The sequence below is a fragment of the Xyrauchen texanus genome, chromosome 8, assembly GCF_025860055.1.
Source record: "Xyrauchen texanus isolate HMW12.3.18 chromosome 8, RBS_HiC_50CHRs, whole genome shotgun sequence".
Classification (NCBI taxonomy): Eukaryota; Metazoa; Chordata; class Actinopteri; order Cypriniformes; family Catostomidae; genus Xyrauchen; species Xyrauchen texanus.
Genome location: NC_068283.1, coordinates 14,953,384 through 15,025,472, shown reverse-complemented (window position 1 = coordinate 15,025,472; position 72,089 = coordinate 14,953,384). Strand labels below are relative to the sequence as shown.

The 72,089-nt window shown below is 41.1% G+C and overlaps 1 protein-coding gene across 1 annotated transcript; it reads left to right on the top strand.

Moving 5' to 3' along the window:
* Positions 1-12,470: 12,470 nt before the first annotated feature.
* LOC127648097 (BAI1-associated protein 3-like) lies at positions 12,471-70,133 on the top strand. The gene is made up of 34 exons (XM_052132706.1): positions 12,471-12,545; positions 13,407-13,600; positions 17,268-17,355; positions 19,571-19,648; positions 20,782-20,889; positions 28,832-28,891; positions 30,265-30,331; positions 31,401-31,614; positions 38,083-38,127; positions 38,224-38,301; positions 38,799-38,904; positions 39,010-39,117; positions 39,443-39,535; positions 41,469-41,572; positions 41,780-41,897; positions 42,713-42,837; positions 45,944-46,034; positions 46,178-46,234; positions 46,560-46,657; positions 47,730-47,781; positions 47,892-48,043; positions 48,241-48,364; positions 49,302-49,445; positions 49,614-49,709; positions 57,620-57,835; positions 58,816-58,884; positions 59,006-59,085; positions 59,300-59,408; positions 61,184-61,255; positions 62,201-62,284; positions 63,429-63,549; positions 63,632-63,755; positions 66,782-66,987; positions 69,107-70,133. The coding sequence occupies exons 1-34, from the start codon at positions 12,471-12,473 to the stop codon at positions 69,208-69,210; spliced, it is 3,660 nt and encodes a 1,219-aa protein (XP_051988666.1). The 3' UTR covers positions 69,211-70,133.
* Positions 70,134-72,089: the final 1,956 nt, after the last annotated feature.

The following is a 72,089-nucleotide window of genomic DNA, read 5'->3' as shown; positions in this document are numbered from 1 at the left end:
TGATCACCCGCCTGTCGGAGGAACTCTCGGCGCAGGCGAACCAGCTCTCCGCGCAACAGCTCCAGCTCGGGCGCCTCGCTTCAGCCATCGAGGAGATAATGCGCACCGTGCAGGCAGCACTCCAACCAGCGCCGGCTTCCGCGACCGCACCCGCGGTTCCTCAAGCTAGCCAAGCGTCAGCCGGCGATTCACTTCCCCAAGCAGCTGCCAGCCCACGACTCGCCTTCCCGGAAAAATTCGATGGTACACCCTCGAAGTGCAGAGGCTTCGTAATGCAGTGCTCTATTTTTCTCGCGCAACATACCCGACTGATCAGAGCAAGAATCTCTTCGTCAGCTCCGTTCTGACGGGTCGCGCTCTCGACTGGGCGACCGCGGTTTGGCACAATCAGGGCTTCACACAATTTTCCTTTGACTCATTCATGCAGAACCTGATCGACATCTTTGATCACCCTGAATGTGGCAAGAGCGCTGGTGAGCAACTCCTGGCTCTCCGCCAGGGAAATCGCACAGTGGCGGATTACGCTCTCACCTTCCGCACCCTTGCAACACAAACCGGCTGGCTTGAGTGCACCCTAAAACTCCTCTTCTGTCAGGGGCTGAGCGCGGATCTGCAGTCTGAACTGGCGTGTCGCGATGAGGGGACCACTTTGGAGCAGTTCATCTCGTTGGCTATCCGTGTCGACAACCTCATCCGCTCCCGACGACCAGCTAGGTGGCTCCCGCAGCCCTCTCCGGCACCCCAGCGCCAAGCGGCTCCGGAACCCATGCAGTTAGACCGCGCCCACCTCACTCCGGAGGAGAAAGAACGCCGCCTCTCCAACCGCCTCTGCCTCTACTGTGGCCAGGCCGGGCATATCCGCTCCAACTGCCCGACGCGTCCACCTGAGCGACAACAACCAGGGGTGAGTTTGTTCCTTTCTTCCACCCTAACCAGTTCCAGCATGAAAGTTCCCATTTCACTCTGCTACCGATCATATAGCTTAAATGTCCACGCTATGATCGATTCTGCTGCGGCTGGTAATTTCATTGATGAGAACTTTTGTAAGCGACATGGTATTCCCCTGACTGTGTGTGAACCTCCCTTGGCAGTGGCGGCCCTAGACGGACGGCCCCTGGGTACCGGTCAAGTGTGCAACACCACTACCGACATCCGCCTGCAGGTAGGAGTGCTGCACACCGAGACCATCCGTCTGCACCTCGTCACCTCCCCTCACCACCCGGTAATCCTCGGCCTCCCCTTGCTCCGTCTTCACGACCCACGAACCTCCTGGCGGCACAGTCAAATCACACAGTGGGGCACTGACTGCTCGGCGAGGTGTCTGAAAACAGTCCACCCCTTAACTGTGGGAACCACCAACGTCCAGAAGGCTCCTGACGACTCCGCTCAGATACCCCCCATGTACGCTGACCTGAGCGAGGCCTTCAGCAAGGCCAAGGCCTCCCTACTTCCGTCCCACCGACCTAGCGATTGTGCCATCGAACTCAAGCCGGGAGCCACACCACCCCTAGGCCGAGTCTTTCCCCTGTCAGAACCCGAGTCCTTAGCCATGAAGTCTTACATCGAGGAGGAGCTGGCCAAGGGGTTCATCCGGCCCTCCACGTCCCCGGCAGCTGCCGGATTCTTCTTCGTGGGCAAGAAGGACGGTTCCCTTCACCTGTGCATCGACTACCGCGGCCTCAATGACATCACCATAAAATTCAGATACCCTCTGCCACTCATGCCCGCTGCTCTGGAGCAATTAAGGAGCGCAAAGATTTACACCAAGCTGGACCTGCGCTCCGCCTATAACCTGGTGCGTATTCGGGAGGGAGACGAGTGGAAGACCGCCTTTTCCACCACCTGCGGCCATTATGAATATCTGGTGATGCCATTTGGTTTGTCTAACAGTCCCTCGGTGTTCCAGTCCTTCGTCAATGATGTGTTCAGAGACCTGCTCAACCGTTATCTAATCGTTTACATCGACGACATTCTGATCTACTCTGACTCCCTTGAGGAACACATCACACATGTCCGAACCGTCCTCAAACGCCTGATCCATCACCAGTTGTACGCCAAGGCCGAGAAGTGTGAGTTCCACCTGAAGTCGGTAGCCATCCTGGGGTACGTCATCAGCCCAGACGGAGTGGCCATGGATGACCGCAAGGTACGAGCCATCCTGGAATGGCCTCAGCCTGCCACGGTGAAGGAGCTCCAACGCTTCCTGGGGTTCGCGAATTTCTACCGCCGGTTCATCCGCAACTTCAGCACAGTTGCTTCCCCTCTTACCGCCATGCTGAAGAAAGGTGGAAACAAACTCCACAGGCCGGCTGAAGCCCTCCTGTCCTTAGCCCAACTCAAAGCACGCTTCACCACTGCGCCCATCCTGCACCACCCCAATCCAGACCTCCCCTTCGTGGTAGAGGTGGATGCCTCGAACACTGGAATTGGAGCCATCCTCTCCCAGCGCCAAGGAAACCCACCTAAGCTGTTTCCCTGTGCCTACTACTCCCGCAAACTCACTCCCGCCGAGCAAAATTATGACGTCGGTAACCGGGAGCTTCTGGCCATAAAAGCAGCCCTGGAGGAATGGCGTCACTGGCTGGAGGGGGCCAGGCAACCATTCCAGGTCTTGACGGACCACCGAAATCTTGAGTACCTCCACTCCGCCAAGAGGCTCAACCCCAGACAGGCCCGATGGGCCCTGTTCTTCACCCGCTTTGACATCAACATCTCCTACCTCCCGGGTTCCAAGAACACCAAGGCCGACTCCCTCTCATGTCAACACGAGACCACAGTCCAAAACCTCACAGCCGAACCCATCGTCTCGCCCGCGCTCTTCCTAGCCCCCGTCCAGTGGGACCTCATGTCAGACATCTCCCAGGCTCAAGTCTCAGTTCCACCTCCTCCTGAGGGCCCTGCGGGTCGGACCTTCGTACCCCCCAGCCTCCGGGAGAGGGTACTCGGCTGGGTGCATGACTCCTCAAATTCCGGCCACCCCGGAATCACAGCTACCACCCGTCTCCTGAGTAACCGCTTCTGGTGGGGGACCCTACCCGAGGATACTGCTGACTTCGTCAAGAGGTGCTCAGCCTGCAACCTAGCGAAGTCCCCTAAACAACCACCGGCCGGCCTGCTCCAACCTCTCCCCATTCCACATCGTCCTTGGTCACATATCGCCGTGGACTTCGTAACCGACCTACCCAACTCCCAGGGGCACACCACCATCCTCACGGTTGTAGATCGGTTCTCCAAGGCTTGCCGCTTGATACCTCTACCCAAGCTACCCACCGCCCTCGAAACCGCCGAACACCTGTTCCAGTATGTGTTCCGCTTCTACGGTCTGCCCGAAGAGATTGTCTCGGACCGGGGGACCCAGTTCACCTCCAGGGTCTGGAAGGCTTTCTGCCGTCTCCTGAACATCAACCTCTGCCTCACCTCCGGTTACCACCCCCAGTCCAATGGACAAACGGAGAGATTAAACCAAGAAATTGTCAGGTTCTTGCGCACGTACTGTCACCACAACCAGTCGGACTGGAGTAGATTCCTTCCGTGGGCCGAGTACGCCCAGAACTCCTTACTCAAACCATCCACCAAACTGACCCCCTTCCAATGCATCCTGGGGTACCAGCCCCCTCTCTTCCCTTGGTCCGGAGAACCCTCGGAAGTCCCCGCCGTTAACAACTGGCTGCAGCGCAGCGAGGCAGTATGGGACCAGGCCCACGTCCACTTACAGCGGGCCGTGGACCGCACTAAGTCGCAAGTAGACCGTCACCGCCGTCCCGGACCCGACTACGCCCCAGGCCAATGGGTTTGGCTCTCCACCCGAGACCTCCGCCTCCGCCAGCCTTGCAGAAAGCTCAGCCCTAGGTATGTTGGCCCCTTTAAAATCCTTAGAAAGATTAACCCTGTTACTTTCCGTCTCAAGCTCCCCACTAATTACCGAATCTCTCCCTCTTTTCATGTCTCCCTACTGAAACCGGCCGACGACCCGGGGGCCGAAGAGGAGGCCACTCTCAGACCCCCTCCCCTGATCGTGGGCGGCGAGGAGGCCTTCCTGGTGCGAAGGCTGCTCGACTCCAGGCGCCACCGAGGTCAGATGCAGTACCTGGTTGACTGGGAGGGGTACGGCCTGGAAGAAAGGTCCTGGGTCAGCACCAACGACATCCTCGACCCTAACCTCATTACAGAGTACCATCGGACCAACCCGGAGAGACCGGCCCCTCGACCTCGGGGGAGACCTCGGCGCGGGTCGCATCTTCGCGTTAGGAGCCGCTCACAGGAGGGGGGCTCTGTCACGAACATGGGTGAAGGCGCCTCCTCCTCGAGCCTCCGGAGATCGCATTCACCCGAATACTGATTACTCACCCCAGCTGTTGCTTATTACCTCACTCTATTTAATCACGTCTGTTTGTTCCCTCCTTGCGAAGTCTTGTTTAGCCCCGGCGACATTTCCAAGCATCATTAGTTACCTCTCTAGTTTATCCGTGTACCGACCTAGCTATTCCCTGTTCCAGTTTGTTAGCCACCTGCCCAGTTACTCTAGCCTGCCTTGTACCACGACTGTTTGCTGCCCGCCCTGATCATTAGCCTGTCCCTGTTTACGCCTCTGCCTCTCTGCCTCACTCTGTTTGCCTGTCCCAGACCATTGCCTGTACGACCTGAGTTTACTGTTCTAATAAAGCCGCATATGGATCCAAACCAACCTGAGTCTTCATTACAATGCTGCATTTACGCCACTAAGTGTCGTCGCCGCTTAACCATGATTATTACCGAGGGCACCTTTAAAATAAATAAGACTGTGAATTATGTATGCTTTTTCATTTTGATTTAGTATTGTATTAGTTTGTAAATGTGCAGCTTTGCTTTGCAACTGTGGCCGACCAATCACCAGATTACAATGCTAAAATTGCATCTCTAAGAAAGATATAAAGTTAAATTCAACCTGGTCTCACAAAATAACTTTACTATACCTATATTTTTGCTAAATGAGTTGTATGTGGCTTGCTGTACGTATCACAGCAGTTTCTTGGTGAAACAGACACTAGAGGCGCTAGAATCACAGAATGCTATCTTATGACATCAAAACACTTTTACTAGTGCATGACTTTTAAGGCGATACGTTTTAACATTCGGAGTGTCTATTTGCACCCCAGTGTAAATAGCATCTGCCACGCAGGGCAGCTTTTTGCACTCTAGTAGTCTGGAGAAATATATGACAAACTCACCAATAGATGTTGCTGCAGTGGCGTGAGGCATAAAGACAGTGAGTAAATGTGTATTGTTGTCCTAGCATCCACGGTTCGATTCCGCCTTTTGTCCTACTCTTTTTCCCATCTGATTTCCTGTTTCAGCTCTTAATATTTCCTTTAATACTAATTAAAATAATAAATAAATGAGTATACATTTTGATTTAATCGCAGTGATTTGGTCATGTTGAATGTCAGGGAGTGCAGAGAAGGGTTTGATTCGGAGATGGGGTCTGTCGATCGCACTTGTTCCCGTGGCTCGGAATCGCTTGAGTGTAGATTGTATCACTGTATTACTAATAATGTAATAACCATGTTTTTTGGTAAAAATTACTTGCAATTAAAATGTTTTTTATTGCAGTTAACCATGGTGTTAGTACAGTAATATGGTGGTAATGTAGTAACCATGGTTAATGTTGTGTTTACTGTAAAATTTCGACAAAATTATTTTTTTTCAAAGGTAAGGTCAAGGTTACACTGTAAATTTTTTTTCGTAATTTTAACGGTAAAAATGCTAAAACTTAAATTGGTTAACGATTAGTTACTGTAAAATATATGAAAACATTTTTGGTATATTTAAAAAGACAATAATATTTTTTTCCCATATAATTAACGGTTAAAATGTATATTATGTTTAACAAGAGAGTACATGTAATTTTTACTAAAAACGATTATTATTTACTATTATTTAAACTATGGTAAAAAAACAGTAATCAGGCATTCCCAGAATTCCCTGTATGACCCATAATATTTCATAATTTTTTCAAATCAAATCAAATCTCTTTATTGTCACACTACCATGTACACAAGTGCAACAGTAAGTGAAAGTCTTGTGTGCAGTTCCAATCAACATAGCAGTCATGACAGTGACGAGACATATACCAATTACAGTAAACAACATATTTACCAACACAATTTACATATCAAATGTACACATACTTACACAACACAACACAATTTATGAGAATAGTTATGTTTCTTCTTATTCTTATTCTTAATATCAGTTACGTACATAAGGGTGATCTGTGCTATATTTGATGTAGTTTAGTTAATGTTTACTGCTTTATTTAAATCTTACATGTTACCCTGGTGGTGTTTATTGTTTGTGTGAGTGACACTGAGACTGTCTCTACATGTTTATTGGTCATTGCTCCTGGAAGAGCAACTATTAATTAACTTTATGTCATCATGCGCTCTTCTGTAATTACTATGGTGATTAACAGTGCATTATAAAATGAAAAGCAGATTTATACAGTTTCAGAAGGTTAATATATTAAGTTAATAATTTAATAATATAAACTACTGTACTGCACCGTAGTGCTAAAGTGTAAAAACAACAGTTTTAAACTGTAAAATGTACAGGTTTCTGTAAAGTTCTGTACAGTTACTTCTATAAAGTTGTTTACATTTTTACTATATTTTGTACATAATTGTTCTGGCAACCACAGTTGCAATTTTTTTTTTTTTTTACAGTGTAAGTTTAGGGTTAGGGGTTAATGTAGTTTGTCTGTGGGACTCTAAATAAACACACTTCAGTGATACCCATATATTTGCACTGGGGTGTAAATAGCATTTGCCTTTAATATTAGCATTTCATAACCAACAACAAGTTTTTTAAAATGCAATCAAATTGTGCAGTAGCTCAACTGATAGAGCATTGAACTTGCAAATGTGATGCAAAAGACCGGGGTACAAGTCCAGAATATCACGCGAGTCGACACATAAGCTGAAAGTGTCATAAATATATCACACAATGACATGGTTTTTTCAGCAGTTGTGTTTATCATGTCATGTTTGCTTTTTTTGTGACATCGGTTAGGTTTAGGTTTGAGGTTTAGGGTAGGGAGGTAAGTTGTCAAGTTGTCAAAGTGTCAACTTGAAAGAGCATTTAGATTAAAGACCTCATCAGTCTGGGAAAAAATGAAATAGCATTTTGCACCACACAGTGGATATTTCACATGCCGCATTACCACATTATATTATTTTGCAAAAAATGTTGACACAGTCACATAATTGTCATGAGATCAGGCTGAATAATTTGATTTATGACAGTCCAAATCCTGACTGACTCCAAAACAGACAATATATGTTAAATTGAAGATTAAATATTTATAATTCTTAATCATCCATAAACAAATACAGTTGCTGTTACATTTTTATTCGTGCTTCTCTGAGATAATCGGAGAATGTGAGAAATACAATCTGAGCCTTGATCTGTAAACTTTATAAAGCTGTGACTGACATCTAAATGACATGGTTAAGAGAAAATCTCGTATTATGATGCACCCTCAGTACACTACAGAAAAATGAGGAATATGGCTGATTGGCGGAAGCACTAGAAATTAGCATAATTATTTGTGGTACAACCTGAAGGGCTCGAATGGAACCAGAGGTAATGAGCTCCATCCAAAACGTTTATTTCCTGTTGTGTGAGTAAGCATTATTTTCATTTTACATACTTAACATTTCATTTCGCAGGGCATATATCTGACTCATGAGTACCAAGCTGTATTTTCTGAAGTCAAGTCTATGGTTGGTTGTGCGTTCATGCCTGTGCGTGCATATGTGTCTGTGTGCGTGCATGTGATATATCAGTAAATAATTTTCTTTTTCATTTTTAGCTCTCTGATACAACCTTTGATATCTGAGTAATGAAAATAAACAATATGGCTAAAATAATAAAAAGCTTAATGGAAAAGTCTGTTTCCTAGCAACATAAATGTGGACAGCCAAATAAGCATTGTGTCTGTTTGTGAGTGTGTATGTGTGTCACTTGCACTTGTATGAATCACAGAAGTTGTAATAATCCATGCCTCCCATGAAATCACTTTCAAATAAAAACTGCACAGAAATGTTGAAAGCCTTTGATTGGCGATCTAAAGTCAAGACAGAAAGTGTTCATGACTCCAAGCATCACCCACATCATTGGCCCTCCCAGAGGAAGATTTTATGGCTCATAAGATGCTCTTTCATAGCTTTTGAGACTTAATGAAGTTCTCAGTTACAGTATGTCACAGATGGTTCTCCTAAAATTCATTAGAAGACATAATAAGACACATAGGAGACAATTGTTTGATTTGGTTCAGCCACCTAATCAGACAGAAGGAAACTACAATGAACAGTGAGGACTGCTGAGAGGATACTTGGTGCCCCTGTGCCCACCCTCCAATAACTGTACGTCTCCAGAGTGAGGAAACATGCAGATAGAATCACTCTGGACCCCACACACCCTGCCCACTGCCTCTTTGAACTGTTGCTCTCTGGCTGGCGCTACAGAGCACTGAGCGCCAGGACATCCAGACACAAGAACGGTTTTTACCCTCATGGCATTTTACTCATGAACAAATAACTGCCTCAGGACACCCCATAGTGCAATAATATGTAATGTACATATGTAAATTCTAGGACTGTCAATCGATTACATTTTATAATCGAATTAATTACATTGTGTCCCGATTAATTAATCGCGATTAATAGCATATCCAAATATTTGCTGAGAAAGCCCCTCATATAACAATAATTCAATATATAATGATGAAATAATTATACATAGTTATTTTTAAATATTACAAAAATATAATATATATATATATATATATATATATATATATATATGTATTAAAGTAAATAAAAAAATATTCAGATAATTAAAATGCATTACATTCTTGTGGCAGAAGTGTTAATCATTAATAAGACAATTCAATAAGCGGCTTTAGAATACAATGTATTGATTACTACCATATTATTGAACATAAGCCAATCATTGGCATACAGTTCACAGCAATCCATTTCACAAGTGAATTTGTCAATCAGTTGGAGATTTATTATGAGGGCTTGTTTAAGGACCCGTCAATGTACATCTGCTTCAGACATTTTATTTAATTTTTTTTTAGAAACAAGCCACATAGTACACAATACTACAGTTATATTTAAAAATAATGCCAAGACATTATATTCATTACATAGTAAAATGGTTTTCAATGCTTTGGAGTTGTTGGAAGTACAAAGAGTATTTAAATAATATTTTAAGTCTCTACAAAAAAGTGCAAATAGGGGCTTTATAGACATAAATTTACACTTATGTATAAAAAAACTTGCCAATAAAAATAAACAGATTAATCAGAAAATATTAACTTAAGTTATCAAAACTGTGAAAACCAAATAAAATGTCTTTATAAAGCAAAGAAAAACTAGTTAAAATAGAGGTACGTACAAACAAACAAAATTTTCTCCAAAATACTCCAGCGTGGACACATTCCCAAAAAAGGTGAGGGGCAGATTCATCTACAGCATTACAGAAGGAGCAAAGTGGATCTATTTCAGGGAGCATGTTTCTTAAATAAAGATTGACTGGGTAAAAACGGTGTAACAGTTTAAAGGACACCTCCTTAACCTTGTTGGTAATTAAATATTTGTGAGGTAAAGACCATACGACCTGCGTCAGACATGCTTGTATCGCGTCTCGGGTGTGTTACATAATAAAAGTATAATGTTTAGGTCACTGTGTCAAGTTAAATATAGTTTAATACTCAATTTTTAAACACATCTTGAGATCCCTTGGTTCGCACGTTTATGTTGTATGTCCGCTGAAGAGTTGTTAACTGTAATATACTGCGCGTTGCTCTCACAGCTGAAATTTCACTTACTGCCCTCTGGAGTAAACAGGTGGTACTACAAGCTTGAATCTCTCAGGAAAGCATTGCGATTAAATGCGTAAATATTTTTAATGCGTTATTTTTTGTAAAATTAATCGCACGTTATTAACGCGTTAAAACGACAGCCCTAGCAAATTCACATATTTAATTCAATAATTATACAGTACATACCCCTACCTTGCACATACATTACCACTTGCACATGTACATACGCCATTCTATTATATGTCCTATTATTTGAATGTCTATTTATACTCTTACCTTGTTTTATATTCTGTGTTTCACTGTAATGTTCTGTGTGCACTTGTTTCTCATATCACCAAACAAATTCCATGTTTACATGAGAACACTTGCCAATAAAACTCATTCTGATATTGATATATAAGAGTATAATGCTACAAAATTAATGCAGATATTAAACCCTTACAAAAATGGTTAATTTGTGACAGATGGTTAGTTAAAATGTGGCACATTTGTAACAATTATTACCAGAAATTTGCAACAATTTGCATTAGAAATCATTAATATGTGGTTATTTCAACATGCAAAAAAGGATGATTTTTGTGCAATACTTGCCAAATAGTGAGTCATTTCACATGTTATAAATGTTTAATATCACTTGTACATGCATTTTCATAGATTACACATGCATGACAAGAAAGGCAACAAAGTGACATGGAAGTGGCTACACAACTGAGTCAAGACATTACAGTAATTAATATAAACACAAAGCGGACTGTAGCAAAATGTCATAATCTCTCTTTTTAAATTGACTTTAATGATCTATTTTTCCTGCGTTGTGACATACATCCTGAATTAGGGCAGTTTATTTTTTTATTTATATAAGTAAGACTAAGTGTATTTATTTGGCATTTACAACATGTCAACAAGTTAAAATGCTCACTATTTGGCGAGAATCTTGTGAAAGTTGCCATTTTAATTAATGTTGGCATAACTGCATATAAATGATTTATAATGCATTTGTAAATAAATTATTAGTCATTAAAGGGGTAGTTCACCCCAAAATGTAAATTATTTCATTATTTACTCACCCTTATGCCATTCCAGATGTGTATGACTTTCTTTCTTCAGCAGAGCCAAACAAAGATATTTAGAAGAATATCATAATGTGAAAGAATAGTATAAGTGAAAGTGTAGGTTTATGGTAAAATATGACTTAAATATTGATCTTTCTCACCCACACCTTTCATATTTCTTATGAGGACATGGATTTAACCAATGGAGTCTTATGGATTACTTTTATACTGCTACATGTAATTTGTGGTGCTTCAAAGTTCAAGGATTTACAGAGCTGAAATATTCTTCTAGAAATCTTTGTTTGTGTTCAGCAGAAGAAAGAATGTCATTCACATCTGGGATGGCATCGGGGTGAGTAAATGATGAGAGAATTCAAATATTTGGGTGATCTATCCATTTATTGAACCGTTTTATAATCCCTTAGCAAAAAATAATATTCATTTGATTTCATGTACTTTGAGTTTTGATTGATTCTTTTTTAAAAATTTTTTTTTACTATTATAAGTACAGTTTGTGATGTTTATGAGATCTCTTCTGGAATCTTAAAAGTGCTGAAAGCACCTTTTTTTTTACTTTTCTTTTTAAAATGTTAAAAGTCCCAATTACCCAACATATATTACCCCAACATATATTCTCTTGCCTTTAATTCTTTTTGATTTTTTTTTTTTTTTTTTTTTTTTGGAATGTATTTAAGGAGTCCTGTACTCATTTTTATGAATTTGTCAAGGCATATTGTTTTTGCCTTTTCTGTTTTAACCTGTGAAGCACTTTGGGTCAACTGTTGTTCGGTTAAATGTGCTATACAAATAAAATGACTTGACTTGACTTGACATATATCAATGGGAAATCATGCATGTCTCAGTGACAGCCATTGATGAAATTGTGAATTAATTTATTTTCTTTTGGGTTTGCTGACATGTCTTGGAGTTAGCAATGTGATGTCTAACTGACATGTCTTTAAAAATGAGCAAAACAGCTGAAATCACCTACGACACCTTTAAGCAAAAGTGTTAATTTGCTCCCCATTCTCACTGCTGTCTCTGAGATACACTTTCAAAATTAAAGAGATCTCATTTGCGATTTCTCTTTCCCAAAGGGAAGAACAAAATAGTCTAGACAGTCCTAAATTAGCCAGCTAATTATGTAATATATAGCCTAATTTTCTGTATATTTATACACAAATGTATGCAGACTCAAAGTGTCAGCACTAATTTTTCTCCAGAGGGAATCCCATGTGCGCTTTGTTGGATATCTGGGGGCACAAGTATCTAATGCACTCCTGCTGTGATTGCTGTGGTGTTGATAAAGGAATTATGTGGAGTACTTGGGCCGGTAGGATAAATAATGAAAGAGAGGGGGTTGGAGAGCTTTTTTGACAGCTGTATGGCCATACTAATGCATTCTCCCCTCATTCCTCCACACTCTACTGAAGTCAGCCAGGGCAGAGCAAGAGAGATGGGCGTTATTCCCTAGGTGCTCTGGTCAGCCTACCAATCCCACATTGAACGTGATATCATCACCATGACGACCGGGTCTGGGAAATTAGCAAATGGCAGGGGTCCAGGAGCTCACCCCGCTTTGCTGGAGAAGCACGTTTCCCGCCCCCTCCCTGGATTGCCTCACGGTACAATAAATGAAATTGGACAGTGTGGAAGAATCTTGATCATAAGTGACAGGACACAATTGTATACATGTTGCATTGATAATATTTAAACAGTGCGGCAGTGACGCTAATGAGGACAGAAAATGTCCATCCTTTTCTGATCTCCATGGAGGCTGTCTCTCCGATATGTGCTTCAAGTTGTTGATTTTCAGGCTTGTCAGAGGGATAGGGAGGCCTGTCACCTCTATCCCTAGTCAGCACAGGCATTTTGTAGATAAACTAGAAGCAACACTATCCATGACAAGTTCCCCTGGTTAAATCTGTGTGAAAGTTAACCATCAAGTTTGTTTGTTTTGCTTGGCCTGAGCCACATCTGGTTTCTTTCTTATGTGTAAAGTAATACATTACCTGTCCTTCTAAAAAGACAACTAATACCAGCATGCTGTTCCAACATCATAGCCATGCTGCTCAATTCAAGTCATTTGTATTTGTATAGCACTCTCGGCAATACAGTACAAATTGTTTCAAAGCACCAGCACAAATTAGCTGGTGACGCTGTGTTACAATCTAAATTAACTGGTTTAATGCAAGTAAAAAATAGGTAACCTCTTTTTATAGTGTGGTTGGTCAAGGGAGTAATTCTGGTTGAGCTAGTTTAGCAGCCTGGTGAACACAATAGTAAGACACATAGTCTTAACTTCCTGAGACCCGAACACTACTACTGTGTCCATTGTCCATTTCCCTTTTTAATTCGCAACTAGTAGCATCTAATAAACATGCATTTTATTTTAGAGCAAATAGTTTTCCTAGAAATATCACGTTCTTGGTGAGTTCGCCAGTTTGTTCTGTTTGTTTTGATTGTCTTTCCCTCATGTGTGTCAGTTGCCACCACCCTTCAGCAGACTGACGGCACCTGTCCCCATCCTTAACACTCCCGACCCTTCACAGCAGTTCGTGGTGGAGGTGGATGCATTAGAGTTTGGTGTTGAAGTGGTTCTGTCGCCGCGCTCTTCCTCAGAAGATACATCCGTGCACTTTTTTCTCTTCACCTTACCCCAGCAGAGCGGAATTACGATGTTGGTAACAAAGAATTGTTGGCTGTCAGGCTGGCTTTGGGTGAGCATCTTAATTCCAGACAGGCTCGCTGGGCACTGTTTTCATGCGTTTCGACTTCGTACACTCGTACTGCCCGGGCTCAAATAATATTAATCCTGATACATTGTCTCGATGTTTCAAAGTCGAGACATCCACCATCCCACCGGATATCATTCAACCCTCCTCTCTGGTGGTGGGCATGGTGTCCTAGGACGTGGAGGCTAAAGTCAGTTCCGTTCCATGCTTTGCAACACTACCTCTCCCGCCAAGTGCCCAGAGAGTCTGTTATACGTTCCGTGCTCGGTTTGGACATATGGCCTTCAGTGGTGCCACTCTTCCAACGTAGCTTGCAATCCAGAGGGGCCTCGCACTCAAGTGCTTATTAGACAGATATTCTGTTGGCCATCGCTAGTGCAAGTTGAATGAAATTGAAGTGAAAAGTTGAATTGGCTCTTGTCCCAATTGTGCATCTAATAAGACCTCACGTCAGCCCCCAGCTGGGCTCTTCTCACCTGGTCACATTTAGCCATGTATTTTGTTACCAGTCTCCCCCTGTCCCATGGCAACACAGACGTTATGACTTTAGTGGACCGGTTCTCGAAGGTGGCTCATTTCATTCCCCTCCCGATACTACCCACAGCGAGGGATACAGCGGATGAAGTCACTAACAACATTTTCCACATTCATGGCCTCCCGTTTTATGAGGTTTCTGACAGGGGACCCCAATTTGTATCACAGTTTTGGGCAGAATTCTGTCAAAAGCTAGGGGCTACCGTGAGTTTATCTTCTGGGTTCCATCCCTAGACTAATGGGCAAGCAGAACGGGCCAATCATGACCTTGAAAGAATCCTGCGCTGTGTAGCTTCTCGTAATCCGTCTTCTTGGAGCTCTCATTTAGTCTTGATCGATTGTGCCCACAATCTATGCTGTAGTCATCTACAGGGTTATGACCCTTCCAGTGTAGCCTCGGGTACCAACCCACTTTGTTCCCCACTCAAGTATCCGATGTTCGGTTCCCATCCACAGTCGCATTCATTCAGATGTGCCGTCACAACTGGAAAATAGCCAGAGAAGACCTCCTCTGGACTGGCGCCTGCATTAAGAGGTTTGCGGGCTGATACCGGTCCCCATCAAACGTGTGTGGTCAGAAGGTCTGGTTGTCTTCCAAAAACATCCTGCTCCGAATCCCCTCTTGTAAGCTGGGCCCTAATTTCATTGTGTATTTTCCTATCTCTAAGGTCATTAGCCTGATCTGTTCCGCCTTAAATTGCATCCATCCCATATTCCACATCTCCAAGATTAAACCAGTTTTTCATTACAATTTGCATCTGCCGCACCCCTCCCACCTTCACCATGCCTAGTTGAGGGCGCTCCGACTTACACCATTAAAAGGTTGATAGATGTCAGAAGGAAGGACAGAAGGTTCCAGTACCTGGTAGACTGGGTGAGTTATGGACCTGAGGAGAGATCCTGGAACAATTCCACCTCCGTCATGGTAACCCTTCAGGTGGTGGGTGGTTTGGTTGTCTTTCCCTCTTTTCCCTTAGACTTCCCTAATTTTTTCCTCCTTATTTCAACCCTCTTATATATCATGTTAATTGCTAGATTGTTGTGTGTGTTAGAGTAATTCACCTCACTCTCTCTGCCTCACTTGGTCCTGTTTCGTGTTTTCTGTGCTGGTTGCCAGTCTCTGCCTGTGCTGTTGGATTCCAGTTACCAGCCATCCAGTATCTTCGCTCACCACCAGCCCTGCATATTCTTCACCTGAGGGTTCCTCAATTATCTGTTTTCCACTCTGCCATGACGCATGCACTCCTATGAACACACTCTTCATCTTCACACTGCAGTCTGTGCCAGAATTTTCGCTCCTCGCCTGCTTTTCTTTTCTTCAATTTATTGAGTTCAATAAACTCTGTGAACTATTCCTCCACACTTGGATCTCTTGTGTTCTCCCTGACAAGAAATGCATGTCCTCATATGGGGACAGTGGGACTAAGTTGTGGAATTTTAAATAAAACCAAGCTATAGAAATTCAGATTTTTATATAAAATTGATTATGTTTCAGGAGTGTTGGTTATTCATGTTTTTAAGACATTACAGGCATTACAGCTTATTTTCTGTAAACCTGCTTTAGAACAATCTGTATTGGCACAAATAAAAAGCACAAATAAAAGTATTCAAATAAAAATTACTTGACTTGATTTGAATTTATGTTACAATGTTTTCTCTAATTTGGCAACAAAATCTCAATCTCTTTGCACTGTCAAACAAACAAGTGATTGCCAGTGCTGAAGCATTTTACGGATCAGAAATTAACATAAATAATCATAAATTCATAAATTCTGAATCTACTGTATATACTGATTATCATTGTCCCGTGACCCATGTTGAGTGGTGCAAACGTCATCCGCAGCCTGAAACTGAACTTTTGACAAGGAGTTAGGAGTGAATGCATTTAGCTGCATAGGAAAGAAATAGAATGCTCCCTTGCTCCCTATTTAGTGAATGACTCAATCTTCAGTGTGTTGTCTGATTACACTGGTCTCAGAACAGTTTGAAAGCCTCCTTATTTACATCCTAACTCCGTACATCCTCTGAAAGCAACATTCTCCAGCGTTTGGATGTTCCCTTGTTCCCTAATTAGTGAATGACTTAACCTCCAGTGTTCTGTCTGTCTGCACTGGTCTCAGAACAGTTTGAAATGCACTGTATTTTCATTCTAACTCCATATACTGACCCTGAAAGCAACATTTTCCAGCTTTTGGATGCACCCATTGATTCTTCATGGTGATAACACACAGTGGATATACAGTAGGAATTCCTTGGTAAGTTTAACCCAGTGTCCTCGTAGGAGGTCATTGTGTTTAACAGAGTGCTGTTTCACTATATATCGCTGAAATTTTCCAAATGAAATTTCAGATGAAACTAGAGATGTTACTCTTTTGACACAAACAGGTTTCAATGTAAAAAATAAATACGGTTTCTTACCAGATTTAGTTTATTTGGAGGTTCTCCTAAAGACAAACTTAACTGAGATTAATGTTATGTTGTTTTGTCACATTATTCTGAGCATCAAATGTAGTACCCTTTAATGATAACCTTGAATATCCTGAACTGAGATCATGTGGGGTTGCACGTTAGGCCCGTTGCCACTAAGGCTGGTTTTAGAGTGTAGAGTAAATTACAAGAAGTACTTTTAACTTCAGTGTTGTTCTAAGTGAATTAAAAATTATTCATTTTGACTTTTCCTCAAACTGTGGGCGTTGTCTAAAAGTAAAATTTGCATTTGTCCTCATCCTGTCATATATGTCAACACTGCTCTCGGTTTCAGACTAAATTTGACAATTTGACATTGTATCACCACTTCTCCATTTATCTATGTTCAAGTCATAACATGTCAACCTAAACAAACAGTTGCTGGATGCCTGTCAAAGATCTCAATGCTTTTGCTCTGCTTATCCTATTAGTGTGAATGAATAATGCTCCAGATGAGTTCTCAGCATATACTGTATGTGATTATGATTACCGTATAGGAAAAATACCCCAGTCTCTACTTGAAGAGAGACTCATTTTGAAGCCTCATTGCATAATTTAAGGTAAACAAAGGTACAATGTTTCACGACTGAACTGATCCATCTTTTTTTTCAGGGTTGCCAGGGGAAATGGGGAGTTCTTTGACCGCATGAATAAAATCCTCCAGAAACAGGATAGTCTGCTGTCTGCCAGCCAAACTGAGGTAACTTTTTCTCCAAAAGATTGGGCTTCCCTGCTTTTAGCAGGGTGTATCCTTTTCACTAATCCCCCAGTATCTTCAGTCCAAAGGCTTTGTTCAGAACGCACAGAAATGATATCTGATTGTTAAGACTGACTGTCATTTTGCAAGTGACAATATCTGATATATTTGTATAGACTGTGTAGTCAATATTCGGTGTATCTATAACAGTTGCAGTTGTAATGATGTCAAATCAAGTTCTTTTCATAGAGCACATAGTGAGCAAGCCATTTGCGATTATGGCAAGGCACCCAAATCTCATTAGATGGAGAAAACAATAAACAAAACAAAAAAAAACCTTTGGGCGAAGCCAGGCTCAGCTGAGGGTCCAGTTTCCCCTCGGGCTATACAGAATGAATACAGTATAATGCCAATATTAGTTTTATATGTGTAATACAAGTCATGTATTTTTTAAGTAAACTGAGTAGATGTTTGTGGGCAATGTTTAAAACTAAAGGATAAGTATGATGTAAAGGTCAGCACAATGCTATGACACTTTCTCTTACAATAGGGAGTAGCTTTCAGCGTGGACAGAAAAGACTTAAACTGGAAGTTTTCTTTATACTGTGTCCAAAACCGCAGACATGTTTACTTGTCACTACATAGTGAATGTCACCTAGTTTGCTATATGTGGAAAGAGTGAGTGAAAAATGTGGTGCCAAAAAGTATTATCAGTTGTAAATTATGTAATACAGTACAGTAAAATACTGTGTGCAAGGAAATGCACACAGTATTTTATTAACTGTACCTCCTAATCCAAACCACAACCCTAAACCTAACCATTAGTGGTGTCCAAAAAAGAAAAAAAAAAAAGATTTATATTAATATATATATATATTAGTTTTTTTTATATTTTTTTTTAGCTAAAATAAAGTGAAAATGCAGCGCCCTCATCAGTGGCTATGTGAATGTGATTATTTCTTGGTTTCCATGGGACCAAAACTCATGTCTAGAGGATTGCTTGTGCAATGTGCTATTAGTAGTGCTAAAGGGTAATCTAAAGTCATCTTTGCATCTAAATTGATGCAAAAATGTCTAATTGGGAATGGCACTTGTCAGTAATTCAGCAGAATGGGTTTTATTTCAGGGTACATTAACTTTTGAAAGTAACATGTCGATATCCTGTGTGATCATGTTGATTCTAATACAGCTCCAAATAATACTGGACAATTTGTATAACAATTCATACAAGCTTCTTACATACATTTTTCCATCAGCTGTCTGAACTATCCAGGTGGTCTTTGACCAAGCTGAAATGGGAAACAATTTTCTTTAAGGAGAGTAGTGAATCTCTCTTTTATTTTGCTTCAGGTTCATGACCGATTGACTGTTTTTGGAAAATAAATAATTTTTATGTAAACACGCTAGATTGGACAATATTTACGGTTGTGTCGTGCAATTTGTTGTCTTGTTTTTCAGATGCACTGTCAAGTTAAAAGAATTCAACCTAAAAAAAAATTGGAAACTGACTGGAATGCTTCTAATTTTCTTATAAATGAGCCTATAACAACCTCAGTGGCTCTATCATTGGAGAAAGCACAACTGTCAACTTAGTTTTATGACAGTAAATCATAATCCAAGGTACTTCAATGTATACAATTGTACTACTATGTACATGTCCAAACAAGCCTTGTAGTACCAAGGCATCATGATGAAAAACTATGGTACTTTTTGGTTAAAGTAGAATCAAATACTTTTCTATCTGAGCCTTTCAGAAATCAATTTATAAGCCTTGTGAAGAACATTATTTGGAGATAGAAACCTGAAACTCTTGATTGTCAGGTCATTGATCAGAATATTTGGTTCAAATTGCTTCTCTCAGAGTCCTAAATGTGTTGTAGAGTCACAAACTGTTCCCGTCTAAAAATGTAAATGATGTATCATTGTGTTCAATTATAACGAGAGTGGAAAGTTTATTGCCATGTTACTGTTCAGATCCTCTTATTCTATTACCATAACTGAGCTCATATTTTGGATAGAATTAGAAATGTCTCATTGAGAATAATTCTAAAGGCTGTATAAGTTTTCTCTCACCAGCTCTTTGAAGCCCTCAAATCTACATGATTACAGAGCTTCTGAGCTCATTGTTAAGCACAATTAATGGTCTCCCCCACTCATCGTTGATTAGCTCACCTCTCATCTTTGTTTATATCGGTTCTTCATCCTCATACATATAAAGGAGGACAGCAGCTGCACTCCTCCACCCCCAGAGTGCAAGGATGAGGCTTTTGTTCCAGAGAGAGTAACCAGGGATGAGGTGAGTCTCGTGGTTATCCTTAAAAAAAATATTTTGAGTGAAAATCAAGAATGATTCAGATACTATATTGCCACTATATTGGCACGCTTCCTTCTGGTGGTACAAAATTTACACACGTTACACTGTGTCCTTATGAGATATGATGCAATAGGTTTCCAGCGAGAAGAAATTTGTCCAGGGCATACCTGCCAACACTCCCAATTTTACAGTGTTTCTCCTGTTTTTCCACCCCTCCTCCTGCTGTACTCCCGATTTACAATTTTTCCCGAAAAACGTACGATTTTCCACATCCACACTTTCAGAAGGTTCAATATAAATGTTCAATAAGATGTACAAAATTACACAGATCTGACAATGTATGAATACTATAACTGAGTCATAAAAACAAGAAGTACAAGTGAAGGCAAAAAAAATTATAATTAAAATAAAAAGTTTAAAATACGTATAAGACAACACAGATGTATACATAAATAAGATAAAGAAGTAAATAATGATATTTTATATTGGGGGCATTGGGGGAGGTTACTTGCAGTCTGAAGTACCTGCTATTACGTACGCATCAGCTTGCTTGTACCTGCATCGGCAGTTCACGTAACACGGTTCAGCTGTTGTGCCGTTTTTCTATAGGGACCCCTACTGTCACTACATCGACAAAACGTTGAGTGAGTGACAGAAAGGGAATGTCTTGTTTACTGTCGTAACCTCCGTTCCCTGATGGAGGGAATGGGACGTGGTGTCCCTCTTGCCACAATGCTGTACTAGCTGCTGAAATGGCTGGGACCTTGTCTGGGCTCCTCAGCACAAAACCTGAATGAGAGTGGGCATTCCTTCTCCTTTTATATCCGTTTGTCCGGGGGAGAAGCATGTGCAAATTCAACTTGCCAATTTTCATTGGCCTTTCCTCAAAGATCTGAGGTGTTTTGTGGCTCCCAAGAGCGACTCCTAGTGTCACTACATCAACACAACGTCGAGTGAGTGACAGAAGGGGAACAATGTTTAACACGAAAAGGTGCCTTTTGTTGCTTTATCAAGTCACGTTTGTTTAGAACACAGTGTTACATTGAAGTTTTGACGAAGGTTAAACACTGTTATGATATATTTGAGATGATATTATTAAAATTGTTCTCTTTCAGCTTGACTTGTTGTATGAGGAGGCGATCTACACCATGGTCAATCGGGTTGGGGTGCCATCACCTGAGTATGTCACAAATGAAGGGGACATTTTCAGCTACCTGCAGAAGGTGAAATAATATTTTTTTCTGCAGACCACTGTAAAAGGGGGTTAAAGGGAAAGGAGGAGGCAAGAACGTTATACACAATAGTTTAATATAAAACTGATCCAAAAAGATAAACACACACACACACACACAGGTGTCGGACAGCTGCCCGTAAATCTCTCTCTCTGTCACACTGCCGTCTCCGGTCGACCTTTATAACAGCAGCAAAATAACAGCTTATCGACTGACTTGCTATAGCTAGTTAACAGTGTTTCTGAAAAACATTCAGTACACTTTCAGTAGTGTTACGAATTGTGTGGGAAGGAGGAGAAGGCAGACGGGAGGTGCGGATCCAACTGCGGTTTTATTCAACAAGCACAGACAAACACGGGAACAAATGAAAAGTCCACGATGGGAAAAAACAAACTCCAACACAAAATAACATACAGCAGAACATAGGTTAATAAAACATCCACGAAGGGTAAGGTTTCCATGAACGAACACGAATGACAAGAGTATGCTAACATGGGCACGAACATGAATACGTGAACATTCAACAATCGACAATGACTGAACAAAGAACCAGGGTTTAAATACAGAGAGGAACAAACAAGGGAATGAGGGACACCTGGTGGATACAATCAGGGGAACACCAATCATAAAAAGAAACTACAAAGGACTACAAAAACCAAACAGGAACTAAACTAAACTTCAACATAAAAGCACAAAAACAAAAGACAACAGTAAACAGGAACTAAACTAAACTTCAACATAAAAAGCACAAAAACAAAAGACAACAGTGAAAATGACAGAATCCCCCCTCAAAGGATCGGATTCCAGATGATCCTAAAACAAAAGCAAAAGACAAAAAACCCCCACAAAAAACAAAATGAGGGCACCAGGGGCAGACAGACAGACCATGGGGGCACAAGGGGCAGGCAGACAGTCCAAGGGGGCACAAGGGGCAAGAAGGAAGTCCGAGGGGGCACAGGGGGCAGGAAGGCAGTCCGAGGGGGCACAGAGGACTCGAGGGGCGCTGGCTCTGGGATGGTCGTGGCTACTGGCGCTGGCTCTGGGACGGTCGTGGCTACTGGCGCTGGCTCAGGGACGGTCGAGGCTACAGGCGCTGGCTCAGGGACGTTCGAGGCTACAGGCGCTGGCCCAGGGACGGTCGAGGCTACAGGCGCTGGCCCAGGGACGGTCGAGGCTACAGGCGCTGGCTGGCTAGCCATGGCAGGCGTAGGCGCTGGCTCGCTGACCATGGCTGGCGTAGACGCTGGCTTGCTGACCGTGGCTGGCGTAGACGCTGGCTCGCTGACCGTGGCTGGCGTAGACGCTGGCTCGCTGACCGTGGCTGGCGTAGACGCTGGCTCGCTGACCGTGGCTGGCGTAGGCGCTGGCTCGCTTGACGTGGGCTCAGGCTCGCTGACCGTGGCTGGCGTAGGCGCTGGCTCGCTTGACGTGGGCTCAGGCTCGCTGGCCGTGGCTGACGTGGGCTCAGGCTCTTTGACCGTGGCTGACGTTGGCTGGGAGGCGGAAGCCCTCCTTCTCTTCCTCCTCCGAGCAGACGAAGTTGGCAGTGCTGGCTCGTTGACAGCGACAGGCGTGGGGGTTTGCTCACTGACCGGAGGGGCTGGCGTGACAGGGAGCGTTAGGGACGACTGGAGAGTCACCGCCGTGGGTGGAGAGGTAGGGTCCTCCTAAACGGTGAACGGCGAGCCGCAGACCAGCAATGCCGCCTCCAGGAAGTCGCGGAGAGTCCAGCCGTGCATCGCCTGTGGCAACCGCTCCTTCAGCGAAGCGTTCAAATTGCCCCTGAAGAAGACCACCAAGGCTGAGTCCAGGAAGTCTGAGACGTTCGCCAGCTCGAGGAAGTCGTAAATGTGGTCCTCCACCGATTGGTCCTCTTGCTTCAGACTGAGCAGCCGGAAGTTAGCTTGCTGAACCGCTGGATCCATAGTGGGTCGATTGTTCTGTTACGAATTGTGTGGGAAGGAGGAGAAGGCAGACGGGAGGTGCGGATCCAACTGCGGTTTTATTCAACAAGCACAGACAAACATGGGAACAAATGAAAAGTCCACGATGGGAAAAAACAAACTCAAACACAAAATAACATACAGCAGAACATAGGTTAATAAAACATCCACGAAGGGTAAGGTTTCCACGAACGAACGAACGAACGAACGAACGAACGAACGAACGAACGAACGAACGAACGAACGAACGAACGAACACGAATGACAAGAGTATGCTAACATGGGCACGAACATGAATACGTGAACATTCAACAATCGACAATGACTGAACAAAGAACCAGGGTTTAAATACAGAGAGGAACAAACAAGGGAATGAGGGACACCTGGTGGATACAATCAGGGGAACACCAATCATAAAAAGAAACTACAAAGGACTACAAAAACCAAAGAGGACACAGAAACTAAACTAAACTTCAACATAAAAGCACAAAAACAAAAGACAACAGTGAACATGACAAGTAGCCTGTATATAGATCTTTATTAATGACCTTTTAATGAGCTGATGTTCTCAACAATAATGTAAGTAGGTCATTCATAGAGATCTATATACAGGCTACTGAAAGTCCACTGAATGTTTGTTGAAACACTGTTAACTAGCTATAGCAAGTCAGTCGATAAGCTGTTATTTTGCTGCTGTTATACAGGTTATTGATAGTCTACTGAATGTTTGTTGAAACACTGATAAGTCACTTATAGTCAGTTAAATATCTACTTGGGACCATCAAAATAAAGTATTACGGCTCTTGACTCAGATATGATTAAACATCAAAGCCCATGACCAATGGGGATTGATGTTCAGTGCTAATATTACCCCAATTAAGCCCCTGTCACTCTAGAGGAGTATGATTCCATCATGAGACCTACAACGAGGGACTTCCTATGTTCTGAAACAGCCTCGGTGTTTAGAACTCGGTGTCTAAAAAGAAATGGAGGTCCTGCACGAGACAATGAAAAATCATCACAACGGTCAAAGAATGCCATCATGTTTACATAGATAAGCTATTGAAAAACAGTGCTGACCTAAACATTCGGTGTGAACGGCCCCTTACTTGTCTCTATGACAGCGGCCCTTGTGTATTAAAGGGTTAGTTCACTCAAAAATTAAATTTCTCTCATTATTTACTCACCTTCAAACCTTCCCTGATGTGTATGCTTTCTTCAGTGGCAACAGGTCCTACGTTTGTTGTGTAATATTATTCTGTCTGATTAAATTTTGCCTTGACCACTGACATAACCTGTCCTTTGATTTCCTACAATAACAAGCAAAGACCCCTCTTACAAGGAAAATTATTTTTTGCGCTCACAGTCTATGAATTAGATTAATTTGTTTAATCCTAAAATGCATACGCAACAATACCTCCTAGAATGCATAAGTGGGTCAAAAAAGACCAGGGTAAACATTTGAAGATTATTCTTAAAGGGAAATAATTACAATGATAATTGTTATAATAATTAACATTATTAATTGGTTGATATATAATGCATTTTATTTTAGACAGCAGTTATTTGCACTTAGTGTAAATAGCAAAAAAGCATCATCTTTGCACTAATAACAAATAGTGTTATTTTCACCCCTAATTAAATACTAACATACAGTCTAGGGGCATCACTTGCAATGTTTATTGTGTTAGTTAGACACAAACACCCTACACTGACTCCTACACCCAACCCAAACCTTCCCTTTAAAAAATTATCCATGGTTTTACTACAGCACCCATAGTATCACCATGGTATTTTTTAGTAAAATCATGGTAACCACAAAATTAATAATTGTTACTATATTAACACCAAATCACTGTAGTAACAATATGATTAACTGCATTAAAACTATGGCTTCCAGCTAAACCTGGTTACTGCCATAATACTATAATAAAACCATGGATAATTCCTTTCTCTCAACTCTCAGACCTTCACTGTGACCAAATCACTGTGAGATCTTAATCTACATTTTTAGTTAATATTTTAAGTAGTATTAAAGGAAATATTTAGAGTGGAGAAAGGAGAACAGGATTAGGAAAATTGGGACGAATGGTGGAATCGAACCTGGGTTGTAAAATAGCACATCCACATAGTCAATTCACACTATGCTATTGCAGTGACACTTAGGCTGCGTTTACACTGCAATGCACAGATCCGATTTTTTGTCCCATCTTTTAACATTCACTGAAGACATGACTCGTATCTGATATCTGTGTTTACATTAATCTCCCGCCCAAACTCAAATGATTCCTGTGGGAATCTGGTCCAGGAAGCACCAGGTGTTAGTATTCCATTTCTTGTTTTCTTGACAAAATTTTTGACAACTATATACACATTTCTGGCCAAACATTTATATACAAAAAGAACAGTTGAAGTTCTCAGCCTCTGATCCTCATCACAGAGGTACCAATTCAGAACTCATTCCGGAAGGTCCAATCCACTTGCTCTAACAGGAATAGCACAGGGGCCATACACATAACTTCCACAAGACTGGCCGGGGGTGCCAAATGCTGCCCCAAGCCTGAGATAACATGTCTGTTCTGACTGGAATCTCCCAAGGCACTTTTTCCAGGAGAGAGACTAGAGTCAAAAATCATACTTGAGATGGTCAAAACAGCGCCACTAATCGAAGTCTCCGAGACGGCTAGCACCAACCAATCATTGAGATAATTCAAAACACGGATGCCCTGAAGCCTCAAGATCATCAAAGCCGCATCCATGCATTTTGTGAAAATGCGTGGTGCCAGTGCAATCCAAACGGAAGGACATAAAATTAATATGCTTTGCCCCTGAAAGTGAATCTGAGAAAGCACCTGTACTTCGGCGCAATCTGAATATGGAAATAAGCATCATTCAAACTGGGAGAACTGGGAGAAAGAGGGATTAATGCATGGCTTCTGCCTGCAGCGCAACCTGTAACCACTTAGCTTAGCTTACTTTTGTGACTGACCCTGAACCAGTGGCACACCAGAGGGAAGTCTTTGCTCCTCTACTACTGAGGCTGGTTGAAGGGAATTTGATAATTTTTTTGCCTTTATTGTATTCAGGCAGAACAGATGATAGCCCTGAGATACCTTTGCAGCAAGGACTTAGAAAGAATAATAATTTTCCCTGGCATTTTGAATAGAGAAACATGTACGAACATCAGGGGAAATGTTTATTTAGGAAAACTGGTTTGCCTCAATGGCCCCAGCATTCTTTATGGGGGGACAGCGTGTGGTGCTTATGTTCACTGTGTGTTTTGTGAACACTTGTGTTTGATGAACATTGAATTATGTTACGCATGTCTCGATACCCTTGAATGGCTGAATTCGGAATGTGAGTTTTTATTGCGAGGTGAAACTGAACTATATTCTGGCTCTCAGGTTTTAAAATTGTGAACAATGGCAAACTCAACCCGATACTGTCCGAAAGGGCAAACAGGAATGACACAGATACGTTTGTACAGTCTGGTGTCCTGCCGGCAGTTTAAAAGGTCCAACATCCAAACACCTACATGTACGCGCCTGTGATGGTGGGAATGAACGAGGACCCCAATCCTTCTGAGGGGGTACAAAACTCGTGTCCTGCACCTTATGCAGCTCTCTGGTGGGTTGTTGTGAAGATACTGAATATGAACGCATTGGAGATGAGGCAGACTCGAGGGAAGAGAAGGCCTCGATTTCCATGTGGTCACCAAAGAAGGAGAGAGATGGGCAGCCAGCGTCTCTTCCATTGCTGGGACCGAATTATATCCGTGGTCGGAAGCTCGACACACATTAGAAAACTCAGAGGCCGATTGAATCGTAATCCTGGCCTTATAAGGTTGATCCCAGGACTAAAAAATCTCACAATGGAGGTCCGGGGAAAAAGGGAGCAGCCTACAAGGCGTAGCTGCGTGCTGGCCCACTGGCCCACAAAAACAGTTGTCCAAGATCGATTTACAATCCTCCAAATGCACTTCATCCGGTTAATCAAGGTGTAATTTTTCCATTGCACATGAAATAACCTCCAGCAATTTCACATAATTTGTTGAAGGTCTGGAAATCCGACCACTAGGAGGTAAGGCTTCAGCCTGGCCAACGTCGAGATCCTCGGAATCCAATGCCACCATAGATATGGAGTCCTCATCCTCAGTACCAAAGGAAACCACACTGCTGGCCTCAGGGCTAGGACACAAATGTTTGCATGTAAACTCCATGGGAGAACATCTAGCCAAATCCGGGGAGAGCGACAGAGAGAACTGTAGATCCCATCTCCCATCTCCTCTATGTCCGTGTCGGCCTCCCACAAGTCAAATGGCCACATGCCACTGGCAGACACGTGGTCAGCTTGACTGAATTTGAAAAGGATGCAAGCCTTTCACGGAGTGTCCTGACGTTCATTAAATCACTGTGGGCAATCCGAACCCTCCAATGAGTCCTCCGCGTGGCAAAAACCCAGACAGGCAATACACATGTTGAGGGAATCATCATCGATGATGAACTCGTGGGAGGCCAGCGTGGATGCAGAGGAGATGGGAGTTGACAGAGACCTACGGTTCTCTCTGTCACTCTCCTGGGATTCGGCTAGATGTTCTCCTATGCACGAAGGTAAGAACTTCCTAAATTCCATCCTGTGTTGCCACTCATAAGGGAGAATAATAATGATCCTCGCTTCAACGTGAGTTCTTGGTACAACACAGGCCAGATGAGATTGTGAACTAAAGAACAGAAAATATTACTTGATGGTGCAAAGCAAACTCTTTTATGGAGCCCTTGACGTAACTTGCTTAAGCACTTGTGCACATGTGACACTCATTCTGTGTCCAAATGCGATTACGCAGCTCCAGTTCCTACTAAAGGGAACAAATTAGTCTGAATAGGGCTAGAACTTAGCAGTGGTGTCCACACGTTTGACGACAGGGAGTGGGTTCAAAACTTAGCCTCAACAAGAGAAGCTTTGAGTTTTTGTGTGAGCACCTACAGGCACGTCTGCTTCATAAGGACACCAAGGGGAAATCCAAGGGGAATCAGATATGCATGTTTAGACATAGGACAAATATCCAGATATCAGATATGTATCTGATTTAAAACCACGTTTGAAAGTGGCTCAGATCAGATGCGGAAAAATCAGATCTCGTGTGGATTTTTGCATTTACACGTGTGCAACAATATCTGATCTGTGTCAGACGTGAGTAAAAAATCTGATTTTTTATGAAAAAAAAATACACAGCCTTGGGGTTTGTCTTTAATTTCTGTGTTTTACTAGACTATTGGAGTGCAAATACCCACGCTGTGTGCCACATGCTATTTACACCTAGTGCAAATAGTCACTCTGTTTATTTTAATTCTGAGGAATTTCACACATATTAAAAAAATGGAGTAGATATTTTGGATAAAAATATACAGGAATCTTTATTACAGTAATATGGCTCATCTCCATTTCTGGTTGTAGGATGAATTGTCTCAGCAACCCTATATCACAAGATCACAAAGATGGCATGACTTATTATACTTACATAAAAATAAATACACCACAAATTTGGCATTTAACATATCATTATCTTACATACTTTAATAGTTAGATAATAAAATGAATCAATGTATTACAAGTATAATACCAGTTTGTACTGAAACCATGCATATACATCATGGTAGTGATGCAAACTCCAAATAATTAATATTAATATATATTAAATAAATATATAAGTAAAATGTATAAAATATATAAATGTTAAAATAGTCAGTTCACATGGTCAAGGAATCCTGAACTGAAGCATTTCTCAAGTGTCAGATGAACCTTCATGTAAAAATTATAGTCAAAATATTATACATTTTTTTATAGTTGTTTTTTAAATTGAAAGTTTTTGAAAATTACAGAACCATTGCATTACCATATCGTAAATTGTTGAGGCCTAAAGCTATAATGTCTTTGTATATTAAATATTTATTCTAGAAACCATTAAATTCCATGATGACTCTATCTCTCAGGTCTTTGATATGGGTCAAGAGGAACACGGCATTATACTGCAGAGAGTGAGAGAAGCCAAGGTGAGGTTCTTACACACATTGTGTTCCATACTGCACACAGGGATCCCACAGCTTTTGACCAATGAATTTCCATGATTTTCACATGATGTTTCCATTCACTCATGATTACTGGATAAGGATTTTAAAAAATCATTTTATGGCCTTTGCATTCACAAAGAGTAATATCTAGCCAACAATTTTTTTTAGAGTTGAGCATTTCTAGATATACTGTATATATATATATATAGGATATAGTAGATTTACAATAGCAAAGCCCATGACTTTTAAAGACTTTATTAATTTCCATGAGTTTTCCAGGTCTGGAAGTTTTCAAATTACATGATATTTCCAGGCGACCATGTAAATACTCTAACTCTCTTATTATCATCTTTTTGCAATGACAATCAGATTTAACTTTTTTCTTTCTTATCAAGCAGTGTTAGGCAAGTTACTCAAAAATAGTAATCCACTTCAAATGACTAATGATTTCTCTAAAATTTTAATAACATTACCTTACTAATTAATTCATTGAAGAAGTAATAACATTACTAAAGACTTTCTTTTAAGTTACTTTCTAAAATATATTCTGCTCAACAAATCTGTCAAACACTCAGCACCTCACATTTCTCCTTCACAATATCTTGTTACGGGGCCATAATTCATGTATTCTACATAAATGATACATTAGAAATATGCATAAACCTTTAATATTCTTAAAATTAATTATATTAATTGAAAGTCTGTAACTGTAATCTGATTACAATGTGTTACATTACTTTTTTAATTTAAAGTAATTTAATTATATTATAGTAACTAATTACTTGTAATCAGATTACACCAAACACTGCTTATCAATAAGGGCTAAAGAATTTTTCAAAAAGTGAAATAATGTATATCTTAAGAGAGGCCGTTTTACTTAACAGAGCATGATTAATATATATATATATATATATATATATATATATATATATATATATATATATATATATATATATATATTAGAAACTATATATATAGAAACTTCAAATTATCACTTTAAAAGATTCCCCAGATACATCTTGTACACTCTTACAAGGCTTTTACGAGAATGGAAAAATGTTGTTCTATTGAATGTTCTTTACAATGATCCAAACCTTCATTTGCACAGCAGTCTCCCTCCACCTGTGTTACGTACAATATGCTCACATCTAACACTTGAGAGAGAAAACTTGCATTGATTTCTTTGCTCCCAAATGGCCTTGACTCTACAGCATGGCATGCTTGCATTTAGTATTTTACTGTGCACTCACCCAGGTGCCGCCACCATGTCAAACAGCAAATAAAACATGTTCACTCAGAGTTTTTATTTTTGCTGTGGTGCCATTCTAATCAATGTCTGAAATGTTATTTTGTAGAGAGCCAGCTTTTCTCTCAGGGTCTCTGTAATGAAAGGCAAAAATCTCATGGCAAAAGACACCAATGGTAAGATGTTTTTGCCTTTCGTAGCTTATGTGTGTGGGGTTTTTTTTTCTATCTGGATTCTAATATCACACGTCCTGTTGATGCACTCTGAAGCATTAGATTTTTTTGTTTGTTTTGGAGATTCCAAAACAAAAGAAATGGCAAGACATTATATCTAAATCTAGACATAATAAACTAATCCTTCAGAAAATCATCAAAGGACATTTTATTTATTTTACTTGATGCATCAAAGAGTTGTATTAGCTTTATGCTTTATTTTGTCTGCAAAGCTATTTTTGTTGATCCATAATAAATTTGCTCAAACATGATGTCAGTTTGTTGTCCAACCAGGAAGGCTAATTTTTCCAGGACCCTCTGGGATATCCAGCTTTTATCATAGCGGTGACTGATTATTGATTAAAATCTGTTGCTAACATTATCAGGAAACTTTCTTGTTTTGTTCTACATCATAAAGTACACAGTCATAATTTAAATGTGAATAAATAAATAATATTATAATAATCTTGCCTACACAATCCTCCTGCATCCATCGTGCTATGTCAAAAATGCAAAACGCTAGTTAATTACTGCCATAACTCCCAGTAATTTTTTTTCTTAAGAGAGTCTCTTCAAGCAGGGCCAGAGCTAGTGGGATGAAAGGTGGTTACGATTCTAGGGGCCCAAAGGTCCAGGGTGCCCCACAACAAATTCTAAACTGTATATTTCTTTTTATAGGAAAGAGGCCCAGAGCAATATACAGTCAGGGGGCCCAGATTACGGCTCTGTCTTCAAGTAATGTTAATAACCACAGACCTTCTTTTACTCATAAATCAAAAACCGCTCTTCTAAAAAAAAACATATAATTCCAGAGGGAACACATGGCCCAGAAATGCTAATTCTCTTTTGGGGTTAGGACTACAAACTGAACTTCTCTATTATAACAATATTAATACTGTAACAATGAGATGACAAGCTGTCGCTTTTAGTATAATAGGCCATTTATTTGTTTGTGCTTTGGTTTAGTTTATCCTGACTTATAATACATTTACCAGCGCTCATCTTTACCTGTGTCTAACTGGTTGGTGTGTAGGCTACAGTGACCCCTACTGCATGCTGGGAATTCTCTTGGGACAATCACCCAAAGAGACAGAGGAGAAGAAGGAGAGGAAGTTCAGCTTTCGCAAGAGACGGGAAAAGTTAGAGAAGCGTTCCAGTGTTAAGGAGGTACTTGCGGGCAGAGATATCCAGGTCACCGATGTCAAATCTGAGACTCTGAACCCAGTGTGGAATGAACACTTTGTTTTGTAAGTATCTTTCTGACAGAACTGTAAGAATAGAACAGATATTATTAGATATGGATTTATATAATATGAATCCATATTAGATATGGAAACATCTGTGAAAACGAGGCCTACACGGAATCCATGCCTGCAGAACTTTACGGAAAACGTATCGGTTACCTAACGTAACCTCGGTTCTCTCTAGATGAGGGAACGAGTATTGCGTAAGCTAGCTTTACGCTACGGGAAAGATTCATCTTTTCTGAGATATTGAAGCCAAAAAATTATCCTTAATTTTTGTATCCATTGTCAACGCAGTGCGGCAGCTGCAGACCTTGAGCGGGCTAGCTAGCGAGCTCATAGGTTGCTCTGCGGCAACTGCTGCAGCCTATAGATGAGCTTGGGCGAACTCGCATCCAATGAGAGGCGTCCGGCGCTCACTGCATCAAAGCCCGCCAAAATGGGCGTGACTAGAGTGCATATAAGCGTAGTTCGTAGGCTGGAACCCTGGTTTTCATTGACTGAAGCGAAAAGTCGCCGTGGGCGCGAGCACAGCCGGCTACGCAATACTCGTTCCCTCATCTAGAGAGAACCGAGGTTACGTTAGGTAACCGATACGTTCTCTTACGAGAGGTTCTCTCGTATTACGTAAGCTAGCTTACGCTCACGGGAACCCATTGTCAACGCCGTGCGCGCCAAGCATCCACTGTATGAGCCCCAGGGAATTGAGGGGGACCCGGGGAGCCCTTATGAGTGGGGAAATAATATTTGGCCGGCAAGAATGCGGGTCATTGATTGTGTAATACATAAGCACATAGTGGGAAGGGAACGACAGAGCGGCGGTGCCGGTCTGTGTGGAATGTGTCCCATCAGTGCAGCTCACCAGGGGAGCTGTAGCGTATTAAACCGCTAGTAGTTTTGCCTGCAGAGCAGGCACTTCCATATTGTAAAATCTGACAAAGGTGGAGGGGAAGTCCATCCCGCTGCCACACATATGTCGTGAATGGAAATCCCGCTGGACCATGCCCACGAGGATGCCATGCCTCTAGTGGAGTGAGCCCTAATGCCCAACGGGCATGGCAGGTCTTTTGACGCGTATGCAGCAGCAATAGCGTCCACTATCCATCTAGATAGTGTCTGTTTCGAGGCGCGAGACCTTTGGTGCGCCCTCGAGCGAAACGAAAAGCTGCTCAGAGCGTCTGAAGCGGCGGAGCTCGCAGTATACAATCTCAGTGCTCTGACCGGGCAAAGGAGATTGGCGTCGCGTTCGCTATCGGTGCTGGCAGCACCGATAGGGAAATGACCTGTGCTCTGAAAGGAGTACCGATCACCTTGGGAACATAGCCATGTCTAGGCTTTAAAATGACCTTGGAGTCACTTGGTCCAAACTCAAGACACGCAGCGCTGACAGACAGTGCGTGAAGGTCTCCCACACGTTTGACTGATGACAGGGCAGTCAGAAAAGCGGTTTTGAGTGAAAGGTATTTCAAATCCACGGATTGAAGTGGTTCGAAAGGGGGCTTTCATAGTTTCGAGAACTATAGAAAGATCCCAGATAGGAACCGATGGAGGCGCGGGGGTTCATCCTTCGAGCTCACCTGAGGAAGCGGATGACCAGCTCGTTTTTACCCCATGACTGGCCGTGCAGGGGTTCAGCGAACGCCGCGACGGCCGCCACATACACTTTGAGCGTGGATGGGGATCTGCCCTTATCCAGCAGCTCTTGTAGAAATACGAGCAGCGACGACACCCCACATGTCCGCGGGTCCAGGTCTCTGTCGGTGCACCATTTTGAGAACACAGACCATTTTGACGCATAGAGTCTTCTCGTGGAAGGGGCTCTAGCGTGTATGATGGTGTTTATTACTCCTTCTGGAAGAGCGACGGGTAGTCGTTGGTCACCCACGCATGCAGCGCCCAGCGCTCTGGGTGGGGATGCCAGATTGTGCCGCGAGCTTGAGAGAGGAGATCTGCTCTCACTGGGATGGGCCACGGCGCTGTCAGTGACAGCTGCGTAAGCTCCGGGAACCATGTCTGATTCTCCCAATGCGGGGCTATGAGGAGCACCGAGTGGCAATAGCGAGACGGGAGGGAAGGCGTAAAGCGGGTGTCTGGGCCAGTCCTGGGCCAGCGCGTCCTCGCTTTTCGAGAAAAATATTGGGCAGTGAGAGTTCTCTTTGGACGCAAAGAGGTCTATCTCTGCTCTGCTGAATAGGTGCCATAACGTCTGGAATGTTTGAGCGTGCAGGGACCATTCCCCTGGGGGAATATTGTCTCTGGATAGTCTGTCCGGGCCGTCGTTCAGGTGGCCTGTTACGTGCGTTGCCCTCAGCGAGCGCAGGTGGCACTGGGACCAACTCAGTATGCGTTTCGTCAGATGGAAGAGGTTCCTGGATCTGACACCGCCCTGACGGTTTAGGTAGGATACCACAGATCTGGTGTCTGAACGGACCAGGACGTGGTGACCCTGAATGACCGGGAGAAAGCGCACGAGCGCGTACTCAACCGCTATCATTTCCAGACAATTTATGTGAAGGAGCTTTTCCTGAACTGACCATAGGCCGAAAACCGGAGAGCCCTCGCAGACCGCAACCCAACCCGTGTTGGACGCGTCTGTCGAGATGACTTTTTGGCGAGATACAGCTCCCATTGTCACTCCCCGCTGATACCATTCGGCCACTGTCCAGGGCTGCAGAGCTGATATACAGGTCTGAGTCACCTTGATGGGCTGGCGGCCTGTGGCCCAAGCCCGGCGAGACGCGCGGTGTTTAGCCAATGCTGAAGCGGGCGCATGTGCAGTAAACCCAGCTGAAGTACTGCTGCGGCTGAGGCCATGTAACCTAGCACTCTCTGGAATTTCTTCAGAGGCGTGAGGCTGTTCATCTGAAAGGATGCGGCTAGTCGCTGAACACGGCGCCGCTGTGTAGATAAGCGAGCCGTCATTGCCACGGAGTCTAGTTCTATTCCAAGGAAGGAAATTGTCTGACTGGGCTGTAGTGAGCTCTTGGTCCAATTGACTGCAAGACCCAAACTGTTCAGATGGCTGAGGAGAACTGCTCTGTGAGACAGAAGCTCCATATGTGACTGTGCCATAATCAGCCAGTCGTCCAAATAGTTCAAAATTCGCAAACCCTGACTCCGCAGGGGTGCGAGCGCCGCATCCATGCACTTCGTGAAAGTACGGGGTGCTAAGGACAGGCCGAACGGGAGGACGGTGTATTGATAAACCTGGCCGTCGAGGCGAATCTCAAGAATGGCCTATGACGGGGATTTACCTGAATCTGAAAGTATGCATCTTTCAGATCGAGAGAAATAAACCAGTCCCCTGGCACATCATGCGCGAGGAGTTTCCTGATTGTAAGCATTTTGAATGGTCTTTTGCAAGCACCTTGTTCAAAACCCTGAGATCTAATATGGGTCTGAGGCCGCCGTCTTTCTTGGGAACAAGAAAATAACGGCTGTAAAGCCCCGACTCAGCTCAGAGAGGGTGGCACTTTCTCTATGGCCCTTTTGCACAGAAGGCTTGCTATTTCTGAACGAAGCATGCACGCTGCTTCCGTGTTCACAGTGGTTTCGAGCCAGCTCTGAAGCGAGGAGGGCAGCGATCGAACTGTAGCAAATAGCCCTGTTGTATTGTGCTTAACACCCACTTGGATATCACTGGAATAGCTTCCCACGCTTTGAAGCGTAACGCTAGAGGGTGAATGGCCAATTCGCTCTGATTGCCGCACACAGAGCGCTGAACAAAATGTGTGAGCGCGTTTAGTGTGTTTATGCATGATTGCTCGCAGACAGCATGAACAGGCTGTTTTGTGAGTGACTTCCCGATTGGAATGAATGGGGAAACAGTCACATCTGTTACTTGATGCGCAAGCATAGTCATGGACACGGGACTTACACACAGAGGAATGTTTGCTGGCCGTGTAACAGAGCGGGCAGAGAATGGGCGCGCGCACGTATTCGTGGGCGCATTTATTGACTCTAACACTCGAGCGGTTCGTAACCGCTTTATGCGAGCGTGCTCTGGTGGGGACACGAGACATGTAGTGCTTGTGTGTAGAGGTGAACACTGGATTGTGGGCACATTTTCTACACATAGGGCTGGTCGTGTGACAGAGCGGCCAGAGAATGGGCGCGCGCACGCATTCGTAGGCGCCTTCATTGACTCTGAAGCTCGAGCGGTTCGTAACCGCTTTATGTGAGCGTGCTCTGATAGGGGCACGGAATGTGTTATGCTTGTGTGTAGGGGTGAACACTGGGTTGTGGGCACATGTTCTACACATAAGACATGTTTCCTCTTTACAAGATTTATTTGGTTCGCCGTAAAAACGGCGTTTGAGTGCAGGCAAGCGGGCAGTGTCACCGGCTTGTTGGCTGCTAAATTCACCACTGTAGTAGCCTGAGAGAAGGGGACTGACAGGGGGCAAAGCTTTGACGTTGGTCCGGCCACGGCGGGACTGAGCCGTCGTTTGTTCAACAAAGTTAGGAAGACTTCGGTTGCTCTGGTTTCAGCGTTACCTTAAATCGAGGCCCGCGGGGGGGCGGCGGTCTGTGGCGGCTGTCTGAGCGTGATCGAGGGCGGCCGCCCTGTCGACGCTGAGAAGTCTGAGTTTGTTGAGCTGGGCGCTGTGAAGAGGCTCGTGAAGGAGGCTGATCACGTGAGCGGCCTGCAGAGGAGCTAGCGCGACGCGGCAGGAAGAGGTTCATGGCTTGAGTGGCTTTCTGGACTTCTGAGAAGCGGTCAACAATGCCACTCACCGCGGAGCCGAAGAGACCGGTCGGAGAGAGCGGTGCGTTGAGGAACGTGGAGTGCTCTGCTTCTCCCATGTCGGCTAGCGTTAGCCACAGGTGTCTCTCGGTCACAGTCAGCGAGGCCATGCACTTCCCTAGAGCTTGATCTGCAGCTTTGGTAGCGCGAAGGGCGAGGTCTGTCACGCTTCGTAGATCAGTAACAGCCTCTGGGTGCCTGCCTTTCTCATCCCACTCCCGAAGAAGGTCCGCTTGTAGGATCTGTAAAATGGCCATGGAGTGCAGAGCAGATGCGGCTTGGCCGGCGGCGGAATAGGCGCGGCCAACATAGGCGGAAGTCGCTCTGCAGGCCTTAGACGGGAGCACAGGCTTAGACCGCCATCTCGCAAAGGTGGTGTAGAGCGGCGATGGCTTTGAAGAAAGCAGCCGTCGAGTCTGTTGGGTGCCTGCTCAGGGGGCGGTGACCACTCGAGCCCGAGGCGGTCAACGGCCTGTGTGAGGAGGCGTGTTAACTCCCCTTCGACTCCGGCGCTGGTCCTGCTGGATTCCTGGGCCGAGGAATCCTGACCACTCCACGCTGTCTGAAGCCATGATGGAACAGCAGCCCTTATCCTCCGCCTCATCATCCGAGATGGCAGCAGTGCGGCCGCTCGGCGGCAACTGCGCGTCCCGGGGGGGCGGGGAGGGTGAAAACGATGCTCGAGGGAGAGGCTCCGGCGAGGCAGTCGCTTCAACCACAGTTTCCGGCAGCCTTTGGGAGCAGCACTTCTTTCTGTGCGGCGGAATGTAAGGCGGCGCGGCGGCTTCTGCTTTGAGCGCTTCGAGTCGAGCCCGCAGGGTCGACATCGGTAGCTCCTCGCAGAAATCGCATCCGCCCCCAGTGAGGGCGAGCTCTGCGTGTCCCAGTCCCAGGCAGAGAGCGCAGATGATGTGGCAGTCTCCGGTGCTGAGAAGGGCGCGACATGAGGCGCAAGTGGAACGAGGCATCTTGAAAAAGACGCTCGTACTCTTTTGTGAATAGTTCGTAAGAACTAGCTTGCTGAATAAAAAGGATACGTCGTCGGATGGCGTAGCTCGCAGGATGGCTGAAGGTGGCTGAGACGGCCGGCTTCTTCTAGCGCTGTCCACGCTTGCTTGATGCCCCTCGAATGGCGACGCGGCTTCCAGTTCAGCGATGCGAAGAGCTTCGCTGAAGAGATGAAAATCAGGGTTCCAGCCTACGAACTACGCTTATATGCACTCTAGTCACGCCCATTTTGGCGGGCTTTGATGCAGTGAGCACGCGGACGCCTCTCATTGGATGCGAGTTAGCCCAAGCTCGTCTATAGGCTGCAGCAGATGCCGCAGAGCAACCTATGAGCTCACTAGCTAGCCCGCTCAAGGTCTGCAGCTGCCGCACTGCGTTGACAATGGATACAAAAATTAAGGATAATTTTTTGGCTTCAATATCTCAGAAAAGATTAATCTTTCCCGTAGCGTAAGCTAGCTTACGCAATACGAGAGAACCTCTCGTAAGAGAACTCTGTAGATTTCCACAGAATTCAAACCGCATCATTCATAGTTCTACTCATCCCTCTGCCTTGGCATGTTTACCTAATTCAGTCTATTTTGTAGAATTCCCCAAACGTATCCCCAAATCAGTGCATTAAATGTGAATAAATGCTGCAGATTCTGTCCGCTCATTATAATGAAACAAATTAGAATGGAATTGTGCCAACAATTGAAAATGTGTGTTTTCCACAGTGATATTGATGATGTTCACAATGACCTCCTGCATTTGGACATATGGTAAGATGAGTCAACATATCCTTCATAATGAGAACAGTCATCTGGGTTAAACCTGCAGTTTTTCTCATATCAATGCTTGTTATTTTCCCTCTCTAGGGACCATGATGATGATGTTTCTGTTGCTGAAGCTTGTAAGAAGCTGAATGAAGTCAGTGGACTCAGAGGAATGGGCAGGTAGATGAAAGTCTATTATCATAAAGCTAATGAGCCAGAGATACAGTTGAGTACAAATGTCATATTTTGAAATTTAGTATTCGGTATCTAATTTAAACTTGGAAAACAAAGTTTTAAGATTTGGAACAATTTCAAACAAAGGAATTTTATAATGCATAATGTGAAATAAATGATTCTGAATTTGACAGTGACACATTTTTTGACAAAACTTCTTTGTACAAAAAGTCTTTTTTTTTTTGCCAAAATATGCTCTTTTGAACATTTCTAAATCATACTGGGATAACATTGTTATTGTGTTTTGGACTTGTGGAGTTCATGTTGGCTCAAGTGCCTGCTGTCATAAATGCAAAAGGGTGACATACCAAATACTACAATTTTCACTAGTCTCTGACTTTTTGACTCCACTGTACGCCTGACAAATGAAAAAATAAGAAATTGGCTTGAATGTATGCTGGCCAACATAAATGTGTGAACAAATCATTGCATCATAATATTAGATATTTCAAGCAAATTGCCAAATCCGTGAGGGCTAACGGGGCCACCGCGTCAGGAAGTGAGGAGAATGCTGATGACTTCCTGGGGTGCATCAACATCCCACTGAATGTGAGCTCTAATACTGCACACTTAACCCTACAGTGGAGAAGCAACCATTATCTCATCCAGTTCGTCATTCAATCTACGTTCATACCACATTCTTTCTCCCACTAGGAGATCCCAGTCATTGGTTATGATAAGTGGTTTAAGTTGGAACCGAGGTCCAGTGCCTCTAAAGTTCAGGGAGAATGTCACCTGATTCTCCGCCTCTTCACCACTCAGGTACTACGGCTTACCTGAGGTCTCAGGACAACTATAATGGTTAATGGTGGAAACATAAATCCACATCCAGGCATTCACATCGAATTTCAATATTTAAAGCATTTATTATAGTGGCTACACGGTGCTATTTTAAGATGTATCACCTATAATAAAGGCTTTTAATATTGAAATTCCATGTGAATGCCTGGATGTGGATTTATGTTTCCACATTTTTAACCATTTTCTTTATATCAGATGTGCTCTTGGATATAATTTATTTTCAGTTATGGTTAATATTCTATTCATTTTCACAGATGGATTTTCTATGCTTTCTTTTACTCAACAGAGAGACACGGCATTATGTAAAATGGCCTCTAATGTGACCATTCACAAGAAGATGCTGAGTCAGATTCTGGAGTACGAACACAATCAAATTCAGGTTGTGCTTTTTATTAGTACTAGATTCACTTTATTGCCATCTACAGTGCCCCCCTTTTGACAATATTCTTTTGATAGAATATTGTCAAAACATATTCTGACAATTATGCTACACATCAGATCAGAATTTTTGAATGTGTTTAACAAACAAATCATTTAATGAATGAAGGGCCCTATTTTTAAAGGGATAGTTCACCCCAAAATGAAAATTCTCTCATTATTTACTCACCCTCATGATATCCCAGGTGTGTATGACTTTCTTTCATCACCGTCGTATGGATGACATTTATGTTGACTGTCTGTGATTTTTGGAGCTTCAAAAGAGATATCTCCATCCACTTGCATAAGGACCTACTGAGGTAATATATTTTTCAAATTTTCTTCAAATGTGTTCTGGTGAAGAAAGTAAGTCATTTTCATTTTTGGGTGAACTATTAAGAGCCCTAGCGCTAAGCGCAGCACTATGCCATAAGTCATACGTGCAAAGTCAAAGGGAATGCCCATGAAGTTAAATTTTTTACATTTTTTAAAGTCTAGGCACAAGTGGGATTAGTGCAATTTAATTCGGAGGTTCTTTTCCGGTTATTTCAGCATCTGCGTCCTATATAGTCCATTCCATGTCAAGCTCATATACCAAATCCAAACATTTTATCCAACAATTTCTCCAGGAACTAAGTTTGGACTTTATGCTGAAAACAGACCTGGTTTTAATAAATAACAAATACAGTAGTGCAAACAATCCCACCCACACCCACTTGTGCTTTGCATTGGCATGAAAACTGCATGCAGAATTTGCACTTTTGTGAAAGTTGGATAAGATTTAGCACACAGTCGTTGTGCTTTGCGCACTCACGAAAATAGAGCTCTAATTAACATTTATTTAAAAAAAAAATAGCACAAGCACACTTTTCACAAACAAAAAGAAGTTTAAGTTTTAGATGTGTACGGTCTAAAATTGTTGTTACTCTGCTAGGACACCAGTGTGAGCTTGAGGGGAACTAACTTAATACATCCATTAAAAATCTCCAGTTGCTTAAAAGCAATTGCAAAAATGGCTCAGAAAAGTTAGTTCTGAGAAAACCTTTTAGAATCATTTGTATGCAGATGCTACTTGGTTTAATATTTTTATTTCTAATGCAAATTTGTTTTTACATAGTTAATTAGTCACAATTAATCACATTGCTAAGAAATGCCCCCAAATAAAGAAAATGTCATATATAATAAACAAAATTATTATACATTTTATATAATTTATATAATAATACAATGATATTACATTATTGTGAATTGATTAGACAATACAAAAAGTGGCTTTAGAAGTCAAGATAATGTCAAAATACTATTTATACCCATATCAGTTTTAACATAAGCCCAGCACTAGCCTACATTTACAGCAAGTCAATTTGCAATCATTCAATCTGTCTGAGGTTGACAGTTCTTACAGAACGTGTTCTTGCGACTGTCTTTGCCTTGTTTTGGTTATATGCACATGTGCCAGACTGAGGTTTTTGGAACGTCTCGCTGTGGTTTTGTCATGTTTCACTGGTTTTTAGCATCTGGAACCATAATTGCTGCCTTTATAGGGCACTGTGCAAATTAAATGTAGTTTAAAAATGGGTCCCAACACCTCTGCACGTTGTAGTTGGGGCTTTGACTGCCCCCTGCTGACTGCGACATCAAGGTGATTGATCAAGCTTGAATCAAGTACTGTACAAATTTCTCAGTTGACAGGGTAATTCCTTATCACGTAATTACAGAATGAAGGGGCATGATTAAATAAGTAATGTTTGTAAATAATTTTTATATAATTCATTGAATATTGAATTATCGCCTTAAATTGACAGCCAATTACTTCTTGGAGCCATTGTATTTCCATTGTACATTTATGTGAGACAAAAAGCTTGCCACAAATAATTGCACCATTTTACTTGCAGAAAGAGCCATTTAACTGGAATGGACAGGTGTGTGCGGCTGCATGGACCGTGCTGTCCCATCATGCAGTGCAGGCTGACCTCTCCCCTTTGCAGCAGGCCATCATGTGCGTATTAAACATTAAACCTTTAATGAGATCACTGCACACCAGTGAGGCACAACACAGTTGGCATGTTTATTAACATACGTACGACAGCATGCAAACAGCAAATGCTTTTAACACTGAGCCCCATCCTGATAATCGCTGCATGTCCCTGCCCACAGTGTGACTGGCACTAGTGTGTAAAACGGATGTTTCTGCGTGTGTTTGCAGCCGTTGGCAGTGTTACAGCAGTCATCACCGCTCTCAGAGGATGAGCTACGCTTTGCTTCTCAGACTGCTGAAAACAGTGGAGGCGGAGTGGGAGGATACCGCCGTACACGGGGAGCTGGTGGGTCTTTGCAACAGCTCGTTGACCCTGAATGTCTGGGCATGTTCATTCACCATAGTATAATAACTGAGCTTTGGCTACAATACTCTGAAAGGGTTAGTTCACCCAAAAATGAAAATTCGGCATTAAACAAATGAGGTAATTACGAAAGCACGCCAAAATATTTAATCCTGAACGCAATTCTCGATCTCACAGGTTAATTCTGTGTTCTATGGGTGGAGAATTCAGCAGACTACCATTGTCTAGTATACTTTCCTGGGAATGTACTGCATTGCTCCAACACTGTGATCCAGGCACAGTGTTTTTTTGTAAGAATCAGTTCGCATGCCTTGATATACGGCCAGTTATAGCACTCTTCTCCATAAATTTTAATGAATGAATGCTGCCATGATCAAAATATGTACAAAAACATCTCTTTTTTATATAAAATTATATTTATAGTGCAACATCAGTTCAGTCCCAGGCAAATAATTATTTGTTTTGTCAATAGGGTGCAACCAAGAAAAAGCCTAATTTACATAGCCATGAGGTTTCACTGCATTGTGTACCTTCTTAAAGGAAATTGCTGTTGCTTCATGAAATTAATTTGCGCTGTAATACCACACGCTAAACTGACGCAACTGTTTAATTTATTCATCTCTGAATGTCTGGGTGCTTTCACACATTGTAATACACTGACTGAGTGCTGACTCAAGTGCTCAGCACTCTGCTAAAACAATCTTAAGAGCCTGTGGAGTTTTAAACATTGAGGCTCTAGTTTGGAACTAATTCTTTTCATCTGGGTCTAATCTTTTATTATGTGTTTGTGAGTGCAGGAGGGTCTCTTGGCAGAGAGCTTCAGGCTTTACTGTGATTACTGCCTGTATCAAATGAAGAGTATGCATCAAGTATTCCCCTGCAACAATTCATCTGCCATCATACGCTGTGAGCTAATGCTGAGGTAAATTCATGCACATACAAAAAAACACAACACATGCACCCTTAAAAGATTCATGATCTTTTACACATGTAGGAGAGACCCTGGGCACTTGTAATGAGAGCAATTGTATCAGACTAAATTTCTTCAATTATAATTAAGCTAAAAATTTGACCATATGTCAATAAAAAAAAAAAAATCTTAATTACTAGTTGTCAAAATACTATTTAAAATCACTGAATCAAACAGAGTACATCAGGTTACACCAATATAATGAATTTTAAGGGTTAGATCAGGTAGAATTAGGGCTCATTAGGGTAACAACTGTAGATTGGCAATTTTACATTGTATACTTTTATTAAAGTTCTTGCTCTGCCCGAAAAAAGAGTGTGCAATAATTTCACTATGTGATGCATTTTCAACAAAAAAATTATTTAGAGATAAACTGTAACAGTTTTTTTGTGACAACATTTTTATTCTGCTGTTTAAAGGTTTGATGTCTTTGAATTCAAACTTGAATATATTTTATCTCTTGGTTGTTGGTCACAAGTATATTTGAATGACAGATGCGCTCTCTGTCGCTGGTTAGCTACAAAATATTATCATTGCTGTGACATTTGGGTCAATAGCAGGGCTATTGTTGTTAATATTGTTTTCTTTGGGGGGCACACTTTTTATGATCTGAGACACAAAGATAGACGCACAAACACACACACACACACACATATATATATATATATTAAAAACAAGTTTAACACCAAAACACTACACAAACAAATAGTACTATAATACTAATTACTATAATAGTAATATAAAGAGAATAAACTAGTCTTAATCAACTCACCAGAAACAATGATTCAGCTTATAACAACTTTAAATATAATCTGCATACACAATAAACAATAGTAAAATTCCTTTACATCTCTCGACTGTTAAGTATTAACATGATGAAACTTACAATTCGGTGTAGGCTCATTAAAAGTTTCGGTTCATGCATGCTCATAGTATCAGCAGCTCCCCTGTAATCCTTGGCAAACAATGACAGTTATTTGGACTGGCTCATTCTTTTTAAGCCAGACATGACTGAAAAGCTGAATTTTGATTGTGTTTTTAGGTTCAATAACCGATCTAGTAACTCATACGAGCCACCTATATCCTGTATGAGTCCTTTTATTCATTTCTACCTCATTCTCATGCTTTTAGTAGTCTGCATTCTGCGTTGTTTTAGTAAGTTGTTGCTGATACATAAGTTAATGAAATTCTGATTTCTTGAAAATGTCCATCACATTTAGCTTAATTAAGTCTAATTTTAAAATACAAACACAACTAGAAAACAAATACATTATTAATAATTTGTATTGGTAAAATAATCTAGTAAAAATGCCTACTTAATTCTGGAGATTTTCATATGATTTTTAAAATAATTACAAAATAACAGAAACAAACATCTGTAGGTTTATACATGTTTATTCATGTTTATTCAGCTACTGCCATTAACATTTCAACACATTGCAAATTCATGGTAATCCTCGGCAAACTTCAACAGTTAGTGGGACCGGCTCAATCTGTTCTTTTTTAGTTGGACAATTCGACGTGCTGTGTAGCCAGTATGTGTACTTCAGTTGTTTGTCTTGCCATCAATCCGGAACTATTGTTTAATTCAGTTCGATTTCATGAATCGGCTCGACTAGTTACTTTCTGAAAAGAACGATTCATTCAAGAATTAGACATCACTATTTGTAAATTATTTGCGCAGGTTACATATACTATCATGCTTAAGTGAAGAGAGGAAATGGTTTTCAAATGCTAACTTACTATTGATAATTTCTTGCATGAGGGGGCAAGATGTGTCATTTAGGGGGGCACTACCCCCTAATGCCTGCCCTTGGCAACAGACCTGGTCAATAGTAACGCTTGTTATGAAATAGTGATTTCATTTTATGACCGCATTAAAAATAAAAAATCTTTAAAATAAATAATTAACTAAGAATCTTGTCGAAGACTGTTTTGACACACCAGCTGATTTACATATTTAACTATTTACTTATTTCAGATATTTATAATGTAGGTCTTAGGGTTAAAATAATTTTGTAACTCTTTTAACTCTTTGCTTTAAAAACATATAATTCCTGACAGCTAAAATAATTTTGTATCATTTAAAGGTGAAAACTATGCCGTATTGCACGGCGCTCTAGATTGCTCAATTCTGATTGTTCAATGGCGCCATCTTGTGGTCTGGTATCTCTGAGTAACAACTGCACATCCGAGGATTAAGACATATCAAAATGCTCATACATGTATTGTGAATCATCTTTTCTTCTTCTCAGATTACTATGTGATCTCTACAAATAAGCGAATAAAATTATTTTAACTCTAATCAACGTTTAATGTCCATTTATTTATTTGTCAAGTAATCTTGTAATAAGATTCATAATGAGCAGTCAGTCTTTAATTACATAATAAACATCAACAGAACTCTGCCGCAAACTGGAGGTGTTGTAGTGACGTTATTATACATTTGAGATGTATAAATATGCAAAATAGAAAAATAATAAAAAATATATATTTTTTAAGTTTTACAATTTCCCACTGTAACAATTGCCAATATATTACCACATATCACTCTGATTTCTTTAATTTAATTTAATATTAGGATCTAGTGTCTCTCATTGTAAATCTATTAATGCTACAGTTACTATGGAAACACATAAATGTTCCTTTTACACAGATTGAGTGACAGGAAGATTTGTAGTAGTCTGTGAGTTGCGAAGGAAAGGATAATAGGAAAAATTGTACAATTACCCCCAGTCTCTCCTACACAGAAACCAACATTTGTACAGTCGATTTCTAGTCAGAGGACCAAAATAGATCCATTTGAATTCAGATATTTTTGTCATCATTCAGCAGCTGTCTGTGCGGCCTCATGGTGATATGCCCTTTCTAAGTAGCGGCACACACAAAAATGTATATCCGGTGGGATTTATCCAGTGTTGCTACTATAATGTAGTACAGTACACTGGGCTCAGAGACACATATACACATACATTGAGCACAATACATGCAGGATCCAGACAGTGTAGTTTAAACTGAATGTTCTTGGATATTAATTTACTGTGTATGTTTGGTTTAGGAGCATTGGTCATATGCAGTCAATGGCAGCCTTTAGATTGGTGTGTTCAAAACGCAAGGAACTACACTTGGAGATAGCAACAGTTATAAAGGTAATCCAGACCAACAATGAAACATATAAAGAGTGATTTTAAACACCTTTAGTTTTTGTACTTGCAGTATACAATATTATATAATGGCTCATACATTATTATTTTTAATAATATTTGGTTTCTTTGCATGTTCCTGGATTTAGAGAGGCACAGTTGAGTGGTATGAAGGAATAATATCAAACATTAAACCAGATGAAGGAGTAAGTGTTGATTTTATAACATTTGCCAATAAAAGGTGTTTTCAAACATGATTTCATCCATATAGCTACACCATACGCAAGCACGCAAAAAACTAAAATGTATACATAATTTCATTGGCCCTTGTACTTTAATATATTACCCAGCAGGAATTTTAAATGTGGAACAAACAGAACATTTGTTATTGTGTGTGTACATTGGCATTCATTTTTCTAATATTATGGTATATTATATATGAAAAGGCACACTGCTGTGGATAGGGCTCCAGTTTCATTATTTGCTATAATAACTGAACAACAAAGTGTTGGTCTTGTAATGTTTCCGTAGACTCTTGAGGAACAGTTGAGGCGTTTGGTTATGGTGGTAGATGCTGTTTGTGTTCATGTGCAGAGAGGGCAACATTTCTACAACAAGCTTTATTACAGGTAAATTCTGTGGCACTCTGCTTATAGGGATAGTTTAAGCATAAATGAAAATTCTGTCATCATTTACTCATTGACCCTCATGTACTGGTCGTATTCACCATGCAGTTACACTGAATAGTGACTGGAGCTCGCAAGCTTCAAAAAGGTTAAAAATGTATCATAGAAAGCATCATAATAGTTCCAGTCTGTTCCTCACACAAAGCTATCTTATGGCTTCAGAAGATTTGGAATATAGTTGTATGTACCAACAGTTGTATGGACCACTTCTGCATTCCACAGAAGAAAGTCTTTGGTTTTGGAAGGTGATGGCGAGAAATAATTACTGAATTTTCATTTTTGGGTGAACAATTCCTTTAATGGAATCTACTGGGCTGGGACACAAAAGCAATTTGTAGAAATTAAGTGAAGCATTTAAAGGAATATACAGGTTCAAGTCAAGGTAAACTTAATCAGCAGCATTTGTGGCATAATGTTGATTACCACAAACATTTATTTTGACTTGTCTCTACTTTTCTTATAACAAAAAGCAAAAATCGAGGTTACAGACAGGCACTTACAATAGAAGTGAATGGAGCCAATATTTGGAGGCTTTAAAGTAGAAATGTGAAGCTTGTAATTTTATTAAAGGATTACATTAATTAATCTGTTAAAACTTGTGTATTATTTGAGCTGTGAAGTTATCTTAAATTCTCCAGGATTTCATGGTTTATGTCGTTATGTCGTCATGGCAACAAAGTTGTAAAATTTGATAAAACTTTACACAGAAAAGGTTAATATGCAATTTTACCACACTAAAGTCATGTTAGCATGCATGTTGTTTATGTCTTGTGGCTATACTTTTGAAAACGTGAGTATTTTAGCATTTACTGATTGACTCCCATTCACTTCCACGTAAGTGCCTCACTGTTACCCATATTTTGGCTTTTATTCAATGAAAATTAGGGACAAGTGGACATAAATATATAAAATATTATGGCACATATGTAGTCAGCTGAGCTTAACTTGTATTGAACACGGAATATTGTTTCAAACAAAATACAGAAAATACATTGTTTTATGTCTTCTATTTCAGCTCTGTGAAGGTTGACTTCTTCAGTATCTCCTATCGGCAGTTAGAGAAACTTGTAAGTATGAGAGCACCCCTGGGAACACTTACAGATCAAAGAAAATCTTGCTTAGATAAACAGGAGTTCAGCAACAGTGAGGGAACTTGAATCTTCTGCTCTTTCTCCAGGTGGCAGATGACGTGAGTGTTGCGATGGAGCAAGTAGGTGGGAACCTGGAGCAGGAGAGTTCTCGGCTCACCCAAACGATGGGAGAGACCCTGTTTGAGCTCTACATGTCTCTAAAGACTCTCAAACTCTTCAGGGAATTCTTGCCACTCAAGTGAGTCTTTGGGGTCCTCGTGATCCATCTGTGAGGGTCGAGTGCTAATTCATGGAATGAGTAGCTCTCTTAGTCAGAGGATGACTGTACATGCAGGTTTATAGATAAATTATTTAAGGTCATAATTGTTTTTTGTACGCTTAATGAGTACTGTATTGGTCAGTAATGGTGATTGGGATTCTGTCATGTCTTTTCAGAGATACTAAGATGTTGGCTCTTACTGGATTTCACAACTGGTTCAAAACCTCTATTCACAAATGGTTGCAGATTGTACATGAAAGGTCCACTGACAGGATCCGCAAAGCAGTGGAGATGGATCAGGTAAGCTGACAGCCAAACAAAGGATACATAATTGTGACAGTGGCAACAACTGGCCAACCAAAATAGGATTTTCAATGGTGATGTCAATATCTAGAGAGCAGGGTGGTTGATGGTCATTATTAAGCCTTTATAATCATTATGATAGTGCCATTATGAATCATTTTGAAAGGGTTTGTGGTTTTTCAATCTAAATGGCATTATGTAGAGAGCAGGGTGGCCAAAGGCTGATATAAAGTCATCATACCATGGGTTGGTAACCTCTTTCACACATGTCACCATTGGATTTATGGTGTATGCATTCGATTTATAATGGATTTTCAACTAAGTCACAATAATGAACAGAATCTGCTTAAACAAATACCACTTAAATAATTATACATTTTAATGTCTTTATTGGGCACAATGTATAGATATATTATTATTTGTTGAACACCCGCAATTCTTAGATGACTCATTTGATCATTTACACAATGTACTTGGCTTACAATGCTTTTGCGAAACACATCTGTAAAGGGATTAATGGAAAGGAGGAGGCAAGAACTGGCTTGACGATATAAATAATAGTTTAATGAAGAACTAAACAAAAAGACAAAAACATAAAGATGTCTGTCAGCTGCGCGTAAATCTCTCTCTCGCACTGCAGCTTCCAGTCAGCCTTTATCCTTCTGAGGCTTGATTAGAGGCTGGGTGTGCAGCATCACGAACCCCCCAATCACAACATCTAATTCAACTCATCAACTCTTTAGTAGGGAATACATGAAATAAACTTGCAATGTCAGATAAGGAAAACTGAATCTGTGTCTGATAAAAAATGGTGACAAAAGTGAGAAAATTGTACAGTTTACCTACCAACAGTAAGAGTTTGTAATTTGTGTCTAAAGCATAGCATATGGTCTATTTTAAGTGTTTGTTTACTATGAATTTATGAATGGTACAGTTGGAGTCGATCCTGAGTCAGACCAAACACAGCTCCTCGGCATTGGATGTTACAACATGTTTCAGCCAGGTTCGGGATTTCTGGGTCCAGCTGGCATGGCCTGATTCAGCGGGAGCCTTCATTTTCATCACATGCTTGACGGATGTGAGCACAACTGAACAATCTAAGCTCCACTTTCATAAGCACACCATTTATGCTTGCACAGCTGGAGAGCTAAAGTCCAAAATACTGCAAATAAAAAGCATGTTAGTAATGGAAAAAAGAATTGATGGTTTCATCCACATAACACAATTCTTTCTTGGTGTGTGGCAGAATTTCTGCAGCGAGGCAATGTGTTACGCTGAGCTGCTCAAGCACAAGATTGAGAGGGGCCAGCTGGGACGGGACCACAAGAGCTTCATTGTGCAGGTACAGCCTCTGGGTGATGGGGGTTTGGCCTTTATTATAAGTGAAGTAAATGTCATGTTTTCGTCTGTGGGTCGAGGTGCACGCTTTCTATGTACAGTGGAGACACAGGTTAGCCTTTGAGGCGCTGTTTCTAATGCTGCCTTCTATCAAATTTGGGATATTCCTAAATCCCTGACCTCCGACCATAAAGGCATTCAAATGCCTGATGCTAGAAAAATTATTGCAGAGTCAAAACTGCAGTGCTACTGTGACCTGGGCAACCTAGCAGTGGTAGGTGTTGACTAATTTAACTACGCCACCCCCACTTTCCTGGGATGGGGGGACCCTAATAATGCTATTATCTAACACAGGAGGTTCAAATGAATGAACTGGAAGCCGGAGTACAAAAGTTGATAATTTATCACAGATACGAGCCTTCTCCACAGATATGATGGTTGAGAAAATAACCTGAGTAGCAGCAATGTTAGTTAGAGGAGATTTCAAAACGAAAAAATAGAACGAACCAAAACCCCACAATTCAACTCAATTTAAGAAAACATTAAGCAAAAAGAACAAAGTAAAATGAAAACAATGCTCCAAACAAATCAGAATTGGTTCAGTAAAGAAATACAAATAATTAAAGAAAAACAAATAATGAATCTATAACTCAAATTGATTGAGCTGACAAATTATAAATTTAAATTATGTTATATAAGAAGACAACAATAGACATGACACTGAAAGTAAACCAAATCAAACTAGAATCATAAACTGGAGAACACACCACATGGGAGGAAGCAAAATTCAAAACCAGATAAAAATCAAGACCAAATCAAACCACAAGTAAAATACGCAAACCAATAAGACCTCCCATACAGTTATACCCCAATCAATAAAACAGAAAGATTTCAAACAATGAACACCACAAAGAACACAACAAAAGGATGAAATGACGATTAGATTAACAAAAGGTAAATAAAACACAAATTTATCTAATTTTCAATGGAAAAAGAAACGATGGCCACTGCCCGACGAAGGTCTTGAAACCTATAATTAAAACCAATTCACACTTTTATTACACATAATAAAAGAATCAACATATTCTACACTTAAAAACAAACATATAAAATACTCACATACTCAATCCGCTATGTTCACAGGGGTGACTGAGACATAACAGTCTCACGGAAAGACAAAAATGGATCGTAACGCAGTCTGTTCCATACAAATGTCCGCAACTGCTGGCCCTCGCAACTCGGCAGAGTATAGACACAAGTGATCCTAAAATACACATTCTAAATCTTTAGCACCACCTTTTGCATAAATCGTACATAAACTTAACCATACACTCACATCCAGCTGCCGAACCCAACCGCAGAGTTGCGCGCAAACGGCGTTCTCCAATCAACCGGTCATCAGCACAGGAAAAGTTCTAAAACAAACTTACGCGTAACCGAACCCAAACGCAGAGTGACACGCACACTGCGTTCCCAGGTCAACAGATCATTAATGCAGAAATAAACCTAAAACACATTTTCGGGCATATAATACTAACATATCTCCTAGTACGAGCGACTCCAATAAAACTTGTTTACTCACACTGAATTGTCGGGCACAGCAGTAACACGCAAGCAGTTCTTCCAACGCGCCAGTATAGGAGAAACCACACACACACCCACGTTCATTGAGCAGAGAATGAGAACAAACACGGTTTCATTGACACCCGCGAGACTTTAACCGTGGCCGGCCCTATCACATCACGTACCCACTTAAAGGCATAGCATACCTATTCTGGTTACATCAGGTTACATCACCATTAGCTTAGCAGGTATTCAACTGTCCACAGAGTTCTCTTACTTGCTAGCTAGCTTACGCTACGGAAAAGATTAATCTTTTCTGAGATATTGAAGCCAAAAAATTATCCTTAATTTTGTATCATTTGTCAACGCAGTGCAGCAACTGCAGACCTTGAGCGGGCTAGCTAGCGAGCTCATTGGTTGCTCTGCGGCAACTGCTGCAGCCTATAGACGAACTTGGGCGAACTCGCGTCCAATGAGAGGCGTTCGCGCACTTACTGCATCAAAGCCCGCCAAAATGGGCGTGGCTAGAGTGCATATAAGCGTAGTTCGTAGGCTGGAACCCTGATTTTCATCTCTTCAGCGAAGCTCTTCGCATCTCTGAACTGGAAGCCGCGTCGCCGTTCGAGGGGCATCTAGCAAGCTTGGACAGTGCTCGAAGAAGCCGGCCGTCTCCGCCACCTTCAGCCATCCTGCGAGCTACGCCATCCGGCGACGTATCCTTTTTTAGAGCAAGCTAGTTCTTAACGAACTTCACAAAAGAGTAACGAGCGTCTTTTTTAAGATGCCTCGCACCACTTGCGCTTCATGCCGCGCCCCTCTCAGCGCCGGAGACCGCCACATCATCTGCGCTCTCTGCCTGGGACTGGGGCATGCAGAGCTCGCCCTCGCTGAAGGCGGTGCGACCTCTGTGAGGAGCTTCCGATGTCGACCCTGCGGGCTCGACTTGAAGCGCTCAGAACCGAAGCCGCCACGCCGCCTTCCGTAGGAAAAAGCGCCGCTCCCAAAGGCTGCCAGATCCAGTGATAGAAGCGACTGCCTCGCCGGAGCCTCTCCCTCGAGCATCGCTCTCACCCTCCCTGCCCCCCCCGGGACGCGCAGTTGCCGCCCAGCGGCCGCACTGCTGCCATCTCGGAGGACGAGGCAGAGGATAAGGGCTGTTCCATCATGGTTTCGGACAGCGAGGAGTGGTCAGGCTCCCACGCCTCCTCCTCGGCCCAGGAATCCAGCAGGACCCGCGCCGGAGTCGAAGGGGAGTTAACACGCCTCCTCACACAGGCCGTCGACCACCTCGGGCTCGAGTGGTCACAGCCCCCTGAGCAGGCTCCCAACAGACTCGACGGCTGCTTTCTTCAGAGCTGAGATTCGCCTTTGACGGCCAGGTTTATCAATACACCGTCCTTCCGTTCGGCCTGTCTTTAGCACCCCGTACTTTCACGAAGTGCGTGGATGCGGCGCTCGCACCCCTGCGGAGTCAGGGCTTGCGAATTCTGAACTATTTGGACGACTGGCTGATTATGGCACAGTCACATACAGAGCTTCTGTCTCACAGAACAGTACTCCTCAGCCATCTGAACAGTTTGGGTCTTGCAGTCAATTGGACCAAGAGCTCACTACAGCCCAGTCAGGCAATTTCCTTCCTTGGAATAGAACTAGACTCCGTGGCTATGACGGCTCGCTTATCTACACAACGCGCGCGCCGTGTTCAGCGACTAGCCGCGTCCTTTCAGATGAACAGCCTCACGCCTCTGAAAAAATTTCAGAGAGTGCTAGGTTACATGGCCTCAGCCGCAGCAGTACTTCAGCTGGGTTTACTGCGCATGCGCCCGCTTCAGCATTGGCTAAACACCCGCGCGTCTCGCCAGGCTTGGGCCACAGGCCGCCAGCCGATCAAGGTGACTCAGACCTGTATTTCAGCTCTGCAGCCCTGGACAGTGGCCGAATGGTATCAACGGGGAGTGACGATGGGAGCTGTATCTCGCCAAAAAGTCATCTCGACAGACGCGTCCAACATGGGTTGGGGCGCGGTCTGCGAGGGCTCTCTGGTTTTCGGCCTATGGTCAGTTCAGGAAATGCTCCTTCACATAAATTGTCTGGAAATGATAGCGGTCGAGTACGCGCTTGTGCGCTTTCTCCCGGTCATTCAGGGTCACCACGTCCTGGTCCGTTCGGACAACAGATCTGTGGTATCCTACCTAAACCGTCAGGGCGGTGTCAGATCCAGGAACCTCTTCCATCTGACGAAACGCATACTGAGTTGGTCCCAGTGCCACCTGCGCTCGCTGAGGGCATCGCACGTGCCAGGCCACCTGAACGACAGCCCAGACAGACTGTCCAGAGACAATATTCCTCCAGGGGAATGGTCCCTGCATGCTCAAACAGTCCAGAAGTTATGGCGCATATTCGGCAGAGCAGAGATAGACCTGTTTGCGTCAGAAGAGAACTCTCACTGCCCAATATTTTTCTCGAAAAGCGAGGACGCGCTGGCCCAGGACTGGCCCAACCGCCCGCTTTACGCCTTCCCTCCCGTCTCGCTATTGCCACAGGTAATGCAGAGGATCAGGGAAACGCGTCACTCAGTGCTCCTCATAGCCCCGCGTTGGGAGAATCAGACATGGTTCCCGGAGCTTACGCAGCTGTCACTGACAGCGCCGTGGCCCATCCCAGTGAGAGCAGATCTCCTCTCTCAAGCTCGCGGCACGATCTGGCATCCCCACCCAGAGCGCTGGGCGCTGCACGCGTGGGTGATCAACGACTACCCGTCGCTCTGCCAGAAGGGGTAATAAACACCATCATACACGCTAGAGCCCCTTCCACGAGAAGACTCTATGCGTCAAAATGGTCTGTGTTTTCAAAATGGTGCACCGACAGAGACCTGGACCCACGGACATGTGGGGTGTCATCGCTGCTCGTGTTTTTACAAGAGCTGCTGGATAAGGGCAGATCCCCATCCACGCTCAAAGTGTATGTGGCGGCCGTCGCGGCGTTCGCTGAACCCCTGCACGGCCAGTCACTGGGAAAAAATTAGCTGGTCATCCGCTTCCTCAAGGGAGCTAGAAGGATGAACCCCCCGCGCCCCCCATCGGTTCCTATCTGGGATCTTTCTATAGTTCTCGAAACTATGAAAGCCCCCCCTTTCGAACCGCTTCAATCCGTGGATTTGAAATACCTTTCAATCAAAACCGTTTTTCTGACTGCCCTGTCATCAGTCAAACGTGTGGGAGACCTTCACGCGCTGTCTGTCAGCGCTGCGTGTCTTGAGTTTGGACCAAGTGACTCCAAGGTCATTTTAAAGCCTAGACACGGCTATGTTCCCAAGGTGATCGGTACTCCTTTCAGAGCACAGGTCATTTCCCTATCGGCGCTGCCAGCATCCGATATCGAACGCGACGCCAATCTCCTTTGCCCAGTCAGAGCACTGAGATTGTATACTGTGCGCTCCGCCTCTTTCAGACGCTCTGAGCAGCTTTTCGTTTCGTTCGGAGGGCGCACCGAACGTCTCGCCACCTCGAAACAGACACTGTCTAGATGGATAGTGGACGCTATTGCTGCCGCATACGCGTCAAAAGACCTGCCATGCCCGTTGGGCATTAGGGCTCACTCCACTAGAGGCATGGCCTCATCGTGGGCATGGTCCAGTGGGATTTCCATTCACGACATATGTGTGGCAGCTTGCTGGGCTTCCCCTTCCACCTTTGTCAGATTTTACAATCTGGAAGTGCCCGCCCTGCAGGCAAAACTACTAGCGGTTTAATACGCTACAGCTCCCCTGGTGAGCTGCACTGATGGGACTCATTCCACACAGACCAGCACCGCCGCTCTGTCGTTCCCTTCCCACTATGTGCTTATGTATTACACACACACTGGCCCGCACTCTTGCCGGCCAAATATTATTTCCCCACTCACAAGGGCTCCCCCGGGTCCCCCCACCCCGGGGCTCATGCAGTGGATGCTTGGCGCGCACGGCGTTGACAATGGGTTCCCGTAGCGTAAGCTAGCTTACGCAATATGAGAGAACCTCTCGTAAGAGAACGAATCGGTTACCTAACGTAACCTCGGTTCTCTCTAGATGAGGGAACGAGTATTGCGTAGCCGGCCGTGCTTCGCGCCACGCGCGACTTTCGCTTCATTCAATGAAAACCAGGGTTCCAGCCTACTGAACTACGCTTATATGCACTCTAGCCACGCCCATTTTGGCGGGCTTTGATGCAGTAAGCGCCGGACGCCTCTCATTGGACGCGAGTTCGCCTAAGTTCGTCTATAGGCTGCAGCAGTTGCCGCAGAGCAACCAATGAGCTCGCTAGCTAGCCCGCTCAAGGTCTGCAGTTGCTGCACTGCGTTGACAAATGATACAAAATTAAGGATAATTTTTTGGCTTCAATATCTCAGAAAAGATTAATCTTTCCCGTAGCGTAAGCTAGCTTACGCAATACTCGTTCCCTCATCTAGAGAGAACCGAGGTTACGTTAGGTAACCGATTCGATTTCTCCTCGCAACAAAATTGTAGAGGATAATCGATGCTATGAAATGCTATCATTTGTTCTACTGTTGTTTGATTATCAAAATAGAGTATAATTCAAAGTGTTTTTCACAAATGTCTCTGCAAACATTGGCTGAACAAGTTTTATTTCATGACTTGATACTTTCTTTATATGCTTAAAAGTGAATGTTTATTATAAATATATCTCTGGGTGCCAACATGTTAATTGTGTGATGTCATGCACCTGCACCTGGTGAAATCGAGTTGAGGATTTCTGCACAAGTTTCCGAGTTGGAAGTCTAACTTCAAATGGCGTTCCAGTGCACTTTTCCATATGAAGTTGGAAATTCAGACTTTCCGGATTGAATGAAATGCAGCATAATGCTGGCAATGACAAGAATACAGATTATAATGAGGTACACCATGTTGCCAGGAGTATAGAGCTGTTCAGTCATTATGTCAGTTGTAGGCTAAGCTAGAAGTCTAATTTGCAATGGGTAATTCCCTCTGGAATTTCCAATCGGTTTTAGAGTAGGGATTTTTGATTTATGAGTCAAAAAGCTCTGTGGTGAAATTTACTTGAAGAAATTATTTGTTTTACAAAAAAAAAAAATATATTATCAGACCTCAAAAGTGAATTTTAATGTCCCTTTGCTTTAAAAAAATATAAATTTACTATCAAGGTGCTGGGCCTTTCTGTGTGGAGTTTGCATGTTCTCCCTTTTTTGTGTGGGTTTTCTCCAGGTGCTCCGGTTTCCCCCACAGTCAAAAAAGACATGTAGGTTAATTTATTTGGAGACGCTAAATTGCCCATAGGTGTGAGTGAGAGTGTGAATGTGTATGTCTGTGTGTGTTGCCCTGTGATGGACTGGCCACTTGTCCAGGGTTTTTCCCTGCCTTCGGCCTGAGACAGCTGGGATGTTCTCTAGCATTACCTGCATAGGACAATCGGCTATAGAAGATGGATGGACTGTGGTTGTCCAATTCAAGGTCACACTTAAGTTATGACTGTGTGTTATTTAGTTGTTAGTCGATTACAATTGTTAATCGAATTCATTACATGATGCACAGTTTAATGAATGAAATTAATCACAATTAATCTCGTATCAATATTTATTGAAAGTCACCTAAATAATGGTAATTCAGAATATAATTATAATGATAAATATAATATATAATAAAAATCATAATTCAGACCATTCTTGGTTTTTAGGATTATGTGGCAAGTTCAATGTAGTTTGAAACTTGCAAAAAATGTGTCTCGAGATCCCAGCTTGGTCCAGCAGTCATTGAGTGCAAGAGTGCAACTGTCTTTGGAAGGCTGATCTGCCTGGTCGTTGGTTTGATGAGGGATGTTGCCTGTACTGCCCCCTACTGTATCATGGTTGTACAACAAGCTTGCTTTACTCTGATAGTAGGAACATTCCTTATTATGGAATTTACATACAAGTCGGGGGTTAATTTCTTTGACACATAATTTTTTATATAAATCGACAGCACTTGTAATGATATGAGCTACAGAGCTCATTTTACTCATAAATGTAACATTTTCTCATAAATCAAAAATGTTAAATTCCATAGGAACCCCATGGCTCACAAATGCTAACTCTTTTCTGGGATTTAGGACTACAAACTGAACAGCTCTATTGCGGAGATTACAATAAGGAGGTGAAAGCTGGAGATGTATCTACATATCAGACACAGAGTGTCTTAACTTGTTAGCGGCCCCTGTTCATTTTTGCATTATATTTCTCTTTCCCTCTGCCCCATTTAGACCTTATTTTCTATCTTCTTTTCTTCCCACTTTTTTACCTCTCCATTTCTCGTTTCTAATCTCCCCTCCTCTTCTCTTCCGGGCTCCTGTTTTTGCACAGGTTTGCATTGCTCTTAATAGCACAGAGCATGTGCGTGTGTACCTGGGGGGTTTGCCACGGGAGCTGGACTGGCGGGGGGTCGAACAGGCCATGGAGGAGTCATGCGGTTTGGAAGGGAAGGAGGAAGTCAACAAGTCCTTGAATGGGCAGCTCTACAACGCTGACATCGACCTGCAGAGGGAGGCTAACTGCCTAATCACACACCTTACTGATAAGGTAATGGCAAACACATTATATCAAGGACAAAGCTTAAATGCTAATAGAGCAGGTTATATCAACAGCTGCAGTAAAGTTATAAGTATAGTACTGTGAGAACTCCACCATCTTTCAGGGATAACTGACTTATACTGATGAGGAATAGAGGTAAAAATAAATTTGAACCAATGATGAATTTGTCTGCCTTTGGAAGTCCAAACAAATAGGTTTTGCTTTTGCAATGAAGAAAACAGCATCTTATTTTTGACATGGCGACAACACTAACCCAACTCATCCTGACCTCGGCTATAAGTACGTTTGTTTAAGTGTGGGCCAAAGTTGCCCTTAGGTGGGCATTACGCAAATGTGTTACATAGTGATGTTGATACTTTTTTCTTGTAGTTCTTGAGCAGTGTTGTCTGTGGGAGAGAATAACTCCCTTTTGTGTGGACTTTGTGCTTTGAAACTTTGCAGACCTTTTACATGCACAAAGAGCCATAATACACACTAAAGGAAAGGTAAAATCTTTAACAGGCCACCCATGGGCCACCAACGGCCCATTTACTGACCAGCTGATGCATAATGCACAAAAAAAATTCTGATCATGGAAAGCTCCAGTCTGATAGGCTAAACCAATGCAGAGTTTCTTTGAGTGAGGGTGTCTGATGGGACAGAGTTTTGAGGCCATTAATCATTGATTTGCTTTGTTTTCAGAGATCTATCCATTTTCATATTTGCTTACTACTAAATATTGTGTAAATATGTAAATGTAAACTGTGATTGTTCATTGTCAGTGTGTCTCTTTCTGTCTAATTGCAGACAGTCAAAGGTATAGCTCTGCAAGACAAAGCCTATAAAACAATCCCAACAAGTATACTTGAACATTTGCTAGATAGGACTGTTATTTCAGACCTCAATTCTAACTTCAGCAAAACCCCTAAAATCTGAGGGAAATGTTTGGCTGATGTTCCAGTGTCATACTTTATCTTTGCCCTCCTCAGATGCTTCCTGAACTCAGGAGATGCATTCAACACATCAGCCTCTCTCCAGACTCCATCAACAATGATGAGGTAAGAGCAAAAAACCCATGAGCATCATTCAGTTTTTTCAGAACAGCATAATTCGGCTTTGGCCTAACATGTATATTGCATTTCCGTGTGTGTCTATGTCCTCTCTGATGAACTGCTTCAGGCAGTGGCTCCTCTGATGAAGTACCTGGATGACACTCTAGTCATCCTCAATGAGTCACTATTTAAAGAGAATCTAACAAGGTAATTACTTCCTTAATTTAGTGACAAGGGCAAAACTAAGGGTTGAAGTGAAAACCTTTCATTGAAGTGATAACCATAATGACACTGATTTACACTTAGGAGCATGTTTATCAAGTAAATAGGGCATTATGAGGTTAGCTGAGTGGAAAATGACTGTGTACCGAATGTCACCCCTGTTCGTGAGTGTGATCTTTCTGGTTGTTGTGTGTACCAGGGTTCTGCAGAGCCTGTGGGAGCTGCTCCTGCGCATGATCCTGGACACTGTGGCAGAGAACAGAGGTGTCCAGGTTGAATTTTACACACGTTTCCAGTACACGGTAGAGGTCAGTGCGGATGAGTCATAAACAGTGTCATGTCTTTGCAGCCAGAGCTATTGTCAGATCCTTTTGATATTTAAAGAGTGCTGCTGAAAGCCAATTACACTACATGGTCAAAAGTATGTGGTCACCGACTTTAATTGAAAGTTTTGGCTATTTCAGCTACACCCATTACTAACAGATGCATAACATCAAGCATACAATTGTACAATCTCCTTACATAAATATGGGCACACTTTACAATAGGGTTGTAGTCATTAACATACATTTCTAGGAATATATTTAAGGTTTTATAATGGATATGCCATGTTGGTAGGTTTGATTTTGGTGGACTAGATCTACTTAAGGCTGTGGCACACTCACTGCGAAGTTTGAAACAGCTGAGCAACAACATACTGTTTGTGAACATCGGCGACACTGGCCACACTGCTGAGGGAGGCATTTAGAGGGCCATTTAAAATATGAGGACACTCAAGACTGCATGTAAAACATCAACTAATATGACTTTAAACTGTGTTATCAGTGACTTCATGCGAGTGGAATTCACACGAGATCAGTTAAAGAAGATGATAAATTATTAATATTGAAAGTAATATACTGTATATGCAGTACATAATGAGTAGGTTGTAATGTTTATGCACTAACATGCTATACGTGGCCATAAAATGCACAGATTACACTCTGATATTTTAATGTTTTAAAACAAATGGTCTGCACTTATATAGCACCTTTTTAACCTTAACGGTATTCAAAGTGCTTTACACTGTGATTCATTCACACACACATTCATACACCAATGGCGGCAGAGCTGCCATACATGGTGCTAGCCTGCCATTGGGGAGCTTGGGGTTCAGTGTCTTGCCCAAGGACACTTCGGCATGTGGAGTCATGTGGGCCAGGATTCGAACCACCAACCCTGCAATTAGTGGCCGACCCACTCTACCAACTGAGCCACAGCTGCTGCGAGTGGTGCTAGGGAGGAGGAGTGTTTCAGAGAAAAAAACACTTGTTAACAATGGAGGTGATTGTGTGCAAGTTGATTTGCTAACAGATTACATGTCAAAGAACCTAGGATCCCCAATCAACACCTTAATAAATTGGAACAGACTGAAAGCCCCATCGCCCAACTTCAGTGCCTGACTTCACTGATCCTCTTGTGTCTGAATAGGAGCAAATCCCTGAAGCCATGTTGCAAATGTTCATATTAAACATTCAAAAAGCACATACTGTAGTGTTCTGGTTTCCACATATGTTTGTCCATATAGTGTATGTGTACTGTCAGCTTGTAAATATGAAGGGTAAAACAAGTGTACTACAAAAGGCAGGTATCCCCTTGCCCAGTTTCCATCAGCTTGCAATCACAGTCATGGTTTTCACTCACAGCATTCTTGGCATCTTCAAAGAACATTAGATATTTCTCAGTGTGCTCAATAGATGTCCCCACTAGAATTACAATATGTGAGATCTAGTATTCCAACAGAGAGGAACTGGCAGAAACTCACAACAGATTTACATGAAAAACTCATGAAATGCTGCACAAGTGCGTGGGCTGAACATGTTGTTCGCCATATACTGTAGTTGGTCTGTTAGCATAACAAGTCTCAAGAGTGTGTTACCAGAGTATGTGCAGGTCTGTTGGTCTCTGTGCTGTCATGTCATGGAAAAAGAAATACAGTAAAAAAGAAAGAAAGAGGGAGGGATAAAGTTGACTTGTATTGATTGTCAGTCTGGTACAGCAGACATATGATAAGACATCTTGATGCTATACTTTGTTCGTGCAGACACTGGTGCGTTTTTTTAATTCTGATGGAGAAGGGCTGCTCATGGAGGACCTTAAAAGTGGAGATTATAAGGTAAGGACTTGACCAATGGCATGGGCTTAAGCACTGTATGTTTTTGGTAAAGCTGAAGACACATCTCTTCCACAAGCACTTTACTAGACCACAACCATATCTCTTCTCTTTTTGTCTACCGGTACTTGTTTGCATTTCTTACTTCTGATCTAGCATCTGTACTACTCTAGCTACTCTTGGAGCTTGGTAGCGTGATCCAGCAGATATAGCTTGTTATGTTTCTTATTTTTAAGTCACTTTGGATTAAAGCGTATGCTAAATAATACATGTAAATGACAAATGTAAAGCCCTGAATGTTTTTATCAACTTGTATTCACCAGAGGACAAGTTTTCATGCTTGGTCATTTTCATCACTATTAAATCCATCAAGGCTGCAATTATGTTCTATAATTAAGGAAAGTTAGACATTGGACCACCGGCATAAGATAAAATATCATTATTACAATATCTGCATATTTTTATATTCTGCAAGTGGATGCTTGTTTACATTTTGGCACAGTATTCAGTTCTGAAGAACACACCAACAAATTTAAAATGTTTTGGTGTGGTCAAAGTTTCCCACTATCCTGAAGTAATAAGCACCACATATTTCACAGATGTAACTCTGAAGACAACGTGGAATACATAGCTGTGCTTAAGAAGTTAGTTGGCAAACAAAGTTTATCAAATCCAGTAAATATATTTTTTTCTCAGAAGTATTAAACAGCTTAACTTCAAAACAACACTTAAAATCACCCAGCAAATGACATCATATTATCATCAGTGCACACAGTGTGCATTAGACTATGGAAAGCCATAAGAGACTAAATAATTTTTCACTACAGTGTTTTAAAATATAATGATTTCCAACAATTGTTTATGTCTGAGTCTGAGATTAAGGTTAGTGGACTTTTTTAGTCTTAGATGAGTGAGTCATGACTTCACCTGCTTTCCCTCTTTCATCAGGTCCTGGATGATGAGCTGCGTCTGAACAAGTGCTCCTCCTTTGAGCTGATCGAGCAGTATTTCCTGGAGAAAATCTCCCAGCAGGTGGGTAGGAGTCCTGCTGAGCTGCCACAGCGTTCAGCTCCAGCCCCGCAGAGAGAGGAGGTGTTGATTAGGAGCACAAATCACAAATATTATTCCTTCCTCTGATGATTAAAAGTTTACATCCATCATTTCCCCTTTGACTAAGCGTTGTTTGCACTGTGTAAAATTTTTAGTAAAGTCTCTGACTGTGTCTGAAATTCCTGGTGAGCTGACTTGCTTTCTGCTGCCGACATGGGCAGCTATCTATTTTATTTGCATCCTAAACAAAACAAAACCTCATAATCATCTTACTTGAAATTTATTTTCTTGGCAGAAACTTTATTAACATTGTTAAAGAATTCTTAATGGTATTCGCATCTGCGTATTCATCAGTGAAGTCAAAACTCATTGGTTCTTGCATGTCCCTTGACTAATCTCCATTGACAACAACAATGTTCATTCATGCCCACAAAACAAAACAATAAGCGGACTACATATCTTACAGTTGATTTTAGAACTATTATGCTGCTAAGCTAATTAATAAGTTATCTAATAATTAGTGTATACATGTAAACATAGCACACACAAATAATGGGTGAATTTAAACATTTTAAATTCGATGAACTCTTATAAGTAAGGGATAATGGACAGTCAGCCGGTTATTATCACAAAATAAACCCAGACAGGGTCATCAGGTCTTGTATCACCACCATCTTGTCATCATCTTCTTGTATTTATTTTGCGATAACAACCAGCCAACTGTACATTATCCTGCTTATTACATGGCCACTAACCAGATAAAACTTAACATTTTGATTTGCGATTAAATTATGTGAGAAGAAATAAACACCAGAAATCCACCTCCGGTATGCATCTGAGTTCTGTTGGTGTTTATTTTGTAAATAAGGACCGTCTGACTGCTCAGTTACAGCTTATTTAAAGACTACTTTCCAATAAATAAATAAATGCACATGAAACATTGATTTGAGATTAAATAATTTTTTTTATCTTACTTGCAAATTCACAATACCTGGATGAGCGGTCTGATATGTGGCTGTTCGGATCTTATGAACACAAGATGGCGCCATTGACCAGTCAGTATCGAGTATTACGAAGAGCTGTGAAATCATTTGTAATAATTTGTAAACGCACATTTGCTTTTCAGCGAACCCTAAAGCAGAGTCGGTTTGGTCGTGTCAGTGTGAAGTGTTACTATGATGCCCCTGAGCAAAGACTCACTGTGGAGATACTGCATGCAGCTGATCTCATTGCACTAGATGCTAACGGTAAGTCTGTGTGACAAATGTTCCTTTGTTCTCCCTCCTTTGATCTAAATCTGATTTGGACTCATCATTTCTGCCTTCCTAGGCCTCAGTGATCCATTTGTGATCGTGGAGCTCTGTCCTCATCACCTCTTCCCGACAGCTCGGAGTCAGCGCACTCAAGTGAAGCTCAAAACTCTGCATCCTGTGTTTGATGAGCTTTTTTACTTGTGAGTACCTGACCAACTCCTCACTCACTCACCAGTAGGTCCCAATAGTCAACAAGTCCTCCACCAACTGACTTGTTGAGTAGAGAGGTCAGCGAGAGGTCAGCTTGTTTTAATTTTTCTTCTTCTTTTTTTAAATTTATTTATTTTTTATTACTTTTCAGCAGTGGTACTTTAATTAGCATTGAACAATCTTCTTGGAAAAGTTGCATCTTTCACTATATCCACTTTAAAGCACTTCCGTTACAACCTTACTTAATCAGAAGCAGATCTATGGCCGTTGCTTCTTGAGTTGCACTTTTTTTTTTTATTTTGGCCATGAGCATTGCGTCATATAACGACTTTACTTTATCAGTGTAAGAAGAAACCGTCTTAAAGAGTAAACCGACGCAAGGTCGTTTTTGCCCATTATCCTGATTTTGTATTGCACGTAGGAGAGAGCAGGGCACAAATTAACACTTTTTGTTTTTCCTAAGTTTGTGTAAATGTACTTGGGGATCTATGTATTTTTCTTTTTTCACATTAATTTCACACGTGTCTATTACACATATGTGGTCTTTTTTTCATACAGCATATATTTTTTCACAATCTACCTCAAAAAATAGAAAGTGAAATGTTACAATGTGAATGATCATGAATATTGATAGTAATCCACACCTGAGGAGACAAAGACCCCTCCCCTGGGCCTATCACTCAGGAATGTGCCAGAAAGAGAATAAATGTGAGGAGACTTAATGATCAAAATCAAGTTTTAAGTTAAAAGAAGTAAACTTACTCTACATTTTCTTTACATAAAGACTTTACTTAATTTTAGACCTTCACTACCATTTAATAAATGTCTCTTCTACTCACCAAGGCTGCATTTATTTGATCCAAAATACAGTAAAAACAGTGATATTGTAAACAGTTTTCTATTTGAATATATTGTCAAATGCAATTTGTGATCAAAGCTGAATTTCAGCATCATTACTGCAGTCTTTAGTGTCACATCATCCTTCAGAAATCATAATAAGATGGTGATTTTCTAATATGGGCATATTTAAAGTGCATTTTACTCATTTACACTTGAACAGATATTTGCAAGCACAAGGTTTGTTGATGATAATGAGGCAGCGTAAACACTAATTAAAATATAATCTAAACATTCATATTATTTTTATATCATATTACATATCATATTTATATCATACAGCATACAATTTAAATACCTGCTTTAGCTGAAACAGCATTTAAATGTAATTAAAACTTGATTATTAGGACATATTTCAAATGTCAATACTCTGAATCCAAGACTGGAAACAGTCCCACTAGTATAATATGTACATGTTTATATAAAATAACATGTCAACTAATGAAAACTAAATTACTTACTCATCAGAAATTGTATCCTCGGCTGAATCAAGTCTCTCTTCAAAATACAAACGTTCATCAGAGTCCCGCTCTTCTTCTGAGGAAAATGTTAACACTTCGTCACTATACAGGAGTTTTCTCACTTGTGTATCGTGCTGTCTTTCAAACAGACAGAAAAGTGAATGAACTTTATATTTTTAAGGCACAGTTGGGGGCGATCACCATTTGCACTGATCGTCTCAGTACATTACCATATGAATAGCGCACTCTGCCCGTGGGTGTGATCACATTAGTGATAATTAACTGATCCAGGAGAAAATGTACATTGCTTACTTTCATACAGTTTATATTGCAGGAGAATTTTTGTTTTAAATTTGAATTGTTTTACTTAAAAGTAGACATTTTAAGCTTTCTTTAGACACATGTTTCTGTTCATTTTTGTGGTGTGTTTCAGATATATATATCCAGAATACAGAGACTGCTGAAAGCTCACCCTTTTTATTTTCTTTATTTTACAAAAGCACAAGATTTTGTTGTTATTGTAAGTGTACACAAATAAAAGTAGACCCTTTATAGTCTCTAATGATGTCTTACACTTATCTGAACGGGATCATTTTAACAACGTTGTCGTCTGTATGTGAAACTTTTCAAAAACGGAAAGGAATACCTTTCCGTATTTAGTACATCATTGTCGTGTAAACGTACCCTAAAAAGCCTAGAAGATAAACTAAATTTTCATGTCAATAAAAGCCATTTATTAACTTTTTCGTATATAATATAGCAATAATTTTGACACTTAACAATAACTACACAACAAAGCCACAGCACTGACCGAAATAATGCATGGATTGATGACAAAACACACAAACTCCCGCACACACACCCGCATTAAGAGGAATTATGTAAATGACATATCTGACTGCATGGAATTGCATATTGTTTTTTTAAAATTGGGGCACATTGTAACGCAGTGCTACAACAACGCAACCATTCACCGCAACTTGGATTTAAACCTGGTTGGTCAATTTTGCTGGTGATCTGAGAATTAAAAGACTATGTAAGATGCTAGCTAAAAGATTTGAGATTAAACTAATACCAAGTTTGTCTCATTTAAAATAAACAGTAAAAACAGAGATGAAAATGTACTTTCATGTGAATTTTTACTTTTGCGATTTGGCGATATCTTCCAAAGTTGTTTAATTTTTCGCAAATTTTTTTTATCTACACAGTGTTGATATGGCAACAAGTAAAGAAGTTTCGTCTTACCAGCATGTGTGGAAATGTTTAAACCACATGTGCTACTACTAGCCCCATGTTAGTTTGTGACCCACAATCCCCTAAACACCTTAACCAGCATTCATGGCTTATCCAATGTACACGTGTTGTGCGCATGCCTCTTTGAGGTTTGTGACCAAAAATGGAGAATCACGATTATATCAGATTTTTGCTTAATCTGTTTTTTTTTTTTAAATAAACTGACTTTTGGGAATATTCAGCATATTGATGTGATTGTAAACAGGTTCAGGGTATTGGTGTGAATGTTAACAGGCTCATTGGGGCAACCCTCTGACATAATTTAGTTATCCCAATACAAATTGCATATCCCCAACTCAGCACTACCTTGTAGTGAACAGAACACTATTTGTATTGACATTATGAGTCCCTTTGCTTCTCCACAGCCATGTCAGCCCTGAGCAGTACAGGCACAGGTGTTCCTGCCTGACCTTCACTGTGATGGACTATGATTGGTTGTCCACCAATGATTTCGCTGGCGAGGCCTTGGCCCCACTGAGTGACTTCTGCTGGCCAGGCAGACCAAGTGCCACGCCCGCCGGAAAGACCCTTCAACCTGTCATCCTGCACCTGTCCCGCCAAAAACCAAGTGGTACGCTGACCTGTCAATTTATCTACCCACCTGTGACATGAGGCAAATTTATTTTAACAGTAAAGATAAACAAATAATTACCTTTTCTCAGAACTAACATCACTTACCTAGTCTTGACTAACTGGGCTCTTGGTTGTTTTTAGTGGAAGTTAGTTCCCCTCAAGATCACAGATGTGTGCTAGCATATGTAACGCCTCTAATTTATGACATTATCTAAGATTCACTATGATTTAAAAGCTGAAACTGTTCAAATAGTGGTTATCTTTGTCTTGATTTTGAAGAGTACTATATATCTAATATATTTTTATCTTCTTTATGTTTAAATAATGTGCTTGAAAAATGTGGTTTTGCTATATGACCAAAGTTCAGCCATGCAACGCAGCGCAAGCTGATAGGTTCTTTGACTTTTATCTGTTAGCCAGTCGGTTTGCTCACATGTGACATGTTAAGCCAATTATCTCGCATGGTGTATGCTGATTGGTCCTTTGACTTGTAATTCGGTAGCTAATCAACTTGCGATTTTCTCAGCACTTTTGGTCCATAAAATGCAAGTGAATGGTTGCCAAAAATTTTAAGCTCCAAAAATCACATAAATGAGCATAAAAGTAATCTATTAGACTCCAGTGGTTAAATCAGTGTCTTCCAAAGTGAAATGATAGGTGTGAGTGAGAAACAGATCACTTTCACATTCTTCTTGTGTTTTTGGTGATTCATATTCTACATGCATATTGCCCCCTACCGAGCAGGGAGGAGAAGTTCTAGCAAAAAAAGAGAAATAAAAATAATTCTTGCTATATTATATATGTCAAAGTTAATAAATGGCTTTTATTGACTGATAAATTTTGTTTATATTCCAGGATTTATTTTTATTAAATAAGATAAAGTTGTTAGAGGGGTACATATAATTTCATTTCTGAAGATATGGATTAAAACACGATTTGTATGGATTATTTTATGATGCCTTTGTGCTTTTTGTAGCGTAAAGATTTTGGCACCCATTTACTTGTTTTGTATGGACCTAAAGAGCTGAAATATTCTTTTAAAAATTTTACTAAATGTTTACATGTATTAGCTTTATTGAAACACTCAAATAATTTATCTTTCATTAGAAAACGCATATATAATTAATACATAAGGATATATATTACAGAATATATTTCTCAGATTTGTGTATATATATATTTAACATGCATGTTCCCATGTATATGTTAAAATATAGTGCATATATGTTCAAATGTATGTATACTCAATATGTATATATTTACAAATATATAATTACATAAATATTCACTTATATGGATATATATTACAGTATATATTTCCTCATTCCCATATAAATGTGACTATATGTACAACATATGTTAAAATATATTTAAGCACACACTACCATTTTTCATCACATGCACATCTATATATTATGAAGTGTATTATTGAATATAAAATGACATACATTACGATATATTAGGAAATATTATGTCATATATTTCCCAATATATGAAAAGTGGCAATTCCTTATGTATTACTCAGTATATTGTAATATATTAACACAATGTATTATTCTATATAATTATGAATATACTGAAAATATTTAATATATTGAGCCTTAATATATAAGGAAATATTTTTTCTTTGTGTAAGGGTATACAGTATGTGACCTGCTCCATCATTTTGAGTCACTTTGACCCAGAAACAAATTTTTAAAGCATTATACATAAGGTTTTGAGTAGAAACACAATAATTAAATCATTAGAAAGCTGAGATTGAATCTTTTAATTGTTTTTGTTGTTACTTTTTCCTTTAGTGAACAATACATTAGTGTTTCTGGATCAAAGTGACTCAAAATGATGGAGCAGGTCATATAATATTGTTATTCAAAGATTACATAAATTATTAACATGAATTAATGAAGTCAGTTGGACTTTTAAGATCTCATTGTTATATCAGCATTCTGTTGTAACATGACATATGTTGTAGCCTGTCCAGTATGATTTTGTGTTCTCTTGAAAGGATTTCCAATTACATGTGTCGTTAACTATTGAGAGGTCTGCCATCAAAACATTGTTTTTGTGTGTCTGGTCTGATGGATTCATTTCTGACTTAGATATTTGTATTGATACAGAGAAGCCCATCATGAAGATGCTTGAGGCAAGAACAGGAGACAGAGAGGCGCAAGAATTTGTGCGAAAGCTCAAGGAGATTGAGAAGTCAATGGAGGAAGAGTAATGTGTCCCCTGTAGTGCACGTACACTACCGTTCAGAAGTTTTGAACTGAAATGTTTCTCATGATCTTAAAAGTCTTTTGATCTGAAGGCATATGATTAAGTGTTTGAAATGAGTTTTGTAGGCAAAAATATAATATAATAATATAAATATAATATAATATAAAAGTATAATTATTTCATTATAAAACTAAAATTTATATATATAAAAAAAATTGTTTTTGAAATTGATCACTTGGACCAAAATAATAAATAAAAGCAGCCACTAAGTGCCCAACACAGATGGGAACTCCTTCAATACTGTTTAAAAATCATCTCAGGGTGAAACCTCAAGAAGTTGGTTGAGAGATTGTCAAGAGTTCATGTCTGCAAATTCTAGGCAACCACTTTGAAAATGCTAAAATATGACACAGTTTTGATTAATTTTGGATTTTGTTTAGTCACAACATAATTCCCAAAGATCCATTGATGTTATTCCATAGTTATGATGACATTACTATTAATCTAAAATATATTAAAAAAAATAATAATAAATTATTATAATAAAGAATGAGTAAATGTTTCAAAACTTTTGACCGGTAGTGTATTTCTGATGGTAGTCTTTTTTACTTGTTGTACTATGTTTACTCTTCAAATGCAAACACTTTAAAATTTGTATTTTTCACTGTTGTCCAGTAAAAAAGGTAAGATCGTGTTTAAAGATCAGTATTTTATCACTGTTCAGCCCATTGATGGAGCATATTGTTAATAGAACTATATGATTTTTGCAGTCTATTTTGAATTTGTTTTTTCTCAGAATTAAATTCTAAAGTGTATTTGAGGTACAGATTAGTTTGTATTGAACTTTGAAATACTGAGGAGACAATAAACATATTTTACATTTGAGGATTTTCAACAAACACACATACAAACAAAAATAATGACTAAAATATAACTACAAGCCACAGTTTTGAAAGTGTAGCACAGGGAAGGAAAGAGAGGCAACAGAATCTTAATAATTTTTCATGTAATCAAAAAGATACGCTAATGTTTACCTTATTATTGATCGAAAGTGTTCGCTGTTCACTCTTATAAAGGAAAATACTTTCAGAGATGTTGTTTAAATCTTAAACTGTGAATGTCAAGTATTTGTCCTTGAATCAAACTTGATTGTGTTGAGATTTTGTTGCAGCATTTCTTTAAGATGTTGTCTTTCCTAAAGAATGTATTTGTTTATGCCAAGTGGGTCTTGAATTTATGGGTTTAGTGTTTTATTGTATTTTTCTTTGCCAGTATTAACAGTTTTTATAGACAGTAAAAGATTATAGAAAAACTAGGGTCTAATTGTCGTGATACACTGTTAAAAAAATTTGGTCAGTTAACTTGTGGTAACATCTAAGTGAACTGGTTTTATTCAAGTTTTAATTTTTTTTATTTAATATGACTGACTTCATTAGGTTACACCAATGAAATTAATGTTTAAGGGTTAAGGGATAGTTCACCCATAAATTAAATTATCTCATAATTTACTCAGCCACATGCCATCACAGATGTGTATGACTTTCTCTCTTCTGCAGAACACAATGAAGAATATCTCAGCTGTGTAGGTCCATTTAATGCCAGTGAAAAGTGACCAAAATTTTGAAGCTCCAAAAAGCACAGAAAAATAGCAAAAAAGTAACACATACAATTCCAGTTGTTAAATCCATGTCTTCAGAAGCGATCCAATTGGTTTGGGGTTAAAACAGACCAAAATGTAACTCCTTTTTCACTATAAATCTTGCCATCAGTGTCTCTAGGCACCATCATGATTTCATCATGATGGCGCTGGGAAGTGTAATTGAGCTTGAAATCATGATTGCCAAGAAGACTGCTGATGTCAAGATTTGTAGTGTAAAAGGAGTTATATTTTGGTTTGTTCTCACCCAAAACTGTTTGGATCACTTTTGAAGTCATGGATTAAACCACTGGTGTCTGCCTTCTTTTAAGCTGCCTTAATGTGCTTTTTGGAGCTTCAGATTTCTGGCCACCATTCATTTGCATTGTATGGACTAACAGAGCTGAAATATTCTTCTAAAAATCTTTGTGTTCTGTAGAAGAAGAAAAAATCATGCACATCTGGGATGACATGAGGGTGAGTAAATGTTGAGATAATTGTAATTTATGGGTGAACTATTTTTTTAAGGTAGCAACTGCATGCATCCACTTTTAACAGTTTACCATTGTACAATGTTGTTATCAGATAGTACAACTGTGGTACTGATTAATATACCATCAATATATTATTGTATTTGCATGGTACTCCAAGGTACATGTCCAAGAAACTATGGTGTTCAAAATGGGATCCTTTTTGTTAATGATGTCAGCATTGTTTTGTAAGCTTGGACACTGTAGGGATTCATTGGATTTATGAACTTGTTTTTTACAAACATGTTTTTCCATCTCTTCATTTTCAATAGCACTCACCAGACAGCGCTTCTGTTCAGCTGCATCCAATGTAATAGCTTGTTACTTTTGCTCACAATATTTTCTCATCTTTTGACCTTTACACTTAGCATCAGCTATTCACCTCCTGGTGTGTGAAAACCAACAGAAATGAGTCTTAAGAACAGACTCACAAATAAATGAAGGAAAAATCCTGTTGAATCAGACTGCAACACTCAGCATCAGTGATATTAGAGCTCCACTTGAAACAAGCTAAATAATCTGATACTATCAGCAACTCTCTGTCTCCTTTGTGACTCGGTGTATATGGTGTGTGTGCATGCACTTGTGTGGATGCGTGTGCCTTCAATTCAATAAAGAAAAAACAGTATCGAGTAAAAAGAGTGTTTATATATCACTACATTACATATATTGTGGTCGTGGAAAAATGCATAAGGTGTAGAGTCTATATTTACAACT

Coding starts and splice junctions, on each gene's coding strand:
- LOC127648097 (XM_052132706.1), top strand. CDS start 12,471: ATGGCAGGGGTCCAGGAGCTCACCCCGCTTTGCTGGAGAAGCACGTTT. Junction 12,546..13,406: donor CCTCCCTGGATTGCCTCACG/GTACAATAAATG, acceptor CATGTGTGTCAG/TTGCCACCACCCTTCAGCAG. Junction 41,898..42,712: donor CCGCCGTACACGGGGAGCTG/GTGGGTCTTTGC, acceptor TTGTGAGTGCAG/GAGGGTCTCTTGGCAGAGAG.